Source organism: Lactuca virosa, chromosome 9 (genome assembly GCF_052849685.1).
Source record: "Lactuca virosa cultivar CGN04683 chromosome 9, Lactuca_virosa_CGN04683_v6, whole genome shotgun sequence".
NCBI classification, from domain to species: Eukaryota; Viridiplantae; Streptophyta; class Magnoliopsida; order Asterales; family Asteraceae; genus Lactuca; species Lactuca virosa.
The window spans coordinates 81,441,658-81,513,746 of NC_136434.1; the positions used below are offsets into that span (position 1 = coordinate 81,441,658).

The 72,089-nt window shown below is 36.5% G+C and overlaps 2 protein-coding genes across 2 annotated transcripts; one reads left to right on the forward strand and one right to left on the reverse strand.

Annotated features, from left to right (window-relative positions):
• Positions 1-41,126: 41,126 nt before the first annotated feature.
• LOC145137359 (UDP-glycosyltransferase 76G1-like) lies at positions 41,127-43,027 on the forward strand. Its single transcript, XM_079071499.1, has 3 exons — positions 41,127-41,680; positions 41,836-41,934; positions 42,015-43,027. Exons 1-3 carry the CDS (start codon positions 41,167-41,169, stop codon positions 42,887-42,889), a joined length of 1,488 nt encoding a protein of 495 aa, XP_078927625.1. The 5' UTR covers positions 41,127-41,166; the 3' UTR covers positions 42,890-43,027.
• Positions 43,028-48,540: 5,513 nt separating this feature from the next.
• On the reverse strand, positions 48,541-51,186 carry LOC145136600 (trihelix transcription factor DF1-like). Its single transcript, XM_079070711.1, has 2 exons — positions 50,783-51,186; positions 48,541-50,297 (listed from the first exon to the last, which is right to left on the reverse strand). Exons 1-2 carry the CDS (start codon positions 51,055-51,057, stop codon positions 48,863-48,865), a joined length of 1,710 nt encoding a protein of 569 aa, XP_078926837.1. The 5' UTR covers positions 51,058-51,186; the 3' UTR covers positions 48,541-48,862.
• Between the last annotated feature and the right edge of the window lie 20,903 nt (positions 51,187-72,089).

Sequence of the window (72,089 nt, forward strand, 5' to 3'; positions counted from 1 at the left end):
ATGTATTAAATATTTGTATTACTTGAAATAATTAAAAGTTGGAAAATAAAAACTAATAGAAAAACACATCTAAACACACAATCTATTCTATAAAATGGAAAATGAAAAGTCAATTAGTTTTAGCCAAATATGTTATTAAATCTTTTACGAAAAGCTGACAATAAAAACTACACTCATTTTACTAATAACGTTTTCAAGAAAACCAGGTTGGTCGAAGCCGATTTGAAGCCCCGAGCAAAATTAAAAAAAAATAAGGCCTTTGATAGTAATTTTTTTTAGTAAGGAGGGAGATACTCTTAAAATTTTTATTAATTAACAAGATATTATAATATCCAAGCTCGTTTAAAATTATAAAAGCTCGAGTTCGGCTTGATTTGTGCCTTATAAATAAAACTCGAGTTTGACTTGTGAATAATCCACCAGACTCGAGCTCGGCTCGAGTTTAACTCATTTTACAAAACAAGCCTAAAGAAAGCAAAACCCATCTCAAGGCTCGAGTTTGACTTGTGAATAATCCACCGAGACTTAGTTTATTAACTAGAAATTTTTGAACTAATTTGTCTTTTTTAGCTTCAGTTCGTTTTTTATTTGCAGCCACAAAAACAAACAAAAAACTATTTAATTTAAAAGCATATCAATTAAATTAATTGACTAGCTTTATTTAAATGGATCGTACTCGATTGCCCCTTTCTATTTATACAAACTTCTCGTCCCTTTCTTTTTGTTTGAGCAGGGATGTATGATGATATCATTCTCAAACAAATGTTTATCCAAACTTGAAAATCTATAAAGTTATTCATCAACTCACAAGGTGTATTATTCTTTTTGAGGTTCGCTTTGTAACTAAAGTATAGTAGTCAAAAGTTAATTAATAAAAGAAGGTAGATGAAAATGAACCCTTCAAAATTGGAGACCTTGGACCATTGCCCAAGCTGTCCCCCCATGACCCTGAAGAAAACTAAAAAAAGTTTTTGACGACAAAGCACACTATTAGTATTTTATAATGTAGTATGTTTTGTAAATCCGAAATTAGGGATAACCCGGCTGGAATCGGACCCAGCCCGGGAACCGAAGTAGTCCGAAATTAAGAACCGAACCGAACCGCCAATTCTACCGGTTCCCGGTTCCTATCGGTTCTTGCTGTGTCTTCAATGTTGGAACGGGTCCTCGAGAAATAGCCACATACGGTTCCGGTTTTTTGCTAGTTCCATCGGTTTCGATTCTACCGATTCCGGTTCCTACTAGTTTCCGGTTCCAAAAATCCACTAGAATATTGTCCCGGTCTCGGCCCGATCGGTTCTATCCGGTTCCGTGTAACGCCTGGTTACTGGTATTCATTTAACTCATTATTTATTGATTTTTAGAAGGGTAACTTGACGAGTTGGTGGCCTTAACACGTCAAGTAGAGGGCAATTGATGCGCGAGGATTAAGCTATCTACTCGACGAGTCGAGAGCCCTCGACTTGGCGAGTAGATCGGCCAAAATGAAAACCTAATTATGGGGTTTTGCACCCTATTTAAGCTCCTTAACCCCCACCCCTGGGCCTCATTTCCAGCCTCCATGTCCCAAACCCTAATCCACGAAACCCTAGAGCTTTCTTTGAGAGTGTGAGCCATTTTGAGTGATATTTGTGTGCTTTTGAAGCTTGTGGAAGAGGAAGAAGATAGAGGGCTCAAGAAGGAAAGAGTAGATCCAGAAGCTACACTCCATTTGCTACATTTTCTGGTAATCAAGATTTTATCTTGGCTATTAGTTCATTAGATCTCTTTATGTCCTCTTTATATGGGTTTTTGGTCCAAGATTGGTAGCTTTTGGGAAATGATCGACCCAAGAGGGTATTCTTCTAGATCTAGTACCTTGAGGGGCTGTTATGACATAAAGGTGAAAACTTTATGCCATTGGATCCCCCATGCAAGCTTTAGAGAGTCATATTGGCCTTTTTTGCCCCAAAAGGCCATGCATGTGGGAAAGGTGGGAACTTTACGTGTCCAAGTAGTGTTAGGGGTTTAGATCTGAGGTTGTAAGATTGAGTTAGGTGTATGGAAGGCTTAAGGACCAAGTTATAGGTCCCAAGGAATTAGGGTTTAAGCTAAACCCTTTAAGAAGTGGTATTAATGGGTAAAGTCATAAACTTTGCCCTTAAAAGGACATTTTCAGGGTTTATGTGAAGTATGAAGCTTGGATCTGAAGTGTAGGGGCTTAATCCATTAAGATATCCCAAACAGACAGGGGAACTCGGCGAGTCCAGTAAGGGACTCGACGAGTTGAAGTCAGGTTGTCCCGATCATATGCCAGGTAGAACTCGACGAGTCTATGAAGGGACTCGACGAGTTGACTCAGCTGACCACGATCTGAGTAGTACAGGAACTCGCCGAGTTAGAAGGTAACTTGACGAGTTGGGTTGACTGGGAGTTGACCTTGACTTTGACTTTGACCAGGACGTTGACTTTGATCAGGGGTAAAATGGTCCTTTTACCCTAAGGAGGATTATCCGGTTTTGATTAAGTGTTATTATGAAATTGATAGTCGGGGACGCGTTGGAGCAGCCGTTAGAGATTCCTCACACGAGATTTCACAGCTAGCATTCGAGGTGAGTTTCCTCTAGTAGGAACGGGTCTAAGGCACCAAGGCCGACCCGTTTAGCTAGGAGTAGTTCCGGACTATGGTCCGATGCCGGGCGGGGCCCGATGTAGGTTTATATGCTTTTCCGGATTTCAATTCGATGTCGAGGTGGTCCCGAGGAATGCTTGTATGCTTGATGTCTTTGTGATTCTTGCATGTGTTTGTATTGTATGTTTCCGGACTTCGGTCCGATGTCGGGGCGGTCCCGAGGAATGTTAGTATGTTACTGGATTATGGTCCGATGTCGGGCGGGGCCCGAGGAATGTTTAAGTGTTAATATTATATTCTTAGGGTTATGTATATTACTGATTATGCTCATATGTATTCCGAGATGTGCTCGATGCCGAGCGGGGCCCGATGCTGGGCGGGGCCCGATGCCGGGAAAGCTGATGTCGGGAAAGCTGATGCCGAGCTTGACTCGATGTAGCAGGGGCGGGGCCCAATATATGTTTATGTTTTATGTGTATGGTATGTGGTAGCTGGGGAGACTCACTAAGATTCGTGCTTACAGTTTTCAGTTTTGGTTTTAGGTATTTCTGCTAGCAAGGGGAAGAGCTCGGGATGACTGCATGGTACACTCCTCTGTTTTTAGCATGGGAGGATTTACTCTGATTTATGATACATGGTTTTGATACATTGACAAATATGATGATCTTTTGAGATACATGATTATGATTTTTATGTGATTGATGATATTGATGGTTTTTATTACTGAATTACAACGAAATTTTTGGTCTATATTTTTGAGATGTTTCAAGTTGGTATCAGAGCCTTGGTTTGAGGGATTCGGGCACACTCTCGGGTGTGTCTGTACTGAAACTAAGGACATGGTATGAAAATTTTCAAAATAAAATCATTTTTACAAAAAGAATTTTGAAAAGAGAAAAGAACTTTGAAAAGAGAAAAAGGGTGGGGTGCATGCAATCATCCGAGCTCAAGTAAGTATTCCGAAATTACCCATACAAGTTTATGTTATGATATGTTTATGAGAACTGCATGCTCGATTAGGACTAACGATCTAGGAAGGATGCCTTATGTGCCTATTATATGTGTATCAGCTTTATGAGAATTGCATGCTAGTTTAGGACTAAGGATCTAGGAAGGATGCCTTATGTGCCTGTTATATGTATCTCAACTTTATGAACCGCATGTTAGTACATATTAGTCAGTGATGGCCTGAATGAGATATGCTTTATTATGTTTACTCGATGCTCAAATGCTGCTTGCTTTGTGCTTTTAGGAGTTCTAGTTATCTTTTACTAACTATTAAATGAATATTTTAAGTTACATATTGCGACGATTAAATAATTTCAGAAGGTTAGGTCTAGCTCTATTGCGCAACTCTTGTTTGAGTCCAACCGTTTTAGGGTAGGATCTATCATTCGAAGAATTATCTAGTTTTAGTGATATGTAATAGTATTCACGAGCTAGTTAGGGGGAGATAGCAGGGACTTCTTACGCAGCTGATAGCGGCGAGTGGGTTGGTGATTACCCTAGGGCAAGCCTAGGATGAGTTTAGCATGAGATCAACAGTAGTAGTAGAAGGGACTTGGTGGGGTTGAGGCAGTTCATGAGGAAAGTACGGATAGATGTGGAAGGTAGTATGGGCCCGTACTACTGAAAGCAGAGGATCCGTACTCAAATCAAGGAAGGCTGAGATGAACCCAGGAAACTTGTAGTATGTGAGATCCCTCGAGTTATGATAAGTATACTGATGTTTGTTATGGTGTATTTTTAGTATGGTGACGCTACGCACTAGGCCAGTTGGCACTTCAGGCACTAGTGAGGGATCGGGCTCGAGTGATTTTTGGTTCGGTCAAGGAGGGTATTTTGGAGCTTCTAGATGAGAAGTTGAGCGCTTTCCGCACTGAGGTGGCGGCCATGATGGGGTCGCGCACACTGACTTTCCAGGAGTTCAGGACTTGTGGAGCTCCCGACTATCATGGGGCTCGGGACCCCATTACTAGCAGCAAATGGTTGGCTGATGTCGTCAACACATTCCGTACGAGCAGATGTCCTGAGGGGGACAAGGTCCGAATTGCATCTTGTCTTCTGAAGGACATGGCACGAGATTGGTGGGAGCAGGTCGGACGAGCCATTAGGGATGATACTCTTCTAGATGCTATGACCTGGAGTGATTTTTTGGCTAGGTTCAGGGCCGAGTTTGCACCCGCGATTGAGGTGCAACAGCTAGCGAGAGAGTTCCAGGATCTGGAGCAGACGACAAAAACTGTGGCGGAGATCACCGCCAAGTTTAGGGAGAGGGCCTTTCATGTTCCGCAGTACGTGGTAGACGAGGAGATGAAGAAGGCCTGATACCATGAGATGTTGCGGAGTGATATCCGCCAGTTTGTGAGCCGCTCCAGCTGCAAGATGCTGGAGGATATGATTGCTAGGGCTCGAGAGAGGGAGTTGGATTTGGAGATAGAGTGGAAGAGGAAACTATATGGGGTTTAAACAGGCAGTTCGGGGAAGAAGCCCAAGTTATCAGATCACAGATCGAGGAGCCAGCAGGGTCGTACCCGGTGTGGCAAGTGCGGCAAGATGCACGAGGGGGCGTGCAGGGCGGGGAGTTCAGGTTGCTTCAAGTGCGGACGAACTGGGCACATGAGCAGAGATTGTAAAGGTATACCACCACCACCACAGCAGTTTCAGATCTAATTTGCTTCCAGTGCAATCAGAGGGGCCACAAGAAGGCCCAGTGTCCGAGTCTGGCGGCATCAGGACAGGTGGCGGCACCCGCTCCTTCCACGTTGAGGATTACAGATGGTTGTCAGGGCTGGGCAGAGGCGCCTACGGCGAGGAGTAGGGATTTCCATATTACTGTAGAGGAGGCACGTGTGGCTCCCGATGTTGTGACGGGATCGTTCTTAGTGAATGGTATATAATCCGTGGTACTGTTTTATTCGGGTGCAACCCGATCTTTTGTGTCGCTCGCGCTCAGCAAGTGATTCGTAGGAGCTCCGAGGGAGCTGGATTGCCTGCTTGATGTGGAGATAGCAGATGACAGGACCGTTAGGGTTGCGAGGGTTCACAGAGGTTGTACACTACAGTTATTCGATGAACAGTTTTCAGTGGATCTGGTTCCTATTCCCCTGCAAGGGAATAAGGTTATAGTGGGCATGGATTGGTTGAGCCCCAATGAGGCAGTGATCGAATGCGAGCAGCAGCTAGTGAGGGTTTGGACTCCTAGTGGGGGAGGGTTAGTGGTTCAAGGCGAGAGGCCACAACACAGACCAGTTTTATGTTCAGCAGCGAGGGCGAGGCGTTACCTTCAACAAGGTTGTGCAGGTTATGTCGGTTATGTGATGGATACCTGGGATAAGGGTAAGGCGACAGTGGATGATGTACCGTCCGTGCGAGAGTACTCGGATGTATTCCCGGAGGATTTTCCTGGGATACCTCCGGAGAGACAGGTTGAGTTCAGGATCGACTTAGTCCCTGGTGCGGCTTCGATAACCAAGGCACCATATCAGTTGGCTCCTCCCGAGATGCAGGAGTTGTCTACGTAGCTGCAAGAGCTGCTAGACAAGGGATTTATCAGGCTGAGTAGTTCACCATGGGGAGCCCCGATCCTATTTGTGAAGAAGAAGGATGGGTCGCATCGGATGTGCATAGACTACCGGGAGCTGAATAAGGTAATGGTGAAGAACCGTTATCCCCTCCCGAGGATCGATGATTTGTTTGACCAGCTACAGGGTGCATCTTAGTTCTCCAAGATTGATCTGCGATCGGGTTATCACCAGATGCGAGTCAGAGAGGAGGATGTGTAGAAGATGGCTTTTACGACTCGCTATGGTCATTATGAGTTTGTGGTGATGCCGTTTGGGCTCACCAATGCTCCAGCCACGTTCATGGATCTCATAAACCGAGTGTGCAGACCGATGCTGGATCGGTCTGTGATAGTGTTCATCGATGATATCTTGGTCTATTCCAAGACTCAGGAGCAGCATGAGAAGCACCTGAGGGAGGTGCTGGAGAAATTGAGGAGGGAGAGACTATTTGCAAAGTTCTCTAAGTGTGAGTTCTGGTTGTGCGAGGTGCAGTTTCTTGGGCATCTCGTCAACCAGAAGGGTATTCTGGTCGATCCGGCCAAGATAGAGGTCGTGATGCAGTGGGAGGTTCCAAGGTCTCCAACTGAGATTCAGAGTTTTCTTGATCTAGTGGGTTATTACCAGAGATTCATCCAAGATTTCTCCAAGATCGACGTTCCTTTGAGCCGACTGACCAAGAAGTCGGTGACATTCCGCTGGGGGCCTGAGCAGCAGGCAGCCTTCGAGACTCTGAGACAGCGGTTATACGAGGCACCGATTCCGACTCTGCTCGAGGGAGTTGATGACTTCGTGGTTTATTGTGACACGTCGATTACGGGCATGGGTGCAGTTTTGACGCAACATGGTCATGTGATAGCTTACGCGTCGAGGCAGCTGAAGCCTCACAATGCTAACTATCTGACACATGATTTAGAGCTGGGGGTTGTGGTTTTCGCCCTCAAGAGTTGGCGACATTATGTGACAACCCGAAATTTTCTACCTTGTAAGTCAATTCAATCAACCAAAAGTAAGACTTATTTCTATTGCCTTTTAGCCTTACTAAGGGTCATTTTAATGAGTTCTAAGCCTAATACACTTAAGGATTGGATATTGAGAAGTGTTAGCTTGAGTTCTTCGAGTTGCAATCAAGCCGGAATCACCATCAAAATGAGTTCACGGCCGTGAACCCTCACTTGGCCGTGAACTACTCATATATATATATATATATATATATATATATATATATATATATATATATATATATAAGATTGGTCCATTTTATTCATTTCATAACCCTTGGCTGTGAACCCTTAAGTCTCTCTCAAGTATCATCCACAAACACTTCAATCTTTCACTCTTAAACACCCCTTTCTTTTGATAGTCCATAGAAGCTTACTAGAATCTTCAAACACTAGCCAAAACACAAAGATCTTCAAGTATTCTTCATCAAGTTGGGCCGTGAACCCTTCATATGTTCATCACTTTGGGCCGTGAACCACATATGGGCCCTGAACAACTCATCACTTTGGGCCGTGAAACCACATGTGGGCCGTGAACAACTCATCAATTGGGCCGTCAACTCCATTGGGCCGCGAACTATCCTTCATTTGGGCCGTGAACACCCCATCAACCTCATATCTTGCTTCTAGCACTCTTTTGGACTCGTTTATATCTCGGGAATTCATTCATGGAACTTCTCATCCTTACTCGAATCTTCAGTTGAATCACCCACATAAGGTGAGTTCATACCCCTATAATCAATCTTTTAAATGTTTTAAATGCTTTTAAAGGGGGGGGGGGCGAATACAAGTTGAACACAAGATTATTGTGTTAATATTTACCTGTGATAACCATCACATTAAAGAATTTCTTATGCTCTTGTAAGTGCTCAAATCAATTCAATAACTCTTTTAAAAAGATGTTAGTTTATTGTTTATAAAACTCCGTTTTGAAGGTACATGCTTAACTTAGTAGATAATTGAGTCTTTTCTTCAAGTCAGTAACAGTTAAAACAAACATACTAGTAAACTATAATAGGTATAGTTTAGCGGTTCAGTTCATACTATAGCTAGAACAGGGAGGAACATACTATAACTAGAACAGGGAGGAACATACTATAACTAGAACAAGGAGGAACATACTATAACTAGAACAAGGAGGAACAAACTATAACTAGAACATGGAGGAACATACTATAACTAGAACATGGAGGAACATACTATAACTAGACCAGGGAGGAATATACTATAACAAGAACAAGATAACAATAATGTGAAACCACTACTTCACGGCTTAGCAATATACTTGTTATGTTGCGTTTTGTAACCAGAGTCTCCTGGAGGGAGAGCGTGAGTTTGTGTATAGATCTATACGGGATTGACACCCCGCACCTTGCTGCTAACTACAGTAGGACTTGCAAGTCTACGGGTGACAAATGTCATACCATTTTCGACGTTTATAAATCGTCGTGTTTCATACTAGTCAAATCAAGCATGGTTATAACCTCATCACATTTTAACCTTAATGAACAAATTTGGTTTTAAGGTAGTTAGTGCTTCAATAGTTACTTTATACAATACTACTGTATACTTTCATTATCCCATTACATTCATATAGTGATATTCTCACATAAAAGGTAATGCAAACTATTTGCTAGTAATATAGTCATAAACTTGGGAAAACATACATTCTTACAAGAGAACAAACAAACAAAGCAGTCGAGTCTTAGTACATTCAGTTAGAAGGGGGCCTATAATTCTAACTTTATGATTCCTTGGTAGATACATTAGGGATATATATTAATCGGATCCAACAGGTAGTAGGATGTGTGCTTTCCGCTTCATTTCCTGTTCCTTGTTTGGTTGTGGGCTTAGAGCAGATTTACACAGTCTACTATCTATTCGATCTTGATATATATATATATATATATATATATATATATATATATATATATATATATATCCTGTATACACCAAGTAATCATAGGGAGTAACAGGTATAGGTCATGTCATAGCATACAAATTCAGTATACCGCTTTCTAGTACAAAACATACTTTTCGGATAGTTCATTAAGTAGATGAAACTAGAAACTTATCTATAAAAGGTTTAATTCGTTTTATTAAACCAGTATAACTTAAAGGACCTTTAGTGGTTAATTCTATAATACCTTAGTTTAGACATCAGGGTTATATATAATCAATATCCGACAGGCAGTTGGATGTGTGCTTTCCGCCTTACTTCCTGTTCCTTGTTTAGTTGTGGGGCTTAGGGCAGATTCACACAATAACTGCCCGTTCGATATTAGATTATATATAGCTAGTATAAACTAAGTGATTATAGAAGGAACTATTGTGGTTACCATTTTTACTAAAGGAAATATATGATTTTCTTAAAGAATGTTTTCATCAAATATAACAAAACTATTACAGTTAACTCCGTAAGTACCAAATAAATACGCCAGGGTTATATACAATGAAGATCTAACAAACAATGAGATGTGTGATTTCCGCCTCATTTCTTGTTCCTTGTTTGGTTGTGGGCTTAGGGCAGATTCACACAATCGATTGTCTGTTTGATCTGGATTTATATAACTTGTATCCATTTAGTACTCATAGAAGGAATTGTAGAGTCATTTTTTACTTATCTTTCATTATATCAGAAAATATAGGATTTTCTGGAGGAACAGACGAACTTTTCTAAAGAACTTACAGTTTACTTTTCATAACTAAAATACTTATGAACTCACTAGCTTAAATTATGAAAAATAACTTGTATTCTCAGGGAACTAGTAGACAGGTACACGCTAAGGGGTTCAGAAGATGGAGTATAGTAGCTTCATGTCTTGTTTTGTTATTTACTTGAAGTCAATCTTTTGTGAATCACATACTTTGTAAAAACACTTTAATATTAATGCAATGGTTGCTTGTTACTTTGATTACTATGATGCATGTGTTGTGATACTAAACATGATGTCCTCCGCCCCCGAACGTTTCCGCCGTTCCGGTTTGGGGGTGTGACAGATTGGTATCAGAGCATTGTTTATAGTGAACTAAGTGTATCAACCTATAAAAGATATACAACTATAAATGCAATGTGGCCGAAGTGCTCTAATTAAAAGTATATTTTAAAATATAACAATATTTTATAAAAATATACATACCTGAATACATAAATACATACTAGAACAAGTTTCAGAAGAAGAACAACATAGAAGTATTTAAAGGTTGGACATTGCGGTCAAACCTGGACAGTTATGTAATCATATATGGGATCAATATAGCCTGATCAACTATATTTATTTGAGATATGACCAACATGTGTTTGGGAGTGATGTGGTGTTGCAACAGTCTTAAAACTTACCTAACTCTATTCAATGTAATTCTAGATTAGAACATAAAGTTAAAATACTATAGGAGTATTTTATGATACTATAATACAACAACAAGTTTAAAACATACCAAGTTCATACTATTAAAATACTATAGGAGTATTTTAGGCACTATAAATAACATATGTGAAAATTAAAAGACCCTTCTGGTAGGTCTATAGTTCCAGAGTGTATACTCCCAAGGTTTTATATAATTGAGATTTTATAGACTTAGAATTGGTGATCTATGCTCTACTTCATGTTCCTTGTTTGGTTGTGGTTTTGGAGTAGGATCACTTATTCGAAGGTCTATTTAATCTTAAATTATATACAACTTGTATACATTGCGCAATTATAGGAGGACCCGGTAAGGATCACCCCATAATGTTTCACTTAATCTCATAGATTCTTTAGACACTTCCATTCTCGCACGACAAACCCAGATAGATGTTACCACTCCATCATAGCAGTCCGTAGAGGAGTCAAGGAGGAACAAGAAGAGATTAATAGGGAATTTTCCAAGGAGGGATCAGCCGAAGAAACCAAAACGTCCTATGCGTCACACAAATAAATAATAACCTTAAATGACTTAGTGAGCTAGTGTATACACTACTCACACTATGTGTTAGGATTATTTCTTTTTTTTTTCGTGCTAGTAACAGATATTCAGTTCACAGAAATTCATTCGAGGATAGCCACTTCTGATTCATAAAGGTTATTTTATATAGAATCCCATTATGAATTGTTTTTCAGAACCCTATGAAAGCCAGAACCAGATACACTCAGAACTAGGATAACTTAGTCTTTCAGCTTTCGGCTTATAACCACTGCTATAGACTTATTTTCGTCTCATCTTTGTATTCTTTTTAGCAAAAGATGCCTCGCAGTAGACCTGTAAGGCGCGTGGCAAATAGCACAACAGAGAATCCACCACCACAATTCGATCCTGCTGCTCTCCAAGCAGCGATAACGTAACAGCTGCTATAACTCACATCCACGCAAGTAGTACTAGTGCATCTGGTAGCGGTACCCACTTAACTAACCCCAGAGTTACCTACGGACACCCACGTGAGTGTTCGTATAAGGACTTTATGAACTGCAAACACAAATCCTTTAATGGAAATGGGGGAGTCATTAATCTAATGCGATGGTTCGAGAAAATAGATTCGGTATTTGAAATCTGTCTGTGCCCAGAAGGGAGCAAAGTGAAGTTTGCTGCCTGCACCTTCTCCGACAGAGCCCTAACATGGTGGAATAGCCATGTTAAGTCACTGACCCTATCAGTGGCTAACTCGATAGGTTGGGAGAACCTAAAAGAGATGATGTTGGAAGAATACTGCCCAAGGGGCGAAGTTCAAAAGCTGGAACAAGAGCTATGGGAGCATACCATGGTTGGCTCAAACATAGTGACCTACACTAACAGGTTTAGCGACCTGGCAGCACTGTGCCCTGGGATGGTTACCCCGGAGAGTAAGAAGATAGAAAGGTACATCTGGGGTTTAACTACCCTGACTCAGGGGGATGTACTGTCTTCTAACCCAACTACCTTCGATAGCGCCAAACGCCTGGCCCAGAGACTCATTGACCATGGAGTCTGCCATGGCGTGGTGGTCCCCGTTCCTAAGCCTTCAAAGGGAGGGGACTATAAACGAAAGTCGGGGAAAAGGAAGAAGGAGCGAACAACACAGGAACCCCCACAGGAGCAACAAATGGTTACTGCATACGCCGCCACAACACCTGCCACTCCAGCATTTGTCAGTCGATATGCTGGAACTCTCCCGAAGTGTGGTAAGTGTAACTACCACCACATCGGAGTTTGTCGGGAAATGCAGTGCATGAATTGCCACAGGAAGGGGCACACTGCCCGTTTCTGCAGGGCACCGGCTCAACCAATCTCCCAAGTCCCTGGAGTTGAAGTAAACCAGGCCTGCTATGGCTGTGGTGAGACTGGGCACTACAAGAGGGACTGCCCGATAACGAAGAACTCGGGCGCCGATGGACGAATTCTGATGATCACCGCAGGAGAAGCTGCCATGGAACCACTAGCGAACAGCGGTACGCCTCCTAAATAAAAAAAATTACTTTAAAGATTTAAGTTTATATTAATATTAATATTAAAACTGAGGGAAAATTTAAAAGTAATTATAAATTATTAACTCGTCTGAACAAGTCACGACATTCATAAGAGAACTAAATATCCGTACAGGTGACCTATTGTGACAACCGTCAAATTCAAGTCAAAGTCAAAGTCAACAAGTCAAAGTCAACAAGTCAAACCGGTCAAACTTAATTAGTACTTGTATGCTAAAAGTTATTCTATGTATAAAAAAATGTGTGCATTTGTATGTCAAGAATTCAAGTGTCTCGAAGAATCTATGTGTTTAGCCATGTAAAAACCTTAAAAAGGGAGTTAAATGCATCAAAACACGACTAAGGACCCTTTCGGGGTCTTAAAACAATCATAAACGAAGCATAACGGGGTTCACGAATCTTGCATTACGAGATTATACGATAATAATGGCTAAGATTAAATCTCTCCCAAATCTCTCCAAGTATGTGAAATCTCTCCCAAATCTCTCAAAGTATGTGAAATCTCTCCCAAATCTCTCCAAGTATGTGAAATCTCTCCAAGTATGTGAAATCTCTCCAAGTATGTGAAATCTCTCCCAAATCTCTCCAAATATGTGAAATCTCTTCCAAATCTCTCCAAGTATGTGAAATCTCTCCCAAATCTCACTCAAAATCTCTCTCAACTTTTTATAGTCATCCCGACCCTTAACTTGGCCAAAAACCGTTTGAAACGGAGAGTTATATCGAAAAACAGCTAATTAGGGCCGAAACCCTTCTTAGGAACCGAAACCCTTCTTAGGAACCGAACCTCTTAGGAACCGAACCTGTTAGGAGCCGAACCCTCCTATTAGAGCCGAAGATGTCAGAACCGAAGTGTCAGAAGCGAATCAGCCTTCTCGGACCGAACTAGGCATGCAAGACCGAAGCCTCCCTACAACCGAAATAGGCCGAACCCGCGGTCCATTTCGGTTCCATAGCAACTTCGGACCGAGCCTCCACCTTCGGTCCCTCCTCTCGCAGCTTCGGTCCCTTCTCCCTTCTCTCGGTTCCTTCTCCCCTCCTCTCGGTTCTCACCTTCTAAGAGGCGAACCTCGCTGGTTCGGTCCATAATGCCCGGTTTTCGACTACTTTCGCTTCCTAAGCCCGTTTTTGACGGGATTTTTTCACAAAATTCATATTTTTACCATTTTAAACCCCCAAAACTCATATTTTATTTATTTCTCAAGGATTTATTAATTAAAAATTATTATTTTATAATAAGAGAAGTATTCTACCCCACAAGTGGGTCAAGTGTGCCCACTTGCCTCCATGTGTCATCCTCTCATTAGCCAACCTTATCCACATCACACAAACCAAGGCAAACATCACTTCAAACTTACAAGTTGCTCCAGCAACCTTCAATATATATAGAAATCCCTGGAGGATTTCTTGGCTTACTTGATCATTTCAAACACTTACACTTCTCAAACCACCTCAAGAAAGCTTCTTTTCTCTCTACTTCCCACCACTTTGTGTTAGTGTTCTTGAGCTACTATTGCACTTTTTGGTAAGTATTCCATCTAAACTCAAGTGTTATTCCATAATTTCATAACACTCTTGGATCATCGACTCATATCTTAACACCAAAAATCGTTCTTAGGATCATCCAAGCTTCCACGTGTTCATCAAGTGTTCTTGACTTGATACTCCTCGATTTCAACCTTCCACTCTTTTATAAATCACTCAAGGTGAGTTCATACCCCTACATTTTTCCGTTTTCTTTAGTTTTCAGGGGGGGAATACCAGTTAAAACACCAAAACATATTCGAAACTTAACTTGACAGCTTACAACAGAAAAGTTGTGACCTGTTCACGAACTGTTTTACCCAACTTAAACTTAATATTTTTCAAAACTGTTTAATATTAAAATAATTCAGGTTTATACCTTTAAAATTACTACTTGCACATCTCCATAAGATTTTTCTCCAATTTATGGTGATTTTTACAAAACTGCATATCACTGCAGCATCAAAGTCGGACCAGGTTGTGAAGATGAACATTTTCACCTTGGTTTGAGACCAACAAAAATTATAGGAAAATTTATGGATATAGTAGACTCTTTTTCCAAATACTCAGAGTTTACGGATTCAGTTTTCGACTTATGATGATTTTTCTATAAATATTCTAAAACAGTGACAGTTAAGGGTAAAACTATCAAATACATGTTTAAGAGTTATTCACACCTTGTAACATGCTGAGCAAGGTGTGTACGGTTTACACGTTGTATTTTAAATATCATTTTATGGAAATACAAAGACATGAATAACAAGGTTTCATTCAAACACACAACACTTTTGATAAACTATAATAGGTATAGTTTGAGCACTTCGTTTGACAAAGAAAACAATAACTCAATCGACTTACAAAACAAGTATTTCATTACACACTACGTGAACTTGTTAATAAATAAATTTGTGAGACATTCTCCTTTGGGGTACTCTTAAGTACCACAGTAAAGTCCTGTAGTTATACTCACAATCTCTTGGAAGGAGAGCGTGATAGTTGTGTATAGATCTATATTGGGTCTGACAAACCCGCACCTAAGCTGCTTGCAACAGCTAGACCGCCAGGTCGGGGGTGACAAGTGTCATAACATTCCGACGCCTGAAGAACGTCGAGTAAGAGGTCTTCGAGTTTAGTATGGTTATAACATCTCACTTGGTAAATTAACAAAACACACAGTTCACGGGGATTTTAGGAGTTTTATTTAAATATAAAACCACACACACACACAAGTATGACGATTTACTTACATACACTAAATCTTGGTTCAGTTAAGACTATAACAACCCATTAGAAAATATTGGATTTTCTGGAAACAAACTTGTAACAAACAAAAAGGAACATCATTCATTTTTCATTCATAAATTGCTTATGAACTCACCAGCTTTATGCTGATACTCTTTCAAAACAACTTCTTCTCAGGTAATCAGTAAAACAGGTAACCACAAGATTTCTGAAGTCAAGACGCTAAGGCGTAGATTCTTTTGCTATATTTTGACATCATATGTAATTTATTTGGAAACATATACTTTTGAAACGATGTAACCCTTTAAATTATATTTATGATGGTTGTGTTTACTTTCTTCACTATGGTTATGATACTGAGCATGACGTCCTCCGCCCCCGAACGTTTCCGCCGTTCTGGTTTGGGGGTGTGACACCTATGATGGCTTAGTATGTACATCAGGGTTGTGCATAGCTAAGATTTTGCAGACTAAGAGTGAGTGATTCCGCCTCATTTCCTGTTCCTTGTTTGGTTGTGGATTTAGGGCAGAGTCACTCAGTCGACCGTCTTATTCATCTTAATTATACATAACTTGTATATGCGAGGCGATCATAGAGGTACCGAGGAGGATCATAATATAAAGTATCGACACTAGTTATCAAAGCAATTTCACTGTTAGTACTCGCTTATCGCGGTATGATTTGTGGCAGTGGTAATATCAAGGAGAAGACTGAAAGCACTAGAAAGTATACACATAATACATTGTCAAGTACACTAGGAATACACCATCTTATAACAAACGTTTCTTTCAAATCGGCCTAACATTTGTTTCTATAAAGATTCCTTCTTCATCATTTGTCATGGATTGGCATGGTCCTCACCATACCACGTTCATGTGTTTCGAAAATCCATCACCGTAACCGACAAGCTAACGAAACTCTCGTCACTCGTAACGACAACCCGTCCCAGTCCCCAGTATTGTCTCTTGTCTTCTAAACCCCGAAGTACTCATGCGAGGAGTACCTTGCCCTCCGAAACCCTGCCAACGTATACTCAACAGACCTTCCCGAACTACCACTCGTCCAACAGATCAAGTTCAAGCACAGAGGCTAAGGACGAATACAACCCACCTATCACTATTAAGTGTATACGTGAGGGTGATATATAATTATGATTATGATGATTTAGTATGTGTGTTTCCGCCCTATCTCCTGTTCCTTGTTTGGTTGTGGACCTGGGGCAGAGTCGCACATCCGACCGTCTTACTAATCTTGATTATATACGACCTGTATACACGAGGTGATGATAGATGGACCAAGTATGAATTCTATCACGAACTTTAGGGAAGAGTTGCCCAGGTCTACGAGTGGGTATTATGCCATTCAGAGGAGCACGACCCCAGGAGTACTGCTAAGAAATCTAATTTCGGGACGAAATTCCATCTAACGGGGGGATGATGTGACAACCCGAAAATTTCTACCTTGTAAGTCAATTCAATCAACCAAAATTCAGACTTATTTCTATTTCCTTTTAGCCTTATTAAGGGTCATTTTAATGAGTTCTAAGCCTAGTACACTTAGGGATTGGATGTTGAGATGTGTTAGCTTGAGTTCTTCGAGTTGCAATCAAGCCGGAATCACCATCAAAATGAGTTCACGGCCGTGAACCCTCACTTGGCCGTGAACTACTCATATATATATATATATATATATATATATATATATAAGATTGGTCCATTTTATTCATTTCTTAACCCCTGGCCGTGAACCCTTAAGTCTCTCTCAAGTATCATCCACAAACACTTCAATCTTTCACTCTTAAACACCCCTTTCTTTTGATAGTCCATAGAAGCTTACTAGAATCTTCAAACACTAGCCAAAACACAAAGATCTTCAAGTGTTCTTCATCAAGTTGGGCCGTGAATCCTTCATATGTTCATCACTTTGGGCCGTGAAGAACTCATCACTTTGGGTCGTGAACCACATGTGGGCCGTGAACAACTCATCAATTGGGCCGTGAACTATCCTTCATTTGGGCCGTGAACACCCCTTCAACCTCCTATCTTGCTTCTAGCACTCTTTTGGACTCGTTTGTATCTTGGGAATTCATTCGTGGAACTTCTCATCCTTACTCGAATCTTCAGTTGAATCACCCACATAAGGTGAGTTCATACCTCTATAATTAATCTTTTAAATGTTTTAAATGCTTTTAAGGGGGGGGGGGGGGATACAAGTTGAACACAATATTATTGTGTTAATATTTACCTGTGATAACCATCACATTAAAGGATTTCTTATGCTTTTGTAAGTGATCAAATCAATTCAAAAACTCTTTTAAAAAGATGTTAGTTTATTGTTTATAAAACTCCGTTTTGAAGGTACATGCTTAACTCAATAGATAATTGAGTCTTTTATTCAAGTCAGTAACAGTTCAAACAAACATACTAGTAAACTATAATAGGTATCGTTTAGTGGTTTAGTTCATACTATAGCTAGAACAGGGAGGAACATACTATAACTAGAACAGGGAGGAACATACTATAACTAGAACAGGGAGGAACATACTATAACTGTTGGGTTTTGAGCATTCTAACACTCCTATGGTGTACATGCAACCCTATAAACCTTGGATCTATGTTTTCTCTATTATACATGCAAATATTAACTATTCCAAGGTTTCATCCTAACTAGCATATTATGAAGCACCTATACTACAAAGTTCTAGTTAGATGACATACCTTTTGATGTAGCTTGATGTCTTCAAGCTTTAAGAGCTTAGCCCCAATAGTGTGGAAGCCTCAAATGGAATCACAAATCACCAAAACACCTTGGAAGAACTTGAGAGAATATGTATGCACACTAAAATCGGCCCACTCTTATTTTCACACACTTGTGCCAATTTTGTGAGCCAAGGACCCCTTTATATATTATGGAGGATTAGGGTTACATCCATGTAAACCCTAATACCCATGACCTTTAATTTACATAGGATCCATGGGTTAAAAGCTCCATGGACCATCCATGAAAGCTTAGCCCAACCTAAATGAACTTGGCCCATTCCATATATATAAGAGTCCATATTTAATTAGTTCTTTTTGATCACTTAATTAATTCTAAATTAATTCTTGATCAATACTAATTAAATAATATGATTCCATATTAATATATTAGAACTTATAATATATTAATATAAATCATAAATATACTATTCTCAAAAGACTATCCATATAAATTGTGCCGGTGAAGTGCAACCCAAATGGACCATGCCGGGTCGGGTCAAGTACATACCAAATATAGTTATGGACTTAGACATTAATCCAACAGTCTCCCACTTGGATAAGTCTAAAACTATTATTGAGTATGACTTCAAAACCTAACTGGCAATCGTAGCTCTTAAAGCCGCTGTCGAACTCTAACCTTGTCAATGACTTCTCCATTAGATAAGGGATCATATATTCCTCCATTCTAGATATCATATGGACTGAGACATGGATTATAATCATTCTCTCTGTCCATTTGTTGTTTCCCAATTTTCGATTTATGATGACTGACTGATTGAACAAATCAAATCAATCCTGGCTTGGCCAAGCACTCACATGTGTCATCGCTAAATCATCGAGGGGCCCACAGATATCGCTTTTATCCCGAAGGTAAAAGGAATGGATAAACTTCGACTCATATGGCTTGTTCTACTACTTGTTGAATCATACACAAAGGCACGTTTTATAACATCGAGTTACCAAATGCGTTTTCGTGCAATCAATGTATAACCAACTCATAGTAACAACTCATATCTCTAGGTTTGAAGAATATAAGATATTATCGTCTCATGATCACTCGTGATAAAATCCATGAAGTGATTCAAATGAGCGCGGGTTGAATCCAATACTCAGAACTTATGAGCACTCATGAGTGTTGTAGCACCACTTTGTCCACCAACTTGGACCTCTACAAACCAACCCATGACAGTCTTGATTCATATCTACTTCCAACATATGACCGACTGTGGATGGTTTGAATAACTTAATCATTCAGGAAGAGCGACTTAGTTATTCTGGAAGTCAAAACATGCAAAGTGAAACACAAGAATAAATGAATCAAATATGGTATCAAACCCTATTAAAATAAATAAACACTTTTATTTATCACCATACTGATTACTCATTATTCATTGTTTCGGTTTTATCAACTTTATACTTGAATTAAAAACACTAGTTGTCCCATGCTCCAAGCATGTACACTATGTTTTTCTTAAACAATAGCTTTGCCATACACCAAGTATGCACTCTATGTTTGTCTATGATCCTTACTTTGTGAAATAAACCAATTGAACATAATTTCAATGATTCTAATTTCACACTCCCAAATCCTTATCGAAAAATGTGAGAATTTCAAATTCCTATCATTTATCGAAATCTGTTTAGATTTTAAACTTATATGCACTGACCCTCCTGTAATGAATATGTACAAAGTCACAAAGACTTGTCAACAGTCATTATAAGGTATTCCAATGGAGATCAACTCCATGGAAACTAAGTCTCATATTCAAAGTACATTGTTAACTTGCAACACTAACAATAATTATCATGCTCCCACTAACATGATGATTATTAGCATAACACTTATGATCCTACTAGCTTTGACATGTACTCAGAAATCAGCTGGACTTCTAGAAATCAATACTTTATTGACTTTCTTACCAAAGTTCAGATTTCTGATACGAGATGCTTTGATAAAACTTTATCAAAATCATACACCTTTCCTTAGATAGCATGCATGTGTGTCTAAACAATTTCAGAACTATGAAAAGAGATGGCGTAATCATAGTCTCAATTGTTTAGACCTTTTGCCATCTGCTTCAAATCTACTTGGTGGAAGTGTTTCCTCACCATCATTTTCATGAATCGGAGAGAAACCTTATGACCCTTAGATTTTTTGGTGTATGTGTTCTTATCCATGTGAATCGTCAAAACCATAGTCACAAGACAAGGATAATGACAAATCCAAAGTCATATGGACTGAACTTATGCAATCTTAACTTCTTGCCACCTGGCAGTACAGGGCCTGCCATTGCTTCCAAGTTGTTATGCAACCAATTGAGAACTTTCAGAACTCCTATGCAAAGCCAACTTTAACTGGAATGGGCACCGAATATGTCAACACGATAGGTTATAAACCTCAAGTCGTGTGCTAGTGAAGAACCTCAGGTTTTATTCTTGATTAGTTCTTGAAATTCTTTTTAGGATCTTTAAGACTCCCACTGTCTTCTTGACCAATAAGACTTTCTTGCCAAATATTCAAGAGATAGTGCGAATTCTTTATCAAGATAAACACTTCACACAATTGGCCTTAGTTGGTTTTTGTTTTATCCAAAACATCACAACTTACCAATTTTAAATGTACAAGAGTAGGACACTTTTACTCTTACATTTGACAAGTGTTTTAAACCTTTCTTTAAGATATGTCACTCAAGTTACAATCTTGGAGTATGACTCTAAGAATTGTTTTGGAACGAAGTATAACTCATCTTCCTGATCTAACCATTTCAACAATTCATGACTCCTCTTCTTAGTCATAAGAATGCACTAAGATGACCTTTAGAGGACTAATTGTGATATGATTTCTAAATCATTAAGATGATCACAAACATGATACTAAAGTACTCTCCCATCTTTTCAGATTTGAGAAACTTTTATCTTTATGCCTAATTTGATTCTTCCCATTCGTTCTGCCATACATTGAGACTTTTCCAATGTTTCAGAATTATACTTAAACTTCTAAGTATAACCATATTTACTAAACTTTAGTAAATCAAATAGTCTTAACGAGCTTTGTGGTGGACATGACCAGTACACAAGAATGTGTACTCGATCCCTTTAGTCCTTCACTTGACTCACACATCCATGTGAACAAGTAATTAGTCTTGATTTTCCAATGCTTGAAAGTTCTCATTCATCATACTATTCAACTTGCATGATTCCAAGTTTCGGTCCAATTGAAACTTGGGCGATGAGGAACTTTCCTGATTTGGTAAATTTAGACACTACCACAAATGAAAGAATCAAATCCATTTTCCAATATTGCTGTCAGTGGAATCATATAAGCAACAATTTTCCACAAATGCCATTGTAAGGATACTTCAAATAAATAAAATTAAACAGTTTTCTTTTATTTTAAAACTTTGCGGAAAAACTTATCCTTACAATCCACATGGAAAATTGTTGTTATCTATTCCTTAGCAATATATCATAACTTCTTAAGCAACTGCTCAAAATTCTGATGCGATCGAAATCCACCTTCGCGATCAGAATCAACATATACTTCCTTTAAGATTTCTCTCTATTTTTTGATTCTTAAAACATCAACATGTGACCCAGTCACATCATGTAATGAGGATCTCAGAATAGAACTTAACAGAGTTAGATAATGGGCTCTACCTGATGTAGCGTCAAACTTATTGACTTTAACATCCTTAGGTAAATTTGGCAGCTTTGCAATCAACGCCCCTTCCTTTGGCAAAATAAACATATGAACCCTTTGGTAATGGGACTATCTCAGACTTAGCCTTTCTCTTTACCATTTGGTCAACCGGTTTGACTATGGCCAATCCCTTTCCATTGGGAAGAGAATGTTTTTTCTGGATTTCCAGTGACACCATTGTCACTGTCCATAAAGTTTTTGGGAAGTTGATCTTCTAATCAAATTTGCTTTACTATCGTTCCAAATCATTGCTGATTCAGCAGCACCAAGCAAATACATATGATCATTAAGGTTCATGTCATAGTCTGTTTCATAGTAGTCCCAAAGGAACTCACTATGTGACTTAGAAAGTGATTGAATATCCAACTTTCTCAAGACTTTGACACCCAACTCTCCCGGCTTGTCAATATGTGACTTCATCTGTAAGATGTGATCACACATAGACCTTGCTTGCCATTAGGGCTTGAGTGACCTTGAACTTGTGGGTTAAGGAGAATAATTGGAGGAGGTGGAGGAAGAGAAGTATGACTTCCATGAGCCAAACTCGGGAAGTCATATTCATTAGGAAATCTTGTTTTGGGAAGATCATTGTTGTCTAAACCAGACATCAACAATGGGAGAAATTCACATAAAGTTGATTTAAGTCCTTAATATAACACCCAATATGATATATTAAGGCTAGGACCTAACAAACTATTTTATAACTTGGAAGAGGGATGCCGTAATCCAAGCTATAAAATATTTGAAGGTAGGTGAATGACGATTCACCAATTTCCACCAAGATAAACGAAATGTATTATTAGGTTTTAATTGGTTTTGAAACTCCTAGATTCTTTTGAGATTCATTGAACTTTTCAATGGCATGTCTCAATCTCGAGTGTGCCCTTCAGGTTTTGTGACTGGGATGCCGAGGATCACAAAACAAGGTGTGAAGTAACCATGCAAATATACTTGGTACCCTTAATATTTACCCCTCAATCGATGTGCCGGTTAACCACACACGCTCCAACGATACTATGATAAACATTAAGTTACCCTTTGCCTACCTTGTTAAGTCCAGGTTAGTGTGCCGGTTAACCACACACGCTCCACTAACAGCTTAAACAAAGTGCAAAGTGTAATTTCATGGATTAGCACCTTTATCACATTTTCCTAAGTAACTAAGATTGGGAATTTATAAGTGTTTAGTTACTTAGTATTTATCATTATACTTATAATGAAGGGAGAATTATAGTCCTTGTCCTACTTGTTCGGCTAACGACCCTCCACCGGTCAAGGAAGCGGTGAGTGAGAGTGGACACCCATTAAACTGCCATTTTATAGGCAGTAACCTTATACCCCCCTTATAGACCGGTTTCGTGAATGAGGCCTACTATTGGTAAGACGACTTGCTCTTATACATATAATATATTAAACTTTTAATATTATAATAGTATAAGGGTGTATTTTAGACATTTAAAATACTTGGTGGTTTAATCTATTAATTAAACTACTCTTTTAATTTAATTAAACTCAAACCATATATTTATGGATTAATAATACTCTTTTAATTAAACGCTTTAATTAACTATTAATAAAGTCCATAAGAGTTAATTTGAACTATTCAACAAAACATCATAATTCCAATTATTAAACTCAAAATTAAAACCATTTAATTAATTGTTTAAGTTATGAACCCAAGAGTTTTAGAATTCAATTCTTTTTTTCATAAAAAACTTTTCTCGAATTCCAAAACTTGAGGGCAAGTTTTGTAATTTTTGAAAACCTTTGGATTCCATAACTTATGGAATTAATGGTGTTTTATGATGAAACTTTCCATGTTCCATAACTTAAGAACAAGTTATGGAATTCTTTAAAACATTAACACCAAATTTTGTAACTCCATAAAAACTTTGAATCAAATTTTTTTTTTTTTTTAAAAAAAAAACTTTCATATCCATAACTTATGGAAGTTTCAAAAACCCTTAAGATCACAACTTTAAAAAAAAACTTTTGAGCTCCAAAATTTTATGACACAATATGTAACTCCTTAACACATTTAGATCAAACTTTTAAAACTAATAAAATAATCATATCATTTTATCTTTTACTAAATTTGACCTAATTCAACTCATATAACAAATGATTCATATTTTACAAATAATTCGTTTTTCACAAAACAAGTAATTATCTTAAAATTTGACAAACGTCATGTTTTTTTTTCCTTTTTTTTCAACTTGAAAATAAAACATTTGCATCAATATAACAGAAAACAACACATGGCTCTGATACCACTGTTGGGTTTTGAGCATTCTAACACTCCTATGGTGTACATGCAACCCTATAAACCTTGGATCTATGTTTTCTCTATTATACATGCAAATATTAACTATTCCAAGGTTTCATCCTAACTAGCATATTATGAAGCACCTATACTACAAAGTTCTAGTTAGATGACATACCTTTTGATGTAGTTTGATGTCTTCAAGCTTTAAGAGCTTAGTCCCAATAGTGTGGAAGCCTCAAATGGAATCACAAATCACCAAAACACCTTGGAAGAACTTGAGAGAATATGTATGCACACTAAAATCGGCCCACTCTTATTTTCACACACTTGTGCCAATTTTGTGAGCCAATGACCCCTTTATATATTATGGAGGATTAGGGTTACATCCATGTAAACCCTAATACCCATGACCTTTCATTTACATAGGATCCATGGGTTAAAAGCTCCATGGACCATCCATGAAAGCTTAGCCCAACCTAAATGAACTTGGCCCATTCCATATATATAAGAGTCCATATTTAATTAGTTCTTTTTGATCACTTAATTAATTCTAAATTAATTCTTGATCAACACTAATTAAATAATATGATTCCATATTAATATATTAGAACTTATAATATATTAATATAAATCATAAATATACTATTCTCAAAAGACTATCCATATAAATTGTGCCGGTGAAGTGCAACCCAAATGGACCATGCCGGGTCGGGTCAAGTACATACCAAATATAGTTATGAACTTAGACATTAATCCAACAATAACTAGACCATGGAGGAATATACTATAAAGAACAAGATAACAATAATGTGAAACCACTACTTCACGACTTAGCAATATACGTGTTATGTCGCGTTTTGTAACCAGAGTGTCCTGGAGGGAGAGCGTGAGTTTGTGTATAGATCTATACGGGATTGACACCCCACACCTTGGTGCTAGCTACAGTGGGACTTGCAAGTCTACGGGTGACAAATGTCATACCATTTTCGACGTGTTTCATACTATTTTACATCGTCGTGTTTCATACTAGTCAAATCAAGCATGGTTATAACCTCATCATATTTTAACTTTAATTAACAAATTTAGTTTTAAGGTAGTTAGTGCTTCAGTAGTTACTTTATACAATACTACTGTATACTTTCATTATCCCATTACATTCATATAGTGATATTCACACATAAAAGGTAATGCAAACTATTTGCTAGTAATATAGTCATAAACTTGGGAAAACATACATTCTTACAAGAGAACAAACAAACAAAGCAGTCGAGTCTTAGTACATTCAGTTAGAAGGGGGCCTATAATGCTAACTTTATGATTCCTAGCTAGATACATTAGGGATATATATTAATCGGATCCAACAGGTAGTAGGATGTGTGCTTTCCGCTTCATTTCCTGTTCCTTGTTTGGTTGTGGGCTTAGAGCAGATTCACACAGTCTACTATCTATTCGATCTTGATATATATATATATATATATATATATATATATATATATATATATATATATATATATATCTTGTATACACTAAGTAATCATAGGGAGTAACAGGTATGGGTCATGTCATAACATACAAATTCAGTATACCGCTTTCTAGTACAAAAACATACTTTTCGGATAGTTCATTAAGTAGGTGAAACTAGAAACTTATCTATAAAAGGTTTAATTCGTTTTATTAAACCGGTATAACTTAAAGGACCTTTAGTGGTTAATTCTATAATACCTTAGTTTATACATCAGGGTTCTATATAATTAATATCCGACAGGCAGTTGGATGTGTGCTTTCCCCCTTACTTCCTGTTCCTTGTTTGGTTGTGGGCTTAGGGCAGATTCACGCAATTAACTGTCCGTTCGATATTAGATTATATATAGCTAGTATAAACTAAGTGATTATAGAAGGAACTATTGTGGTTACCATTTTTACTAAAGGAAATATATGATTTTCTTAAAGAATGTTTTCATCAAATATAACATAACTATTACAGTTAACTCCGTAAGTACCAAATGAATGCGCCAGGGTTATATACAATGAAGATCTAACAAAGAATGGGATGTGTGATTTCCGCCTCATTTCCTGTTCCTTGTTTGGTTGTGGGCTTAGGGCAAATTCACACAATCGATTGTCTGTTTGATCTGGATTTTATATAACTTGTATCCATTTAGTACTCATAGAAGGAATTGTAGAGTCATTTTTTACTTATCTTTCATCATATCAGAAAATATAGGATTTTCTGGAGGAACATGCGAACTTTTCTAAAGAACTTACAGTTTACTTTTCATAACTAAAATACTTATAAACTCAACAGCTTAAATGTTGATCTACTCTTTCAAAATAACTTGTATTCTCAGGGAACTAATAGACAGGTACACGCTCGGGGATTGAGAAGATGGAGCATGGTAGCTTTATGTCTTGTTTTGTTATTTATTTGAAGTCAATCTTTTATGAATCACATACTATGTAAAAACACTTTAATATTAATGCAATGGTTGCTTGTTACTTTGATTACTATGATGCATGTGTTGTGATACTAAACATGATGTCATCCGCCCCCGAACGTTTCCGCCGTTTCGGTTTGGGGGTGTGACACATTACCTCTATGGAGTCCGTTGTACCATTTACACGGACCACAAGAGTTTGAGGTACCTCATGGATTAGCCGAATCTGAACATGAGGCAGCGTCGGTGGTTAGATGTGGTGAATGATTATGACTATGAGATCCTTTACCACCCGGGCAAGGCCAATGTGGTGGCCGACGCCCTAAGCCGCAAGGCGGTGGCGGCTCCGATTAGAGATATATGTTTGAGGATGGAAATGATTACTCTACAGCTGGAGAAAATTGTTGGATTAATGTCTAAGTCCATAACTATATTTGGTATGTACTTGACCCGACCCGGCATGGTCCATTTGGGTTGCACTTCACCGGCACAATTTATATGGATAGTCTTTTGAGAATAGTATATTTATGATTTATATTAATATATTATAAGTTCTAATATATTAATATGGAATCATATTATTTAATTAGTATTGATCAAGAATTAATTTAGAATTAATTAAGTGATCAAAAAGAACTAATTAAATATGGACTCTTATATATATGGAATAGGCCAAGTTCATTTAGGTTGGGCTAAGCTTTCATGGATTGTCCATGGAGCTTTTAACCCATGTATCCTATGTAAATGAAAGGTCATGGGTATTAGGGTTTACATGGATGTAACCCTAATCCTCCATAATATATAAAGGGGTCCTTGGCTCACAAAATTGAAACAAGTGTGTGAAAATAAGAGTGGGCCGATTTTAGTGTGCATACATATTCTCTCAAGTTCTTCCAAGGTGTTTTGGTGATTTGTGATTTCATTTGAGGCTTCCACACTATTGGGGCTAAGCTCTTAAAGCTTGAAGACATCAAGCTACATCAAAAGGTATGTCATCTAACTAGAACTTTGTAGTATAGGTGCTTCATAATATGCTAGTTAGGATGAAACCTTGGAATAGTTAATATTTGCATGTATAATAGAGAAAACATAGATCCAAGGTTTATAGGATTGCATGTACACCATAGGAGTGTTAGAATGCTCAAAACCCAACAGTGGTATCAGAGCCAGGTTGTTTTATGTTATATTGATGCAAATGTTTTATTTTCAAGTTGAAAAAAAAAAGGAAAAAAAAACATGACGTTTGTCAAATTTTAAGATAATTACTTGTTTTGTGAAAAACGAATTATTTGTAAAATTTGAATCATTTGTTATATGAGTTGAATTAGGTCAAATTTAGTAAAAGATAAAATGATATGATTATTTTATTAGTTTTAAAAGTTTGATCTAAATGTTTTAAGGAGTTACATATTTTGTCATAAAATTTTGGAGCTCAAAAGTTTTTTTTAAAGTTGTGATCTTAAGGGTTTTTGAAACCTCCATAAGTTATGGATATTAAAGTTTTTTTAAAAAAAATTGATTTAAAGTTTTTATGGAGTTACAAAATTTGGTGTTAATGTTTTAAAGAATTCCATAACTTGTTCTTAAGTTATGGAACATGAAAAGTTTCATCATAAAACAAGTATTTAACTCCATAAGTTATGGAATCCAAAGGTTTTCAAGAGTTACAAAACTTGCCCTCAAGTTTTGGAATTTGGAAAAAGCTTTTTATGAAAAAAAAGAATTGAATTCTAAAACTCTTGGCTTCATAACTTAAACAATTAATTAAATGGTTTTAATTTTGAATTTAATAATTGGAATTATGATGTTTTATTAAATAATTCAAATTAACTCTTATGGACTTTATTAATAGTTAATTAAAGCGTTTAATTAAAAGAGTATTATTAAATCCATAAATAAAGATATGGTTTGAGTTTAATTAAATTAAAAGTTTAGTTTAATTAATAGATTAAACCACCAAGTATTTTAAATGTCTAAAATACACCCTTATACTATTATAATATTAAAAGTTTAATATATTATATGTATAAGAGCAAGTCGTCTTACCAATAGTAGGCCTCATTCACGAAGACGGTCTATAAGGGGGGTATAAGGTTACTGCCTATAAAATGGCAGTTTAATGGGTGTCCACTCTCACTCACCGCTTCCTTGACCGGTGGAGGGTTGTTAGCCGAACAGGTAGGACAAGGACTATAATTCTCCCTTCATTATAAGTATAATGATAAATACTAAGTAACTAAACACTTATAAATTCCTAATCTTAGTTACTTAGGAAAATGTGAATAAGGTGCTAATCCATGAAATTACACTTTGCACTTTGTTTAAGCTGTTAGTGGAGCGTGTGTGGTTAACCGACACACTAACCTGGACTTAACAAGGTAGGCAAATGGTAACTTAATGTTTATCATAGTATCGTTGGAGCGTGTGTGGTTAACCGGCACATCGATTGAGGGGTAGATATTAAGGGTATCAAGTATATTTGCATGGTTACTTCACACCTTGTTTTGTGATCCTCGGCATCCCAGTCACAAAACCTGAAGGGCACACTCGAGATTGAAACATGCCATTGAAAAGTTCAATGAATCTCAAAAGAATCTAGGAGTTTCAAAACCAATTAAAACCTAATAATACATTTCGTTTATCTTGGTGGAAATTGCTGAATCGTCATTCACCTACCTTCAAATATTTTATAGCTCGGATTACGGCATCCCTCTTCCAAGTTATAAAATAGTTTGTTGGGTCCTAGCCTTAATATATCATATTGGGTGTTATATTAAGGACTTAAATCAACTTTACGTGAATTTCTCCCATTGTTGATGTCTGGTTTAGACAATAATGATCTTCCCAAACCAAGCTTTCCTAATGAATATGACTTCCCGAGTTTGGCTCATGGAAGTCATACTTCTCTTCCTCCACCTCCTCCAATTATTCTCCCTGACCCACAAGCTTAAAGACTTGAAAAGTTCAAGATCACTCAATCCCTACTCACAATAAAACATCAAATTGGAAGTCTTGTGTGCACTCATGTCTTAGGACTGAAGTCACACAGTGACAGGTTGAGAATGTTGGGTGTCGTTGTCCCAAGGAAGTTGGCTATTGACTGGGTGTTTCAGTCACTTCCTGAGTCATATAGAAAGAATACTATGTGACAGATCACGACATGACCCTAATGGATCTTTCTTATTTTCTTATTGTTGCTGAATCAGAAATGATTTGGTGCAATAGTCAAGCAAATATGGATGAAAGGTCTATTTCTCAAACTTCCATGGACATGGACAATGGTAACATTGGAAGTCCAGAAAAGCTTTCTCTTCCCAATGGAAAGGGCTCGGCCTTGGTCAACCCGGTTGACCGGAAGGTAAAGTGAAAGTCGAAGTCTGGAATAGCCTTTTGTACCATTCCCAAAGAGTCTATATGTTTTCAGTGTGAAGAAAAGGGGCATTGGAAGCGAAGCTGCCCAAGCTACCTGAAAGAAAGAAGAATCAACAGTTTGACTCTGCTTCAGGTAGGTCCACTATCTAACTCTATTAAGTTACCAGTTGATGATTCTTAATACAAAATGTGACTCGGTTGCATTTTGATATTTAGTAGGATCAAGCAAAGGGAAGGAAACTTAAAGAAAAGAGTATGCTGAATCTGATCGCGAATATGAATTTCTATCGCTTGGTTGAAGATCGGATTCTTGAGCTACTTCTTAGGAGTTATGATAGATTGCTAGGAAACATGTAATAACATAGTTTTCATTTCAAGTTGCATTATAAGGAAAAGTTTTTCCGTATTTTTATAAATAAATGAAAGTTTTACTTTATTTTATATCTCCTTGCAATGGCATTTATGAAAACTTGATGTTTGTATGTTTCTAGCAACATTGGAAAAATGAATTTGATTCTTTCATTTGTGGTAGTGTCTAAATTTACCAAGTAAGGAAAGATTCTCATCACCCAAGTTTCAATTGGACCGAAACTTGGAATCATGCAAGTTGTATAGTATGATGAATGAGAAGTTTCATTTTTGGAAAAATTTAAGACTAGTTCCTTGTTCACATGTATATGTGAGTCAAGTGAAGGACTAAGGGATCAAGTACACATCCTTGTGCACTGATCAGAGTCCACCACAAAAGATCGATAAGACTACTCGTCATGATTTACTAAATTTTAGTAAATATGGTTATACTTACAAGCTTAAGTATAAGTCTGAGACATTGGAAAAGTTCCAATGTATAGCAGAACGAATAAGAAGAATCAAATTAGGCAGAAGGATAAAAGTTTCTCAAATCTGAAAAGATGGGAGAGTACATTAGTATCATGTTTAATGGTCATCTTAAAGATTATGAGACCATATCACAATTTATCCTCTAAGTGCATTCTGATAGCTAAGAAGAGAAGTCATGAATTGTTGAAGTGGTCAAATCAAGAAGATGAGTCATACTTCGTTCCAAAACAAATCTTAGAGACATACTCCAAGATTGTAATTTGAGTGATACATCTTAAAGAAGGTTTATAACACTTGTCAAATGTAAGAGTAAAAGTTTTCTACTCTTGTACATTTGAAATTGGTAAGTTGTGATGTTTTGGATAAAACAAAGACCAACTAAGGCCAATTGTGTGAAGTGTTTGTCTTGATTAAGAATCCACACTACTTCTTGAATATTTGGCAAGAAAGTCTTATTGGTCAAGAAGACAGTGGGAGTCTTAAAGATCCTAAAAAGAATTTCAAGAACTAATCAAGAATAAAACCTCAGGTTCTTCACTAGCACACGACTTGAGGTTTATAACCTATCGTGTTGACATATTCTGTGCCCATTCCAGTTAAAGTTGGCTTTGCATAGGAGTTCTGAAAGTTCTCAATTGGTTGCATAACAACTTGGAAGCAATGGCAGGCCCTGTACTGCCAGGTGGCAAGAAGTTAAGATTGCATAAGTTCAGTCCATATGACTTTGGATTTGTCATTATCCTTGTCTTGTGACTATGGTTTTGACGATTCACATGGATAAGAACACATACACCATAAAATCTAAGGGTCATAAGGTTTCTCTCCGATTCATGAAAATGATGGTGAGGAAACACTTCCACCAAGTAGATTTGAAGCAGATGGCAAAAGGTCTAAACAATTGAGACTATGATTACGACATCTCTTTTCATAGTTCTGAAATTGTTTAGACACACATGCATGCTATCTAAGGAAAGGTGTATGATTTTGATAAAGTTTTATCAAAGCATCTCATATCAGAAATCTGAACTTTGGTAAGAAAGTCAATAAAGTATTGATTTCTAGAAGTCCAGCTGATTTCTGAGTACATGTCAAAGCTAGTGGGAGCATAAGTGTTATGCTAATAATCATCATGTTAGTGGGAGCATGATAATTATTGTTAGTGTTGCAAGTTAGCAATGTTAATTATAGAAAACAAAAGTTTCAATTCATGAGGCTGCAGGGATTGAAAAAGTTGTTTGCTATAATTAAGGGAGAGGATATACTTCATTTCAGTTCTAAAGGCTTAGATTGAGACCTTAATCATCCTTAGTCAAGAATATATATATATGAATTTCATGTTGGATTGGTTCAACTTAAGGAAATTCTATATATATGGAATGGGCCAAGTTCATTTAGGTTGGGCTAAGCTTTCATGGATGGTCCATGGAGCTTTTAACCCATGGATCCTATGTAAATGAAAGGTCATGGGTATTAGGGTTTATATGGATGTAACCCTAATCCTCCATAATATATAAAAGGGTCCTTGGCTCACAAAATTGGCACAAGTGTGTGAAAATAAGAGTGGCCCGATTTTAGTGTGCATACATATTCTCTCAAGTTCTTCCAAGGTGTTTTGGTGATTTGTGATTCCATTTGAGGCTTCCACACTATTGGGGTTAAGCTCTTAAATCTTGAAGACATCAAGCTACATCAAAAGGTATGTCATCTAACTAGAACTTTGTAGTATAGGTGCTTCATAATATGCTAGTTAGGATGAAACCTTGGAATAGTTAATATTTGCATGTATAATAGAGAAAACATAGATCCAAGGTTTATAGGGTTGCATGTACACCATAGGAGTGTTAGAATGCTCAAAACCCAACAAAAATTAGAGAGGTGCGGGTTGAGGGCCTGAAGGAAGAGCGCCAGAAGTGTGAGCGGGTTGTAGGTCGGGTGGCCTCGTTTGATTATGACAGCCGAGGGTTGTTGACCCTGCATCGTAGGGTCTGGCTTCCATACTGGGGCGGAGTGCGGAAGGTTCAGATGGATGAGGCCCATAAGTCGAGGTTCTCCATCCATCCTGGGGTGACGAAGATGTACTGGGATCTTTGCCCAGATTACTGGTGTCCCTGCATGAAGTCGGACGTTGCTTGGTACGTGGAGCGGTGCTTGACCTGCAGGAAGGTCAAGGCTGAGCACCAGAGACCACATGGCAAGATGCAGCCGCTAGACATCCCCGTGTGGAAATGGGAGGATATCACCATGGATTTCAATACCAAGCTTCCCAGGACCGCACATGGAGTAGATTCGATATGGATCATTGTGGATTGGTTGACCAAGAGCGCTCATTTTATCTCGATCCAGGAGAGCATATCAGCCGAGAAGCTGGCCGAGATATACGTGTGTGAGATAGTGGCACGACATGGAGTGCCTGTCTCGGTGGTGTCAGACCGAGATGTCCATTTCACTTCCAGATTTTGGAAGCGGTTCCACGAGGAGATGGGTACTCGTCTCCACTTCAGCACCGCTTTCCACCCTCAGACAGACAGACAGAGCGAGAAGATGATACAGACTCTCGAGGACATGCTACGCGTATGCGTTTTGGATTTCGGTGGCAGTTGGGATACGTATCTTCCGTTAGCGGAATTTTCGTATAACAACAGTTACCACACCAGCATAAACCGACCTCCCTTCGAGATGCTCTACGGGAGGAAGTGTAGGACCCCAATCTGTTGGGGTGCGTTCGGTCAGAGAGTCATGGGGAGTACTGAGGTAGTACTCAAGACTACAGAGCGGATCCAGCAGGTTCCGAGCAGGCTCCAGACTGCTCAGAGTCGGCAGAAGAGCTACGCCGGCAAGCGGCGTTCAGATTTAGAGTTTCAGGTGGGCGATATGGTCCTCCTAAAGGTGTCACCTTAGAAAGGTGTCATCCGGTTCTAGAAACGGGGCAAGCTGGGCCCCAGGTACATTGGTCCTTTCAGGGTTATAGCTTGGGTGGGCAGGGTGGCTTATCGGTTGGATCTACCGGCAGAGCTCAGTCAGATCCATAACATTTTCCATGTTTCCCAGTTGCGGAAGTGCTTAGTGGTTGATTCAACGATTGTACCATTGGAGGATATTCAGGTTGACGACAGCCTGAACTACATTGAGAGACCGGTGGCGATTCTGGAGCGCAAGACGAAGACCTTGAGGAAAAAGGTTGTTCAGTTAGTGAAGGTGCAGTGGCAGCACCATAAGGGTTCTGAGTGGACGTGGGAGCCCGAGGAGGATATGAGGGAGCACTATCCAGAGTTATTTTCAGACGCAACAGACTACGAAGACGAAATCTAAGACAAGTGGGGGAGAATTGTAATGCCTGGTTCCTGGTATGCATTTAACTCATTATTTATTGATTTTTAGAAGGGTAACTCGATGAGTTGGTGGCCCTAACTCGTCGAGTAGAGGGCAGTTGATGTGCGGGGTTTAAGCTATCTACTCGACGAGTCGAGAGCCCTCGACTCGGCGAGTAGATCGGCCAAAGTGAAACCCTAATTTCGGGGTTTTGCACCCTATTTAAGCTCCTTAACCCCCACCCCTGGGCCTCATTTCCAGCCTCCATGTCCCAAACCTTAATCCATGAAACCCTAGAGCTTTCTTTGAGAGTTTGAGCCATTTTGAGTGATATTTATGTGCTTTTGAAGCTTGTGGAAGAGGAAGAAGATAGAGGGCTCAAGAGGGAAAGAGTAGATCCAGAAGCTACACTCCATTTGCTACATTTTCTGGTAATCAAGTTTCTATCTTGGCTATTAGTTCATTAGATCTCTTTATGTCCTCTTTATGTGGGTTTTTGGTCCAAGATTGGTAGCTTTTGGGAAATGATCGACCCAAGAGGATATTCTTCCATATCTAGTACCTTGAGGGGTTGTTATGACATAAAGGTGCAAATTTATGCCCGTGGAGCCCCCGTGCAAGCTTTAGAGAGTCATATTGGCCTTTTTAGCCCCAAAAGGCCATGCATGTGGGAAATGTGGGAACTTTACATGTCCAAGTAGTGTTAGGGCTTTAGATCTGAGGTTGTAAGATTGAGTTAGGTGTATGGAAGGCTTAAGGACCAAGTTCTAGGTCCCAAGGAATTAGGGTTTAAGCTAAACCCTTTAAGAAGTGGTATTAATGGGTAAAGTCGGAAACTTTACCCTTAAAAGGACATTTTCAGGGTTTATATGAAGTATGAAGCTTGGATATGAAGTGTAGGGGCTTAATCCATTAAGATAGCCCAAACAGAAAGGGGAACTCGGTGAGTCCAGTAAGGGACTCGACGAGTTGAAGTCGGGTTGTCCTGATTGTATGCCAGGTAGAACTCGACGATTCTGTGAAGGGACTCGACGAGTTGACTCGGCTGACCACGAGTCTGAGTAGTACAGGAACTCGCCGAGTTAGAAGGTAACTCGACGAGTTGGTTTGACTGGGAGTTGACCTTGACTTTGACTTTGGCCAGGACGTTGACTTTGACCAGGGGTAAAATGGTCCTTTTACCCTAAGGAGGATTATCCGGTTTTGATTAAGTGTTATTGTGAAATTGATAGCCGGAGAGTCGTTGGAGCAGCCGTCAGAGATTCCTCACACGAGATTTCACAGCTAGCATTCGAGGTGAGTTTCCTCTGGTAGGAACGGGTCTAAGGCACCAAGGCTGGCCCGATTAGCTAGTAGTAGTTCCGGACTATGATCCGATGCCGGGCGGGACCCAATGTAGGTTTATATGCTTTTCCGGATTTCGATCCGATGTCGGGGCGGTCCCGAGGAATGCTTGTATGCTTGATGTCTTTGTGATTCTTGCATGTGTTTGTATTGTATGTTTCCGGACATCGTTCCGATGTCGGGGCGGTCCCGAGGAATGTTAATATGTTACCAGATTACGGTCTGATGCCGGACGGGGCCTGAGGAATGCTTAAGTGTTAATATTATATGCTTAGGGTTATGTGTATTACTGATTATGCTCATATGTATTCCGAGATGTGCTCGATGTCGGGCGAGGCTCGATGCCGGGCTGGGCCCGATGCCGAATAGCGTTTGATGCCGGGCGGGGTCCCGATGCCGGGAAAGCCGATGTCGAGCTTGACTCGATGTAGCAGGGGCGGGGCCCAAGATATGTTTATCTGTTATGTATATGGTATGTGGTAGTTGGGGAGACTCACTAAGCTTCGTGCTTACAGTTTTCAGTTTTAGTTTCAGGTACTTCCGCTAGCAAGGGGAAGAGCTCGGGATGACTGCATGACACACACCTCTGTTTTTAGCATGGGAGGATTTACTCTGATTTATGATACATGGTTTTGATACATTGACAGATATGATGATCTTTTGAGATACATGATTATGATTTTTATGTGATTGATGATATTGATGATATTGATGGCTTTTATTACTGAATTAAAATGAAATTTTCGGTCTATATTTTTGGGATGTTTCATTCCGGTTCCGGTTCCGGTCGGTTTCCCGGTCTAAATGCTCATCCCTATCCGGAATTACATTGAAACTGATGAAACATATAAGTATATAACACAAGTTAACACCCAACCACATCTTATAATAGGAAATGCCCCAAAAAAAGTATGTGTTTGACACGCCACAGCTAGTTTAGTTTTCTAACTTTTGTAAATTTTCTAACTTTTGTAAATTGTTATGTTTGACAAATCAAAAAGTTGCTTATAAAGCAGTTTTTTAAGAAGATACTTAGACTAACTTTTGAAGAGTTTTTTTAAAAAAAAAAATTCAAATATACTCCTTAATTAATTATAGAAAACATATTTTTCTAAAAGCCCTGTTATGTGATCTTATATCTTTCACCTATCTTAATAACTAGTTGTACCAAACATCAAATTTTATTATCTGTTTTTTCAACTTATCAGCTAGATTTTCAGATATTAGCTAACTTTTCAGTTAACAACTAGCATTTCAGCTAGTTTTGTAAGGTTTCATCTTGAAATCGTATCTTTTTGTATAAGTACATACATTAATTAGGTGTAATCAATTTAGCCTAAACGAAGTTTTATTTTGTAACACGGATTTAGCAAAGTTGACTAAATTTTATCTCTCTTTAATCTTTGCTTGACCAAAATGATGTTTGTCTTGATATTTGTGGATTATACAAGACAATAAAATTTAGAAGCAAAATAATTTTGGTGTCTCCAAGGGTTAAAATTGGTGTTTGTTGTTGGGGATTACAAGCTTAAAAAATGAGAAGGAATCAAGGGAAGGAGGATAAGGAAGGAAGGGTGTGTAGGTTAAGTGAATCGGTGGCGTGCGTGGGGTCTTCACGGACGCCAATATATTCGAATATATACAATAAATATCCCATTTCGTAATCAATAATCACGTGTATCTAAATGGATTCAAAACAATATAGCTATTAGAGTAAATTATGAAAAAAGGTCTTCAGTATCGTATCGTTTGTAATTTTGGGACCTGATGTTTTATTTTTGTAGTTTTCATCCTTTTATATAGTATCCTTTAAATGTGGAGGCCTTATTCATACGACTAATTCAACCATTTAAATGTGGGCAAATTCATCTTTTCCCATTTTCTCTCTTTATTATAACCACCATTCTTTTGTTATCATTGTATTTCCATAAGTGATGTCTATATGATTGTTACCATTTTCCCAAACAAAATGCTTAGGATGCATTTGGATTGATGGGTTTATTGGGATTTTAGTGGATTTGGAATTTGAATATCTTAAAAACACTTGTCACCCTTCATAACTGTTCACGCCATGTCTTCCTGTGCATATCACCCCTTCCATCTTGTTCTCATCACTAACATGACTTTCATTGGAGCCCACGAAACATTGTTCCCTTCATTCTCACTCATAGTTTCACCAAAATCTAGGGTTTGCTTTTATAGTTTCTCAATTAAAAGTCATTGTCATCCTAATTCATACGACAAATTGTGTATTCATAATCAAATTTTGATTTGATTGGTCTAGTTATGGTTTGGATAATGTTGCATTTGTTAAGTATATTGATGCTCTATTATCCAATGATGTCTGAGGACTACACTTGTAAATTATAATTAATCTTTATAGCTTCATGAAACGTCTCAAGCTCGGATTCTATGATTAGAGTTGGGTGGGAATCATTATTAGGGTTGTGGTCAGCTAGCATTACTTAAACTATGTGTCATATGCAAGATTTAGGGGTTGGCTAAAAAGACACCCCTTTTTACCATTTAGACAACCCTAATTAATTTTGAAGTATTTTTATTGGTTGAAATTGCATTGTTTTCCGAAAAAACTGATTACAAGTAGTTTATTATAGGTTGACTTTTTATAAAAATGATGAGAGGGTGTCTAAGTGGTGTCTTATTAGCAGCACCCAAGATTTATTCTTTGTGATTTAATCCTAAGTTCAATCCCAAGACTAAATTTTCAAGCAAATACATAAAAACTCTCCCTATTCTATTTTGAAGCACATGAAGTCACTTAACACAACAAAATATAGCATATTCGATGATCTATGAGCATATTGGATTACACACAAAGCATAATCCAAGTTCTAAAAAGCAAGAATAATTAAATGATGGACTAGTTTATCTATTCTTCACTAAGTTTTCCAAATCGGGATACACGTCAAAATACACAGGTTGGATAAGACGACAATATGATCCCAAAGTCAAATCCTCTAAAAAGGTTTTTTTTTTTATCAAAAGTATTTTAGTTATTCATCAGTTTGGGAAAGAAGCATTTCAAAAGTTGCATTGCATAAACTACTCAAAATATAAAGAGTACATAATAAGATCAAAATGTAATGCAATACAAATGCTTCTACTCCCACAACCCACATCAAGATGAGAATAACACTTGTTAAAGTAACACATAACACACTTAACACTGATTGACTTCTTTAACACTGGGGAACATGTTACTATTACACATGAACCACACAAGAGGTAGTTAGTTTCAAATGTAAGTGAGGCCTGTGTAAAAAGCCATCACATGTTAAGAGACGTCAAGAATTAGGTACCTTGTCATAAGTGGTGCATTGTCTCAACCAATCATAAATGAATGCACAAGTTTAAGAAGAAAAACCAATTCCAAAACATGAAAATTCCCCCCATTTATAGGTATACTTATTGTAGAAACCCATTTCAACAATTCACACATTATATGCATAATATTCACAGTGGTTAAACCATGTCTTACCTTGAATGCGAGAATTAAACCATGCGTCTTACCATGGATTTCATCGACAAAAGTTTGGACTAACCAATAAACGCTTCATTATGTGGTTTATTACTTAATCTTACTAGTTATTTGGCTAAGTCATCTAAAATTTTTCCAACTCATTGAATCTAATTGCACCTCTCCAATATGACATATTTTTTTTTCGGGTTCAATATAATTGTCTCTTCGACATTACTATTACTTTCACATTATAGACATGTATTATGGACATCTTCCATAACATTATCACTATTGAGATGCAATTATGGTCATAAAAATCTTCTATTCATTTGAAAAACAAAGAATCAATGATTCTTTTTTTGCTCATGATTTACCCTGTGATTTAAAAAAAACAAATTAGCAATGATAATATTATTATCATTTACAACTTACAAAACAATTAAATATGTAATAAAAATAAAAAATTACAAAAAGTTGGAGATATTAAGATGATAGCAGCCTTAATGAAAGAAACAAAATGATAGCAACGTTAATGCAAGAAAAAATCGTAGCTTAGGCTTTATGGCGTGCGAGCGGAAAAATTACTTTTTAGCTTATAATCCAAATTATTAATAACTATCCCAATCTAACTCTTAAGCTACTTTATAAACTACGATAAACTACTTTGGTGATTTTACCAAATGTTAAATTACAATAATTTAGTTTATTTATGTCAAACGGAGGGTTAATGAAAGAAAAATTACGTCGATTTTAAATAGGTGAATGTATAATGAGGTTAATCACTTATGGCAATTAAAAAAGATGGTAAAAATCTGCCGATATAACCAATCTAAAAAAAAAAAAAAAAAAAAAAAACTGACCGGAAAAAGACTCGACTAGCCCAATACCATTTGGCACCAACGCGAGACCGGTTCAAGACGGTGCTAAACAGAGGCCGGAAGTGAAAGTTTATACATATAATTTTTAATCACATATTACCCAAATCTTTCATCTTTTTATTAAATTTTGGTGTATTGTTTTTATTAAATAGTAATGTGTCATTTTTAATCACATACTACTCGAAGTTGAAACCAGAAAAATACACATTATTTCGAAACAAAAAACCTGACAATGTTGATAAATCCGAAACCGCTAAGATAAATCTCTAATCATCTCTTTGTGATCATGTCTCAATAAGTGGACGTTGGGCTTAGTCACATTGGTATGGGCTTTAATTTCATATAAATTAAAAGGTTTAATACCCTATAGGCCTGTATGTAAAAGACCCTCGGCCACTGCAAACCACCGTGATAGCCTGCTGAATAAAGAAACAAACAACTAAACACGCAATTTATTAAGGGCGTTTTTGGCAAAAGTAGTTGTTAGCTGGAAACGGTTAGCTGATAGCAGGTAGCTGGTAGCGTGTAGCGGGTAGCGAGAAACTATAGCTTTTATTTTTTATATGAGTGTTTGGCAAAAATAGCTGGTAGTTTTTGAAATATATAAAATTACATAAAAGGACAACTGACTATAAATAAATAAATATATAAATATATTTTTAAGAGTAATTATGGAAATTGATTTCAAAAGCTCAGTAGCGTTTTGTTAAACGCTACATGAAGTAGCTTTTAGATTTGGAGCGTTTTGTTTAAACTAAAAGCTAAACGTTCGTACTGCCAAACGAAGCTTTTTGTTTAAACTAGAGCGTTTTGTCAAAAGCTAAAAGCTAAGCTCCCAAACGCTTCCAAAAACTCCGTGCCAAACACGCCCTAAGTTTTTCCAACTTTAAGGGTCTAAAGTCTAAACACCATAAAGAGTTGGAACTTATTCCAAATTTTTTTGTAAAATACGCTGTCATTTTTCTTTTAATTTGCCTTTTAAAAGGCACAATGATTCAAGAATTAAGTTTGAAGCAACTTTAAATAGCAAAATAACATTTATATCAAATAGATTGTTACCATTTATATAAGCTAGAGCCTAGAAGATAAAGATGGGTGTTGTAATCATTTTTTTTTTCAAAAAAGTTTCAGGTTTTTATAAGTTATTAGCCTAGTTTTCTAGTTCATGCATGCATTTATCAATAAATGTTTGAGCATCTTTAAAAAAATCACAAGAAAAGTTGAATAGTACAAACTCTACTGGGCTCTTCAGCTTGCTCATTTAAGCGTTTTGGGCTCTTATGCACACTCTTAACTTTTTTCGTAATAAAAAAAAAGTCAACAATGAGTCACTTGACTCACTTTGATATATTAATACTTAAAACAATTGCCCTAAAACTCTGATTCTAAGAAGCTTATTCTCAATGGACAATAGTGGCTGCCGGCGGCGGCAAAGGTTGGTCCTTTTTCCGATCCCATTCCAAGGCCACATAAATCCTATGCTTCAACTTGCAAATATACTTCACTCCAATGGCTTCTCGATCACAATCATTCACACTAACTTCAACTCAGCATACACATCAAATTACCCTCACTTCACCTTTCGACCCATTCTTGATAACGATCCCAAAGTCAACAATCTTTCCAAGTTAGGATCCCGAGGTGCTGGTGATATCCTTTCGGGTGTCGTTTTGTTGAATCAATATGGTGAAGAGAGCCTTCGCCAAGAGTTGGATCAGATGTTAATGGCTTCCAAACAAGAACAAGAGCCTATTGTGTGTTTGATCACTGACGCACTTTGGTACTTCACTCAATCAGTCGCAGATAGTCTAAAGCTTCCGAGGATTGTTTTGAGGACGAGTAGCTTGTTATGTTTTCTTGTTTTTGCTTCCGTACCATTTCTTGATGATCAGGGTTACTTTAAACAAGTCAACAGCCGTATGCTCTCTCTCTCTCTCTCTCTCTCTATATATATATATATATATATATATATATATATATATATATATATATATATATATCCAGGAAATGATCATAATTCATAAACTAAACTGGTTTCCAAATATCATAACTTGATGATTATTTCTCTACAGTTTTTGATGAAGAGATCATAGATTCAGATCTGAAGAATATCATATTGGCCAGCGACAAAAATAAATTCAAGAAAACTGGAAGTGTCAAGTCAGTCAAGGGTACACAAATGAATCTTGAATATCATTATTCTTTACTTTATCAGATTCTTTTGTCATCAGTTCTTTTCATTATCTTCTAGATTTGGAAGAACGAGTGCTGGAGATTCCAGTTCTTAAAGTGAAAGACATCTCAAAGATGAAAATCAAAGGCCAGACAGATCCATCAGCGAAAATACTAGCTAAGATGGTGACACAAACAAAGGCATCTTCAGGAATCATTTGGAACTCCTTTAAGGAACTTGAAGAACCCGAACTTGAAAAGATCCATAAAGAGTTTCCTATTCCGTCTTTCCTGATAGGTCCATTTCATAAATACTTTCCAGCGTCATTCAGCAGCTTGCTAGAACCCGACAGAAGCTTTATCACATGGCTGGATGAACAAGCACCTAATTCAGTACTATACATAAGTTTCGGTAGTGCTTCTCAAATGGAGAAACAAGATTTCATGGAGGTCGCTAATGGTTTGGCCAACAGCAAGCAGAAATTCTTGTGGGTGATGCGTGAAGGATTCGTTAAAGGTTCAGAATGGGTCGAAGGGTTACCTGATGGGTTCTTGGATCTGGTGGGGGAAAGGGGACGTATTGTGAAATGGGCTCCTCAACAAGAAGTATTAGCTCATCGATCAACTGGGGGATTTTGGACTCACAGTGGATGGAATTCGACATTGGAGAGTATTTGTGAAGGTGTTCCTATGATTTGTTCGCCGTTTTGGGGTGATCAACCACTAAATGCTAGATTTGTGAGCGATGTTCTCAAGGTCGGGGTTTACCTGGAAAATGGGTGGGAGAGAGAAGAGATAGCAGGTACAATAAGAAGAGTAATGGTGGAGGAAGAAAGTGAAGATATTAGAGAGAGGGCAATGTGTTTGAAGGAAAAGGTAAATGTTAGCTTAATGAAGGGGGGATCTTCATATGAATCTTTAGGGTCTCTTGTTGGTTACATCTCTTCCTTATAATCCATATAAGTTCTTCATTTTGATGTAGAGAATTAATATGTAATTTTTTGTATTCCTTATGTTAGGTCATTAGTGATCTACTGAACTCTTAGAAGATTTTAATGGAGTGACGAATAAGAGATAGAACTATATATTTCATTTCGCTCTTAAAAAAAGTCAGTATTTTTCACTAAAATTTGTATGATGCATTTCAATAGAGATTGAACTCCACGATCTCTCTCATATATTTTATTTAATTTTAGTTTATTGAGCCCTTGTTAAACCTGGATGCCCTTATGATCTCGATTATTTTGGGTTTTTGAGCACTCAAGCGGCAAACTAAGTGAAACAAAATTTGAATATAGCATATTTAATGATTCAAAATCTTATGAGACTTAAATATTTGCTATAAATCAATAAAAAATTGTAGGTATTATCCAAAAAAGGTTGTAGCAACGAGAAACCCTCTAAAATGCCATTCTTTTGTGACATCGGCATGATCAAATATAATAATTTCAAGTCTTTATTTGACGTAAAAACCAAATACTTAATTAATTGTTACATAGTACTTATTAAGGGGATTTAATGTAGCAATTCAATTTTCATTAAAGATTGAGAACGAAATTTTATTGTTAGACTATTAAAAATATGTAATTACGAAAAAAATTAAACAAGATAATAGATTGGAAATACACTACGGTTAAGTTGTCTAAAAGGCTAAATATATAAAAGCCTAATACAAAAGTGATGGCCCAATATAAATATGCTAATTATCCCCTCAAACTAACAATGTGACAACAATATATTTCGCCCACGATGTAGAGTGCGCTGAGAAACATCAACACTCAGTTCTACTAGTAGTCAATGTAACCAAATAATCTAGCAATTAGTCACCACCATATCATGATACTCGATCTATGTAGATGTAGATAATCAAGAGAACATCATGTTTTTTATTTTTCCACGAGATAAATGAATCTCGAAGTGCTCTATTTTGAACTGGCGACATTTGAAAACTCCTATTATCCAAGAAAAAGATGCAATTTACAGGTCAAGGAGAAGAAGGGTGAGGGTTGTGTGCAATACTCCTCATTTAGGCTATTTGAAATAGTCGTTTAAACAAAATTCCAAGTGTCTTGGGAAAAAAAAATATTATTTCGTATAGATAACTTTTAGGATATATACATTAAAGTTCCAATATTTTCAATAATTTGACAAGAAAGTCCTAAAGTTTATTTTTTTTTACAGTAAATTTGTAACTACCGTCAGTTTTTGACACGTTTACCTTTTTTTGCCGGTTAGCCGATAATTAGGATTTTACTGTCAAAAAATAAAGTTTAGGACTTTCTTGTCAAATCGTGAATTGAGACTTTACTGTAAAAAAAACAAAGTTTAAGACTTTCTTGTTAAATCGTTCAAAATATTGGGACTTTAGAGTATATATCTCCTTTTTTTGTTAGCAATTTTATGGTATGATAGTAATTAAACATAAGAGTTATTGGAACATTCTCTCTGGTTAGTTAGATCCTATTGAAATCATTATCGCTTGTTTTTTGTTAAATAGTTTTCTTTAATCTCCACAAAACGGCATTTAAAAAAATGGAGATAAATAAGAAAGAAAGAAAAAATTAGGGTTGTGTTGGCCTTTTTCAGTCCTAAAAATGGAGAACTAAGAAATCGAAAAAGACAAACTGTCCTTTTTACCCATTCTCCACATTCACACCCTTTTGACTAGACGTGTGTTGTTTGTGTTTGTACAAATTACCCATCTTTTCAATTCAAGATTTGGCGGCAAACCAAGAAGAAAGCTTTGCAAGCAAATGATGACACATGATTTCATAGTAGGGGTGTCACGGAAAAGTTAGGGGTTGCAAGATAGTAGAAAAAAAAATTCGAAATTTTTTGCAGTACGTCCCCTATACTAAAACCTCCCTTGTTCACAAGCCTTCTCACCCTCTCTCACTCTCTCTTTTGCACATGTTTCCCCTAATCGTGTTTGTAGTAGGGTAAAGATGATGATGGTAAGAAAAAGAATGGTGCTGCAACGAAAATCACAATTAAAAGTTCTTGAGTTACGGGTCTCACAAGGCTGATAAAATTATTTGTTTATAGGGAAACCAATACTATATATTAAAGTCCCAATATTTTCAACGATTTGACAAGAAAGTCTTAAACTTAATTTTTTTAAAGTAAAGTCCTAATTACCGGCTAACCGGAAAAAAAGGGTAAACGTGTCAAAAACTGCCATTAGGTAGAACTTTACTGTTAAAAAAATAAAGTTTAGGAATTTATTATCAAATCATTGAAAATATTTGGATTTTAGTGTATATATCATTGTCAAATGATATAAGACTATAACCTTAATAGATCTCATACAAAAAAGTGAATTATTTCAAAAAAATTAATAATAAATGAAATTTTTTATAAAAACCGTTAACTTTTCAAGTTTTTATATAAAATATCATTGCTTTACTTTTTTTTCCTTCAAAAAACAACTTTAATATCATTAAAAAACTTTAAAAAAAAACTTATATATACGAAAAACTTTTTAAAAACTATCATTTCTGAAGAAAAACATTTACTTTTTAACACAGAACAATAGATCATAGTTTGTTAAGCACTAAAAATAAGAATATTTCAGTTTCATATATATATATATATATATATATATATATATATATATATATATATATATATATATATATATATATATATATTAGGGGTGTAACTGAGCCGAGCTACTCGCGATCTACTCGGGATCGACTCGTTAAAAGCTCGACTCGAGATCGAATTAAACGAGCCCGAGCCGAGCTCGAGCCTAAATATGAGGCTTGTTTATTAAACGAGCTTGAGCCGAGCTTCAGTTAGAGGGCTCGCGAGCCTAAATGAGCCTAAACGAGCCTATATATATATATATATATATATATATATATATATATATATATATATATATATATATATATATATATGTGTGTGTGTATGTGTGTGTGTCTATATATATATATATATATATATATATATATATATATATATATATATATATATATATATATATATATATATATATATATATATATAGGCTCGTTTAAGCTCGTTTAGGCTCACGAGCTCACTAAATTGTTCACGAGCCGAGCTCGAGCTTCATTTTAAGGCTCGAGCTTCTTCAAAATTAAACGAGCCGAGCTCGAGCTTGGTTAGGCTCGGGCTCGGTTCGGCTCGTTTACACCCCTAATATATATATATATATATATATATATATATATATATATATATATATATATATATATATATATATATATATATATATATATATATATATATAAACTTGAAAAAAAATTTAAACCAACCAGAATTTCAAAATTTATGTTATTTTCTAAGAAAAACTTTCTATGTAAAAAAACCAAAATTTTCAAATTAGTTTTACTTTTAATCGAAACCCTTAATCACTGTCTAGACATGTAATTGGGGGAGGAATTGAAGCGAATCATCGTTGATCCAAACCCATTAATAAATTTAAAAACATGACCCGTCCCATTTCAATAACCCTTAGGGTTTTGAATAATTGAATATATATTTGTATCCACCGAATCAACGAATACCCGACCCTTTTACAATGTTAAAATTTCACAATTTGATGTGTACAACATAATGATATTTCTCAAAAAAATATAAAATGTTTACTTAAACAAGATGTACATTACTTAATATTCAAAATTCAATACAATAGGAATTACTTTTTACTTAAACATCGAGTTGCATATATATATATATATATATATATATATATATATATATATATATATATATATATATATATATATATATATATATATATATAGACAAAATTGCAAAAATAGTCCCTGTAGTATGTATTTTTTTTGGGTTTTGTTCGAAACCACGACTTTTTGGATTTGTGGTCCTTTTGAGCTAGTTTCCTTGCACTTTTGGTCCCTGTCCAAACTAAAAAGACTATTATACGCTTAATGAATTTAATTTTCATTTTTCTTTCACTTTTTAAAATTATTATTATTATTAAATATAAAATTGGGCCCACATGTCCACCCCCTCTCTCTCTCTCTCATCTTCTTTCTCATGAAACAAATGTCCATATTTAAATATCAATCCACAACCTCCACATATTTGACCGCCATAAATTGTGGCATATACCAATACCTCATTGCTGCCATTGCTTTGTGAAGATAACAAAGAAAAAAGAAAAGGAAAAAAGAAATCTAGGGTTCATGTCGAAATGGGTTTTCTTAAGCCAACTGATTTGTTGGATCGAAATGGGTACCGCCTCTTCGGCGTCTTCTTTCTTCTTCTGATCCAATCAGTCAACAACAAACGAAGGCGAAATAAGGACTTCGGTCCTCTGCCTTTGTCTGATCGAGAAGAGGGACCCGATTGGAAGCAGCAACAGATTGAGGGGGATGTATGTGGGTGGTGATCGTCCGCAAAAAAATGGATGAGGAGGAGGGTTAGGAGTGGGTTTCTCCGGTCCATGTCTGATTGGAGAATTAAGAACTTGAACGAAAGCAGAAAAGAAACACAAGGGCATCATAGAAACTTGGTCCTGTGGTGGTTACACAGTCACGAGGAGGGGTGTCGGCAGAAGCCTATCCCCAGAGCCTTCATTCCCTTTCTGTTGTGATCGGCAGCAAAACGTAAAAGAGGATGGAGGTCTTCGATCCTCTGTTGATCCGAGAAGAGGGAAGTATTAGCGGAGGCGGCAGTTGGTGGTGAGGGAGGTGTTGGTGGTGGCGATGGAAGCCCCTTGGTTCGCCGGTGGAGTTGTTATTCTTGATGGTCACCAGAAATGCATCCACCTCCGGTGGTGTTTTTACCATAAAAATTAAGAAGAAAAAGGAAGAAATAAAACTGTGTGAGAGAGAGAGAGAGAGAGAGGCGGGCACCCATAATTTTTATTTATAAAACTTTAAATTAAATAGCAAAAACCATAAAAAAAAATGTATCAGAATGACATTTTAGTCTTTTCAGTTTTCTGGGGGACCAAAAGTGCAATGAAACTTGCTCAAAAGGGCCACCGATCCAAAAAGTCGTGGTTTGGACTAAAACCCCAAAAAAATGCATACCACAGGGACCATTTTTGCAATTTTGTCATATATATATATATATATATATATATATATATATATATATATATATATATATATATATATATATATATATATATATATATATATTAAATGTGGCGGGTTATAACTTATAAGTGGAGCGAATCGTTAATGATCCATACGCAACATATTTAATAAAAAGGTAAACGAGTATGGATCGTAAATAGGTAAACGAATCAAAAAATAAAATCCAAACCCGTAAAATTCTTACGGGTTTCGAGTGAATCAGGATCAAAACCTGTTCCGTTGACAGGTCTATCACTGTCTCCCGTAGAGGTCAACAAACTTTGCTCCATTGTCAACAATTACATTGTATTCACAAAATAAATCTTAAAATATTAAAAAGCTTAATAAAAATGATTTTATGAATTTTTTTTTATAGAAACTTGCATGATTTTTATGAGAAAAATAAAAATAAAGGAGTTGTTTTTAAGATAATATCTTGAAAACCTAATGGTTTTTACGAAAATTCCCCTTAAATAAACCACGTATAAACCATTTCTGTAATCTACTCTGCAAAACAAATTACATTACCAATTAGTCTAATAAACCAGTTTCTTTATTTCCTCCAACATCCTCCTCTTTATATAATTAAATTATTCTTTTTTTTGCAAATAATAATTAAATCGTAAAGTAAAACAACAATATACTATACTCTAAAAAAACTTACAAAGTTACACCTCAAACCCATGTCACGACAGGGAACCCGACCCGTTTATCCATGGAACAACTTCTGTCTTCTGCAACTCAACTCCTGAATCCTGACCCACGTCTCTTTTGCCCCCATCCCCTTTCTTCCCGCTGCACTTTCTGATTGAATAAAGAACAAATCTCTCTCTCTCTCTCTCTCTCTCTCTCATTATGTTTCCGCCATCGTCACTGTAGCTCCTGACGATGAGTTATTGTTGGGTGCAATCTCGTAATCGCCGCCTTCGTCTTCGTCGTCTTCATCTTCATCGTCATAATCATCTTCGTTATTCTGGTGAATCGTAGGCTGTTGTTGCTGAACGACCGCCGCCGGAAGTGGCCATTGCTGCTCTGGTTCTGCCATAATCGGTTCCATCTGGGTGGTTTCCGGTAACCTGAGACTACTGTGGCTACTGTTGTTGGCTCTCTCCCTATAAATAGCATCGAGCTGGTGAAAGTATGGACATGTTTTAGAGTCTTCGGGTCTTTTCTTGCTGCTTTCCTTCACCTTCTTGTAGTACTTGTTGATGTTCTCCCATTTCTCTTTACACCTTTTTGCATTCCTGTTATACCCGAGCTTTATCATTCCGGCGGATATCTCCTCCCATAAAGGACCTTTTGGACCGCTGTCTTGATACTTCATGTCCAGAGTTGTCCGGAGTTTGATCAGTGCGTACACTTCTGTTTTTGGCCATCTCGATGGGCTTGGCGCTAGGATAATATTCGAATTTCCTCCGCCACAGTTTTCTAGATTCTTCACCACTGGTGCCGCCGGTAATACCGGCGGCTGAACTTGATGTTGTTGCTGCGCTGGTGGTGGCGTTGGTGTTTGTGGTGGTGGTGGTGTCTGTAGAGGTTGTAGATTCTGCTGCTTTTGTTGCTGTGGCGGTGGCGGTGGCGGTGGCTGCTGTGAGATTTGAGTGACGGGATTGTTCGAGTTTTGTTCGGTTATCTTCTGTAAGAATGTGATGACGGCGGCGTCTTTAGCGGCGGCGATGGATCTCTCCTGCACCAGAAGCTCATGCTCCCGGTTCATCTTCGCCATCTCTTCTATTCTCCAAGCTTCTTCTCTGGCCATCCGGTCTCGTTCTCGTCTCTCGATCTGATCAAGGAATTTCATCTGCAGCTCCTCTTGTTTATGAATTACTTCCGTCATCAACCTCCCAAAGAAATCCTTCCACTTCCTCTTCCTCTTCCTCCTGAGTTCCGGCGGCTCCTCGTCGGAAGAAGTAGATGAAGACGTGGTGTTCGAAGACGAAAACGGAAAGGCACCTGCACCGCTACCGGTACCACCGTGATTAACCATCGCTGGTGCTGCAACGGAGATAGGACTGACGTTTGTCTGATGAGAATGAGATCCAGTGACGTTGAAAGGAATTACAATAGACGGCTGTGAGAATGGATGTTGAGTGGTGGTGGTTGTCATTCCGGCCGGTGGTCTTTGTGTATTTGCTTCGAGAGCCTCTAATTGATCGAAGAATCGATAGGTTTTTCCGTCGGCTTTGGAGGTGCGACCTTCTTTGGTTCTCTTGTGATATTTGTAGACGTTTTCGAATTTCTCCTTGCATTTCTTCCCACTTCGATGATACCCGAGCTCTCCAAGTTTTCTGACAAAGTAAAAGCTTTGATAAATATCGATAAAACAAACATGGCGTCTGAATTCTGATTGTTATTTGCATAAAATAAACCTTGAGAATTAACGTCACTGAGTAAAACAAGAATCGACTAAATTTGGGCGGAGTCGGAGTGCATTGGGAAAGAGAAAGTTTCCTGTTTGGATCTGGTCATCGTTTCAAATTTGAACAAGTAAAAAAAATAACAATAATTGAAAAATCTGAAAACACGAAGACAAAATTCAAACGGAATTCAAATTCAATTCACGTTTTTCGTCAGCCATTTCTTCATTCCCAAATTTCTTGCACGAAATGCTGAGAACGGAATTCAAATCAATCAACTGGATGATTAATTAATTTAATGTTTGAAGGAGATGTTCAAATTCAATTCACAGATCTGGTTTTCAGTCCAGAATATGAACAAATTCACCTCGAATCGAGAGTAAAACAAAATTGAAGGATTGAATAATTGATTTTACCTTGAAACTTCATCCCATAATGGACCTTTGGCACTCGCATCACGAAAAGCGAAATCCATTTTCGACCGGATTTCAATCAGCGCCAATGTTTCCTTCCTCGGCCATCCGTTTCCACTCCGTTCACCTTCGATTCTTCCTCCAGTTTCTTCTTCGCTAAACCCACCGCCTAATTCAACTGCAACACTTCCATGAGCTTGTACTGGTTGTTGTGGCGGCTGTGCCGGAGTGGCGACATCGCCGGAGTTTCCAATTAATCCCGGAGGTCCCTGCAACATCACCTTTCCTCCTCAGGAAGGAGAAGAAGAAGAAGAAGAAGAAGCAATGTATTGGAAGGAAGACAATTACTGGGGCTTAAAGAAAAGGATAATAAAAATTAAAAATGAAAAAGGAAATAGTGAATAGTGAATTGTTGAGGGTTTTATGATGTGCCTGTGAATTTATTTCGATGGGATCCCTTCGTAATAAAAAATAATATTACGTGGTTTTTTGTTATCTGGAAATTCGAAAAAGAAAAAGAAAAACGAGTAAGTAATAAAAAATGAATAAAAGAAAAAAAGAAATTATTTTGGGTGTGGGGAATCTTTTGGTGTTATTTTTGTTATCATTTTCATGCCGTATATTTCATGTTTCTTTTATAAGAATTATTTACATTTGATCACTTTTAATTGTTTTGATTAAAAAAAGCATAAAAAAGACATTACATGTTGTAAAAGTAGGCAAGTGTGGATGGATGTTTTTCTTTATAACTATAATAATTGTTTGCATTTAGCTTTTTAATTGTTATCCTTTTCAAATTCGAAAAAAGTCATTTCAAGTTGTAAAAGTTAGCAAGTCTGGATAATATTCTTTTTTACTATAAAAATTATTTTTATATTTAAATAGTTCATTTGAAATAACATCTCTAATCATATTTTAATTTTAAAATAAAGTTTAAAATGATTCATCTCCAACTCTATTTAGAATGTTATTCTACACTTTAAAAATAAAATGTAAAAATAAAGTGTGTGAGAGGTTATATAATGTACACTTCAAATTTAGAGTGTTCTAATTCATTTCTTTATTTATAGAGTGTAAGAGTTAGGTTGACCTAGATACAAGGGAGAACTTATTTGGTGTATTGAGGTAGCATGGACTACCCTTTAAATTTTACCGTTAAATGTAAAATTTAGTATAAATTCATCAAAATTGAAGAAGCACTACATCTAGGAATCAACAACACGAAAACTTTGTTATAAACTATCCTTCACAAATCTGTCATGAATCCAATCGAAATTCATCACAAAGTCCTAATAATTGTAAATTTAATATAAACTTGTCGTTGTAACCCTTCTATTTGTAATGAAAACTATCGTCGAAAATAAATTTTTTTAATAGTGCAGCCCTTAAAATAATTATGCAACCACTGATATTTTTTATGTGTTCGCCACCGAGTATATACTCTATTTTACACTAGAAATAAAATGTAATGACAAATAAAAACGATGTTAAAGAGCATAAAAATGACGATTTATTTTCATAAGCAAAAATACTTTGTTTTTAGTGATATAGTTTGTGGTTAACTTCTTAAATAATCATTATCTTTACCGTATTAGTTTTTTTTATTAAGTTTTTTTTATTAAGTTTTATTTAATAATTTTTTGTTATAAATCTTTCTTTTCAAACAAAATTTTTATAAATTAACTAACTTAAACTTTTTATTTATTTTAAATGTTTAAACCACCTCATATAATTATAACCTTTTTAAATGTATTTTATATTTTCGAAAAAAAAACATTACTTACAATAAAATTTAAATAAATAGAAATTCTGCAATACAAATATTAAAAAAGTTTTAGAAAATGTAGTTATAAAAAGTAAAAGGGAAAATTTGTGAAATAGCCAAAAAAGTAAGGTTGTTTGAAAAAAATGACCAAGAAAATGGATGTTTCAGAAAATGACCACGAGTTCTGCAAAGAGGGTCTCTGCAAAACTCCTCCAGCTATGAGGAATTTGAAAAACTCTTAGGAAGTATCATGGCAGAGGTAAAATCGTAAAAACACAAAAAAGAACTTTACAAATTTGAAATGTTGCTACAAATAAATTGTCTTATAAACGTAGTTTTATAGTTTAACTTATCAATGTTATGTGAGAAATGGTGGAACTTCGTTAAATTAATAAGAAAACACTTACCAAAATCGTTTTTTGGTCAGGGTTATGCGAATAATAATTCCTCAAAGGCATGTGTTTGAAGAATAATTCATCAGAGGGACTCTCTAAGGAATTGTTCTTCAAACACATGCCTATGAGGAATTGTTCTTCACATAACCATGGCCAAACGATTTCAAACACAGTTTTTTCAAACGATTTCAAACACAATTTATTCGATTTTGGTAAGTTCAAACACAAGTTTTTTGATTTCAAACACAATATTTCGCAACACCTTTTCAATTTTGTTAAGTTTTCTGTGTTTTTACGAATTTACCTTTGTCATGTCACTTCCTCAAACTTTTTCCAATTCCTCAGAACTGAAGGAATTCCGCAGAGACCCTCTCTGCGGAACTCGTGGTCATTTTCTGAAACATCCATTTTCTTAGTCATTTTTTTCAAACATCCTCACTTTTTTGGTCATTTCACAAATTTTCCAAAATTAAAAAGGTACTGATGAAATATCATGTGACTATGTATTTAATACTTGTTTTATTTTGAAATGGATGGGAAATTACATTTAAATCAGATTTTCTTATAGAATGCATTCTTTTTTATTTTGTGTAATTAAAGAATATGTTAACATTTTAACCATCATATAAGTAGTGTATATAACGAAATATTATTAAATTCAAGGATTGAAATATACAAACATATATGGTGGTTAAAATGTTGGAGTTTACCAAAGGGCTGCTAGCCCAGTTGTATTAGGCGTTGTTCTCCCCCTGTGAGGTCGATGGTTCAAGTCCCGTCGTGGACATTGATGAATTTAGGTGTTAGATTAGGAATAAATTAGACTAGTAAATTCAAAAAAATGTTGGAGTTTGACAAGTAGTTGAAGTGATAATTGTTCTTCACTTCATTATTCAAATCTTTGCATAAGATTCAAGCTTCAAAGTTATCATCTTTATATCAAGAATGTGATCATAAGTGATATAAATGTGATCATAAGTGATATAGTGAATTGACTCTTATCTTTAACTAAACACGTAAAAAAATGAAATCATCTCCCCTCCCCTCCAACTAATACAGGTTTACAGATCAAGAAATTCACGAGTAAATGACCTAAATCTTGTTTTCTAACATTAGTGATGTATTTTATGGTTGGAAAGAAATAGAAAAATATTTATGTAGTTTTGGAGGATAAGAATGATGAAGCCATTGATAAATTGGAGGATGAAAATGGAGACGCGAATGAATACACATTTACATTTGTGGTCGGAAAAAGGAATAACTCAAGCACTTTGACTTGCATCAGCTGATCAAATCAATCAAATCATTGACGAGAAAAGAGTCTGATGGAAACAATGATGATGGAATTAAAATACAAGAAATATTAAATCTAGTTGATCTCTTGATACGAAGATCGAACCAATCTTCTATAACATATTTATCTTATTCAAATTAATGATGTTTAATGGTTCAAAATCATAATATTTAACAGTTTAACCTCTTCGTTTTCTTCTTCATCTTCATCTCCGACATCTTCATTTTGATTCCATCATTTTAGTTTTGATTACATAGATCTTAAATTTTGAACACCCACTTCATTTTCAAATATTAAAGTTAAAAGAATACTTATAAAGAAAAGACACAAAAAACACCCGATCTAGGTTGATTCACCTTCATCTTTTACCATCAATTGTGACCAATGTTCTAAATAACGTAAGGCGTGACTTGGCCGCAATGTCAAGCCTCAAGCTTTTCCAAGCCTTGGTGAGCCAAGTTGTTTGTAAGGCGTGACTTAAGGCGGCAATTTTGTATATAAGTAATATTTTTATATGTATTTTCAACTATTATTCTATTTTATACACCTATATAAGTTAAAACGGCGTTTTGGTAAAGCTTGGCGGCAAACATAAACATTGGAGTCATGGCGCGCCATGACGGAGCAATGGCGAACTTTTTAGAACCTTGATTGTGACTATATCGATGACATGATTCACTTGTCTAACATGAGGGAGAGATAGAGAGAGATGGTCCATTTTTATTTTATAATTATTAAAATACTAAATAAATGTTAAAAATATATAAAAACAAATTAAATTTGTATAATAGTCTTTTCAGTTTTAACAATAATCAAATTCATAAAATAAATTCTCATCTTCGGATTTATGATGGAAGTTTAAAACTTTTTAAATTGAATCCAAAAACCCGCAAAACATATGGACAAAATTTTGTTTTGGACTCTTAATTTAAATAATTTTGATTGAAATACGAATTAAATAAATAAATACTCATAAAAGATATAAAGAAAATGGGTACAAAAGCATATGGATGGATATTGGAGATAATAATAAGTTGGTTTTGTATGTCCAGCTCAGTATAGTTAAAAGCCGGCCCACGTAGGTCAGCTTTGCTTTTCGGCATCTTTTGTATTTCAGCGGCTCACCATCTTACCCTAACTTTTAAATATTTAATACCATTCTCTCATCAACCAAAATATATTAACCTTTCTTAACATAATCACAATATTTTTTATTACTACAAAATTCAAATATTTAATAAAAAAAAGTATAAAATAATAAAATAATGAGTGGTAATTAATAAGTTAGTGAGTAGAGTGAATGAATAATGATTCTTTGAGGTATCCCCTTCATCTCCATGTGGAATTAAAGATTCCCCTTTAATTGGGTTGTTGTTTGTGATGCACTCAATTCCATCTCCACCGCCACTTAATTCCTTTCAACTTTTATTACTACTTTTGGGGTTTTATTTATCTTTTATCTTTTTTAGCATTTAATTATTCCTGTATTTTTATAAATCACATGTTTTTGTATTTGTTTTTGTTTATTAAATCAGTATCACATGATTAGAGATTTTGATTCCGGAATAAAAATCTAATGATATGTGATCTTTTATGAAAGAAAAATAATAATATTTTAAAACTGATTATTTTAAGTATATAAAGTAGGATTGTGTAAAGAATAAATGGGTTTAGAAAGAATAATAGCTTACCATAATCTTACCATCCTAAGTTAATCATGTTTGGAATGGGAGATACAAATGTAATTGCGTATGGGTTTTTGTTTACGTGCAACTTGTGTTGGTTTAAAATGAATTTGAAAACGACATAAGGGCCGATTACTAACGACAATAATATTTGGTTTCAAGTAAAATATCAAGGTTTCGTTTCATTTTAAACTTACCAGAGAAATATCTTAATATCACAAGTCATATAAATACGTCTATGTTTGATTTGATAACATTACATGGCTTGATTAAAGTCTCAAGAAGTCATGTTGGTGATATATATATAGTATTAAATTCCATGGATGCTAATAGTATAAGTTTATTTATATATATATATATATATATATATATATATATATATATATATATATATATATATATATATATATATATAGTATTAAATTCCATGGATGCTAATAGTATAAGTTTTTATGTCTTTAGGTTTTTGCCACAAATCGTTGGTGACTTTGATATTTTTCGTCCTTACAGTAAAAACTTTTACATTTTGGCATAAAAAACAAAAAAAAATCTCTTTTTGACTTTTGCCACCATATTTTCCCAACTTTGACAACTTTCATACTATTGCCATAACATTTTTGGATTTCTCCACCATTGTCCATTCTTTTGGTTGTTGTACACTTTTAACATCTAATTTTAGGGGTTGTCGACTTTTTCTTCCTATTTGTGGTGATTTACACTTTCAACACATATCTTTTAAAGTTTGCCGATTTTTCACATATTATCCAAAAGCGGCGTAGCCGCGAGTTCTTTACTAGTTCTCAATTAAATCACTGACCTTGCCGTGTTTGTTATTATTTTTTATCCAATCATCCTTCTATGTAATGGTATTTCAACATTTTTCAAGTACAAATACATTTTGAACCTATACATGTGTAACACAAAATTAATAGTAGTATAATCCAAACATATGTCACTTCAAAATGAGAGGGTGTTTGGCTAAGCTTATCTAAAATGATAACACTTTTTAATTTATAGCTTATTAGCTTATAACGGTGTTAAAACAAAGTTTTTAAAAAAGTGTTTGAATTAGTTTATTCGGTGTCACGATGCTATAAGTTGATAAGCCCTTTTTAGTGTTTGGCAAAATGACCAAAAAAATGCTTCGTAGAGATGTTGGACAACTATAAGTTATAAGGAGTTTTGATAAGTTAGAGATTAGTAACTTATCAAAAAATGACTTATCTCTGGTTTCACACCGCTATAAGCTGTTTTAAAAAAAAACAGTATATCCAAATACTCATTTTAACTTATACCGGTGTGGAACCGATAATAAGTTAAAAAGCCCATTTTTTAAGCTTAGCCAAACACCCTCTCAATCTATGTATAAATTATCATATGCAGAGTAAGTGGCTTGCAAACCTTAAGAGGGAACACAAATATGGTATTACATATGTATCTAAGCCAAAAACAATCCCCCGACGTATAAGAACGGTGAAATGAAGATTTCAAAATTTACAAAACCGTTAAAGTATATTATGTCAGCCCAACCGATTTGGTTAGATCAAGTTGGTCAGTCCAATACAATCAGTTTTAGACCCAAAACTGACTCGACGAGTTAAAATAAATCAACTCTAACCCATATTGGCATTTTTTTCAACAAGTTAACTTCAACCCAAACTAACTTGATCACTTTCAATATGGTCAATCTCATTCGGTCAATTTCAAGATGGTCGGTAGATTTGGCTTAAATTCAACCTATATTTTAGCTCTTAAATCGACCATTTTTAACTCATGTTCTTCACTATTATATATACATGTTAAATCTCATGGAGCTTAGCAATAGTAAGTTTTTGTGCCTTTACGGTTTTGCCAAAAATCTTTAGTGACTTTGACACTTTTCGTCCTTGCAGTCAAAACTTTTACATTTTGGCATAAAAAATACAAAAAACCTCCTTTAGACTTTTGCCACCATATTTTCCAAACTTTTTCAACTTTCACACTATTGCCACAATATTTTTGGATTTCTCTACCAATGTCCCTTCTTTTGGTTGTTGTATACTTTTGGCATCTAATTTTAGGGGTTGTCGACTTTCTCCCCTATTTCTGACGATTTACACTTTCAACACATATCTTTTAAAGTTTGTCGATTTTTCTCATATTACCCCAAAAGCGGCGTAGCCGCGAGTTCTTTACTAGTTTTTTATTAACTAGCAGCGAGTTAGAAAAACATATCTAACAATTACAATGAACAAACAACCAACTTTGGGTTTTATAACCAATAAATAATGGATTTTAAGTTTCAAATATCTATACACAAGCTAAAACTATGAATGAGAAATAATTTTATAAGAAAAATAGTATTTATGTTGCCTTTGTGTTCCAAAAAACATCGAATTCCTGAAATTCCAAAGCACCCACATAGTTGTCAAAAACCAACATCAAGACAAGCACATTGCAAAGCATTAACCCTTACCGTATTCACCCAAGACATCAATTCTCTAATATAACCAACTGAAGGAAAAGAAAATGAATGTCCTACCATCAACTATGAAAGAGCATGTAGTAGACACTACTTTATACCGAATAAGTAATTAAATGATGAAACGAGTAGACTCTATACCAACACTGTTGCAACCTTTTTCCACAAACAACTAAATTTTTGCACTCTTTTGGCCTAGTAGCTTCGTTCTTCAATGCCTATTTCTTGATCAATCAAACCTTATGAAAACCTCGACTAATCCAACACCCACTCATCTTCACTTCACCCATTAGATCAAATCAAAGATATCATTTCTCAAGAACAAACCAAATACAACTTTCTTGATCATGATACCCACACAAAAATTAAACGGGAAACCTCCCAATTGAAATTATTTCACTATCTACACGATATCTTTAAAATGACGACCAACCCCATGTTGAAGGAATTTGAGTCCAAGTCTATTTCCTAATTATTAGCATTATTAGAGTTATTTGTTTCTTTTCCTTTTACGTTTCCTAGTCTTCCTTGGTGACAAAGATGTGGTTTATATTCTTTAAAATTTTGTATAAATACCTTTACCAGGTATCTAGTTCAAAATGATTCAAGAAATAACAAAACCATAAACCTTTTTAGCCTTTGTTCTTCTCTATTTTCTGATTTCTACATGGTATCAGAGCAGGAAGTTTAAAACCTGCTTAATGACGATGGTGAAAGGATCAATGGCTAATGGTTCCGGCTCAAACACCAACCCCTTTTCGGATCTAACCTTGTCGTTCTACATACACCCTAATGACTACCTTCGACAGATGCACGTCAACGATTGTCCCACCGACAGTAGCTAAGTTAATTGGTCAAGGGATATGAAAGACTTCCTCCTCACTAAAAATCGGGCAGGATTTATCGATGGAACCATCGAAAACCACTAAAAACTACTCCATCATTCAAGGCATGGAAACGAAGCAATGCCATCAAAAAGGGGTGGCTTACTATAGACATGTAAAAGGATATCCGAAACAACATAAAATATGCCAATACCACACGAGAAATCTGGAGTGACCTTGAAGAAATATTTGGGAAGGAATGTGTCCCACAATCATATGAGTTAAGACGAGCCTTTACAAACTTAAGGCAAGAAGAAACATATGTTTCTGCCTGCTTCACGAAGCTAAGAAGCATTTGAGATGAAATTAATTCGGAATCACCAACACCAACATGCACTTACGGTAAGTGCATTTGCAACCATGGAAAAAGAATGATTGAGTCTAAAGAAAAGAAACAAATAACTCTAATCTATCTATATAAATGTTATAATAAAGGCCAAAATATTTGATTATCATGCATTTGAAACTTCAATGACTCTTCAATTTTCTTTTAATAATGATTGTAATCAAAGGGTTTTTATAATTGTATTAAATAATACTTTAATAATAATACATTTTACATTTCAACTAATTAACTATTATAACTCAAGAGTTTTTGTAACTTATGATATATTAATGGGTTTATTTAGAGTATATATATAGTTTATGGATGAGCTAAGAAGACAAAAATTTCTACTTCATGGGATAGAACTTGAACAATAATATGGGTGTTTGATATGAATTTTCGTCCAATAAATTATTATTATGTATTTTTTTTCTATTTTCTTTCTTCAATATTGTTTTCTATTATAAGAGTTTATGTTTTTATCTGTCATTTTAATGTTGTTTCTTAATATCGTTTGTTGTTGTTTCTATTATTAAAGTTTATTCTTTTGTTTGTCATTTTAATATTGTTTCTTAATTTTCTAATTTCCCCTTGAAACTTATCTTTTGTTGTTGTGTTATAATTTACCAACAAAACTAACATCCAAAATAATCAAAATGTTTGCCAAGAAGTGATGGATGACATTAATAACATATAAAGAATAACTTAATATTAGTAAGAAATAATTTGATGAAATGATTAGTATAAAAAATTATTAACTGTAAATTAATAATAATGATATAAATACATCTATTACCATATATGTATCAATAATATAATTATATTATTGTAATCCGCGCAATATATTTGTCATAATTTTAATCACCATAGTTTTTTTTGGGAACGCGCGAGTTTCCGCTTAGTAATACTAATAACTAAGAGATAGATTTGGACTCAAATTCTTTCACATGTTCTTAAATCTCAAGAATATTAATCGGAGCTCTTTAAGAACTTTTATTCGACACTTGGCGTTAGGGGCGTGATTCGGTCTGTTTAATCGGTTATCGGTTTATTTGGTTCAGTTTAATTAGTTTTTTGACTTCTAAAATATTATTTAAAACCAAACCAAATAAGGTTCAGTTTAATCGATTTCCGATTTAAATGGTTCGGTTTTTTATTAAATTCAAATAACAAAAATCAACATTTTAAATGTATCTTTTGTAAAAGACAGATATAAATCCAAGAAAACTTAACAATGACACGATCCAAAAAAAAAGTCCAATAATAATCTTTTCTTTTTGATGATCACTGTTTTTTTTTTTGACAAACCCAATTAACCAAAAAAAAAGTTAAATAATAATATTTTGTTTATGATTGATTATTTTTTTTTACAAACCCAATTAACCAAAAAAACGTCTAAAAGCAACGGCAACAAGATATACATGGTCACATGACGCAACAAAATAAAAAAACGACTAACCTTTTTACTGTAATTTCAAAATGTTTATTATAGTTTATTTTATTTACTTATTTTATGTAGTCAAAATGGGCGATGATCCGTACACAACAATTTTTAGCCATATACAACAATTTACGCATTAGATGGTTGTATTATACAACTATATAATGCATAAATTGTTGTGTATGGCTAAAAAATGTTGTGTACAAAACACTACTCTTTATTTTAGCATTATTAGTCTTTTTGTTATTTCCACATTGCATATTTCATAATTTCTTTATCTTGTATTGTATCAGGTGCTTTCTCTTTTGCATAAGATGTTTTGCAAGTTTTTGGAGTCTCGTTGCAGTTGTGGATTATTTTTTTGCTGACTTGTTGGGCTTTGTGGACTTTTAAAGAGCTATTGGGTTTTATCGGATCCATTTTTGAGTGTTTAGGCTTAATGTGTTAAAGACTTGGATGGGTCATGGATTCATGAAAATGGGTTTGGACTATCTATTTGGGTGCAAGAAGATTATTGGTCTATATTTGAACGATGTGAGGTGTGAAGGGGACCAAAGGAATCTATGGTAGTAGAGGAATCAACCAATGAGAATTCAGCATCTTGTGCGTGGGTGAGGTCTCCATCCGCGCAACTCTGCACGTCTACCCGCGTAACTGCCTTCCCGGGGCATTTTGGTCATTTGGCTCATCATTTACCTTGGGGGTTAGGTCTTGCAACCCCTAATTCGAAAATACACCACTGGAGTAGCTTGGGGCGATTTTGGAGAGCAAGAAGCACTCATCATCTCATTCTTATAGTATTTGCTAATTCCTTGATGTTAAAACACTTTTATGATCACTGTCTTGTTGCCATGAGTGGCTAGTTACTTTATTTTGGTTAATTTGGGCTAAAACCCTTGGATATTTGTGAGTTTTGAAGGATTAATGTTTGGTTATCAATTATCTTATATTTATGATTCTTAGTTCTTAATTCTTATGCTTATTTAATATTTTGATCATGAGATTGGTACTTGATGAACAATTGTTAGTCTTTTTCTTTGATTTAGTAACGAATCACTGAATTTGCTTAGAACAAGAGCTTTCTAATGGTAGATCATCTCTTGCTTATGGATCATGACTCATTTATGGATGTGTAAGCATTGATATCCTCTTGGAATTGGGAATTCATTCATTCTTAAGGCTAATCAATTTTATTGAGTTCAATTACTTCAATTGGATCCTTGATTTTGATTAAGAAGGTATGTCATGGGCTTCCCCAACCTCCATACTACATGCTTCATGATTGCTAGAAATAATTTGGATTGAATGATAAGCTTACATATTGAATCCTAATGATAAACAAACAAGTATCCATGATGGTGAATTGCCTTAGTTGACCAATTCTCTCTAATATTTGAGCAACTCACCGTCTTGCTTAATTGTAAGCATTTTAAATTCTCCAAGTCTTTTAGTTTTCAAACAAATCATAACCCCTTAGTTTACCTTTAGTTGTTTAGTTTTATTTCACTTGTTCATTTGGATTGCATTGGTAATTGAATACAACCATTTCCCCATGGATTCGATCCAATTTTTACCATTATAGTACGTTTTATTAAAAAGCAAACTGGATGTAATTTGCTTGGTGGCTTAACATCCCACAATTTACAAGACTTATAATTAAATAATGGCTAAGCAACAATGAATATTTGAAGATCAAAGAAGCCTAAAACAACAAAACAATGGAAACTAAAAGTCTAGACTTATTATTAAACATTTTTATAAAATAAACATGAATGAGAGATAAAGTAGGTACCGTATGAGATTATTATGGAATAAATATTAAAAAAAAATACTAAAATTCAAAACTAAAAAAAAACATACGTATCATTCTTCGGTTTAATCAGTTAAACCAAAATCAAAATTTGAAACCTAAAATCGAACCAAATAAGGTTTCGGAGAATTAGTTAAACAAAAAACCGAACCGGAAACCAAATAAGGTCAACCGAATAAACCGAACCTTATTCCGTTCAATCAGCAGATTCGGTTTCAGTTTTTTCGTCACCCCTACTTGGCGTGCGTACTTCGAAACTCCACGTCGAAACAAAATTTCTTTGTAGAAGTACCCCACAAGAAAATTACAAACTCGAAGCAATGAAAGCTCATTAACATAATTTGAATTAACTTACCTTTGATGATTTAGATTCCAATATTTCTTTCAAAGACGCTCCGACAAAAAAAAACTATGGTTCTTTAAATTCAAGATACTTGTTGTAATATTGATAAAAAAATTCTACGTGAAATAGAACTTAATCATCGTCCAATTGTATATTTCACCCCTTCCAATCGAACCTCTTATAAACAGAAGCCAAGAACTCAATTTATCACAATATTGGACAAAAAAATTCCCCTCTTTAGGCCCTTATTGTTAGAAATCTGGGAAATCAATTACTTGGAATCCACTGAAACTCGTGAAACACTTTCAAATTGAAGTACTTCGATGGTACAAATCGAAAGTACGATTGGATAAAATTATGTGGTTTCGAACAGAGAGAATGGTGAAATGTTATGTTCTTGGTTGTACCAGAAATAGGACCAAAAATGGGTATTATCCCTTGTTTGAAAACTAACATAAAAAACTGTCACAAAACAATTTACAACCATCAACTAATTACAACAAAACTGTCAAAAAAAGGGTTTCAGGATAAGAGTCAAAACTGGGTTAATTTCCTCAATTTTGTTCAGTTTAATTAGTTTTTTGACCTCTAAAATATTAATTAAAACCAAACCAAATAAAGTTCAGTTTAATCGATCTCCGGTTTAAAAGGTTCAGTTTTTGGTTAACTTCGAATAACAAAAATCAAGATTTTAAATGTATCTTTTGTAAAAGACATGGATATTAGTTCAAGAAAACTTAACAACAACACAATCTAGAAAAAAAAGGTCCAATAATAATATTTTCCTCAATTTCAGATTTCTAAGCATTTTCTACAAAGCAATATTACCTTAGGCAGGGGCTCTTCCCCTTACACCCCCCAGGGGTTGCCACCATGGACCCCGCTACCAAGGGCGCTGCCCTCCGACCCCCGTCGGTTCAGGGGTTTCGCCCTAAATGACAATGTATTTTGAATCTTAAACAAACTCAAACAAATGTGCACTCTGCATCATCCTTAGTTGTTTAATGTTTATAAAGATTTCATTAATATATTACACTTAAATAACCTTGGTAATATAAATCACCAACACTTATACCAATTTATTGTGGAATAGTTGAATTCAAACTCTTGTTTATGGAATAATTAAAACAAATAAAGATTTTTCTTTATCAATGACTATATGAATAACTTTGATTGCATGGGCCAAAAAAATGTAAAACAAAAAAATACTCCTTGTACGTTTAGGTTGAGTGGTGTAGAGACAATGCGCAATTCAGTGAGATGATGTAGACCGACACCGTGGCGAACACCACCCACACCTAAATTTCAACGCAAAATTGGTACCTCCACGTCAAGTTTCCACCTGACCTCTTCACCCGACTCTCTCTCTCTCTCTCTCTCTCTCTCTCTCTCTCTCTCCACTTATATGGTACAAGTGCCTACAACATATTTCATGGTTGGGGGTGAGAGGTGACTGTTTTCTATGTAAAAGGAAAGTGAGGGAATAATTAGGGGAGTGACGTGATGTAGAGGTAGCAAAAAAATGAGAGGTGTGATGAGACAACCATGTGAATTATATATCATGATAAATGAATATGTTATTTGGTTAGGATGGATGGAGTTGGCTGCGGTTTAAGGTTTTTTAGGAGGTACTTGCGCTACCATATGGAACACCATTATGTCCTTTGTGGTACCGTATCAATCAATGCTTCAACAAGTTTCCTAACCCGTTCAACACCTTAAAGACAATGCATCGACTTCTTGTAATATATACTGTTTTGTATGTTTTTATTTTGTTTTGTATATTTTGGGATATAGTTTTGTATGTTTTTAAATTAGTTTTGTATTTATTTTAAAATTAAAAATTGTGTCGGAAGGGAGAAATGAATTTTCACGTGTTGTTGATGAGAGAGATGAAATTAAGAGGTTAACAAATAATTGATCCGGAGTGGGTTGAGATGAATGTGAGAGATTAACTCCCTCCACACTTAGTGATGAAAATTGAAAATTCATTTTAAATGAAAAAGACAAGGGCTTACTATGGAAAATAACTAAAGACGTCGATTGATCAACTATTTTGAAAGTTTAGTTTAAGTAGTATATATTGTCACACTAGGTATTTGTCAAACTTACAAATTTACAATATTACTATTTTCTATCGATTTTTATAATATGTGATACTGAAAGCATAAATTTTGCTTAAAAGCAAGACTGATATAATTGTTTAGTTGAAAAAATGGGCACATTTTTCTATACTCCAAGGTATTTAGGACAAGATGCAAATGACAAGTATGTTGCGTAACTTATGTGACGTTCTATACATGAACTCATGGCGATGGGATCGCTCCCTTTTTGCATTTGGAATGGGTCGTTCTCAATGTTGTGGTATTGTGATAACCAACACGTGGAGTGTCGGTTGGGCAACAAGACATGGTGACACATCACACTGAGGTCAATATTTATGTTTAGTTTAGCCTAATGACTCATTATTGATTGCTTTTCCATTCACTTGGTTGATAATGAGGGCCATGTGTCGAGCGATTTAAAGAATGTGGTTTTACGATGTTAAATAATTCGTAAAAATGTTTTTAGAAAAACATAAGCATTTAAAAACACCATCACGAGTTTTTATATGATATATGTATGCATAATTATCACTGAATTATTTGTGCTTTTTTATTAATTATGATTATAATCATAAATAAATATGATTTTTTTAATCGTGTTCCACCATGTTAGAGAACTCTTGAACCATCATGTTACACAACTCTTGAATTCATCAAGTGTATTTTCTTATGTCGTGGATCTGTGTACTAGATAGAGGTGTACATAGACATATATGACACATGTGATGTTTCTTTTCACTTTAATTCATTTCATATATAAATAAATTAAACTTTAAGGTATACATTCCACACAAGCGGTTGGGGATGATATTGCGTCCACTCCAAACACACCAAACTTTGATTCAAACTTTGGTACGTACGCGCAAAACACAACACCTCGACAATACTCACATTTCGATTCACCCATTCTTGATTTTGATAGAATTGTGCAAAAAATGTGAGTTGTCGTCCTCGTCGCTCAACCAGAAGATTCTCGACTTCTGAATTTGTAACGCCGTGATTTTTCACCTCATTTTTTTTTGTTTTTAAAACACAATTTAACAGAATAAAGCAACGAAAGTCTTATTTATAATTTATTTGAAAATATCACCAACGTTACTTAATAATCATCCAAAAACAACCCATAACAAAGTATAAGTTTGTAAAACTAAAATCAAATGAAAATTCAAAACATGCATAAATCACCATTGCATGGCAACTAGCATATCAATTCTGTAACATCCATAAAATTCATGAAAAGTCTAAACTTTTTAAACATTCCAAAACCATCAACTGTTTACAAATTGTTTTTAAAATAGTTTAACATTAGAGAAATCCCAGAAATCATAAAATAAAATATGAGGAGGTGCACGATCAAGCCTTCGCCTTCCCGCGATCATCTGAAGTACCTGAAACCAAAATCCACAACTGTAAGCCCAAAGCTTAGTGAGTTCCCCCAAAATACCGATACATAACACATACTACACATAATAACAGCATGTAAAGGGTCCACAACTTTACAGACTGGATTACCCCCGAGCCCACAACATGAGTCTGGCTTGCCTATCGGGCCCACAACTCATGTCTAGATTGCTCCCGAGCCCACAACATAAGTCTGGCTTGCCCCTTGGGCCCACAACTTATGTCTGGCTTGCTCCCTCAGCCCTTGGACTGGCATACAAAAGATTAGCCCGCAGTACGAGTCTGGCATACCCTGCTCGACCCTCAGCTCGTATCTGGAATGCTCATGAGTCCCCAATATGAGTTTGGCATGCCCTCCCTGGCCCTCAGCTCATATCTAGCATACTCCAGGGTTTGTTGGCTACAACACGGAGCAGTACAACCTCAACCCAACCCACATAACATGTCGACATGTAACAAATAAATACATATACAGATAATCAGACAATATCACATGTAGTCCTACAGATCTACCAGACTATCATATCAAACTAGCATGCATATCTAACTCATACTCAGCATATCAATAACTACTAGGATATCAATCCAATGGGCCGGCCTTGGTGCCTTCGACCCCTAAGTATAGTGAGGAAAACTCACCTCACAATGTCGAACTGGACTGAAAACCTCCGGCTGCTGACTCACTAAAAATCCCGAACTATCACAATAAACGAACACTGATCAATAGTTGGAATATCAATCTTGGCTAAGGGCCCAAACATAGGGTAATAGTCCATTCTACCCTTTTCCCTAAGTTGGGCCAAGGCCCAACTCCAATTCCTTGATCCAAAGGCCCAAATACACAAGGCTCATAATTGGCCTAATTTTCCAAATTGGGCCCAACTCTCTAATTGGGCCTCATCCTAAGGTCCATTTCCAAAATTGACCCAAAACACTTCTACTCAGAAAGTCCAATAAGAGTCCAAGCCAACTGGCCCAAAGACGGCCCAATCCCGAAGTCCAAATCGCAAAAGCCCAACAGAAGGCGTACGCGAGAATAGGACGACAGTCAAACTCTTTATCCAATTCGCAGACTATAACCCCGACCTAACCATACATATAAGTCGAAACAAACCCCAATGCTACCTTGAACACCCACATATACACATGAAAAATCACCACCATGCACGTACTTAAGGAACCCCTAACCTCATGTTTGATCGCCACAAAACCCCATACTTGATCTGGACGTAATAGATTCTACTAACACCAATACTAGTTCAAGAAGACTTCCAAGGCTATCCGAAGGTTGCCAAAACACGAGTCTGATATGAATCAAAATTCCACTCCACCATCGAGGGTAAACATACCCCAAAGACCGAGGAAACATAAACACACTGCACATGGGGATTGGTGACGCATTCCTAGCTTCTCAGTTGTCGCCTCTTGAACCCTTCGGAGAATTCCTGCTGAAGGCGACTCAACAACCAATGGTCTAGAACACCCTGACACCTAAACTAGGGAACCCCAAGTCCACCTAGAGTTGAACATTCCCGCTTCTGGAGAGCTTCGTCGATCAACGTCTGCCCAACCACTCTGGAAACCGTAATCTGAATAGCAGCAGGTAAAACCTTCAATGGCTGACGTTCAATCTGAGAATTCCCAATTCTCCCCCGCTTAGGACACTAACCACTACCCACTGGTGGCGAAATCAAAACATAACTTAACCGTCCCAACCAGGTATTACCCTACTTAACCGTGGAGTGGATCACCTACGCAAAATAATCCTCCAAGTACGGAGCAACCGAACTTCAAGAGAAATATGAATCCCAACTGAAGACTTCTGAATTTCCAAACTATAACTACTTACCCTGGACTGGCGATTCTTTACCCCAAGCTCTCATCCTCAAATGAATCGCTGAATTCTAACCATCTGCAATCCCTTGATAATAAATTCCCCAGGCACCTCCTATGTCCTAACGACTCATGCGAAAGGCATATAAAAGTTCACAATACAATCATAAACAATAAGATAAGAGATAAAGACATACCAGCTACAACATCTTGTGTAGTCATGGCCTCCTCGGCTGTAAGCTGGAAGGCACGACCAAGATCCCTCGGGGGCTCCATCTTGCCCTGACCCCCGTCAGTGATGCTCAATGTAGCCGGCGTTGGAGCCTGCGCCGGCCTGACAGCGAGCAATGGACAGTTGGCCTTCACGTGGCCAACCTGATCGCAGTGGTAGCAAATCCTCATACTCTGAACTGGGGCTAACTGGTGGTAATCCCTCGCAAATTGCCCCTCCTTGCCACATTTGTGGCACATACCACCGGATCGACAAGCTTCAACATGAACCTTCCCGCACTTCCCACAAGTGCGGCCATGCTGACCTCCAGACCTGGAATTTGCAGCCTTGAACCGCTTCGGTGCCGGCTGCGCCTGTGTCGGGGCCTGCCTATGCTCCCTCAACTGAAGCTCTATCTCAAGCTCATGCCTCCTGGAGGCCTCCTGTAACTCCATCAAAGTATCACATCTCTGAGTAGATACGAGCTGTCTGATGTCCGTCTTGAACATGCTCAGATATCGGGTCATCTGAGCCTGCTCTGAAGCAAACTAAGGGAAAAAAATCGCTCAGATATCGGGTCATCTGGCCCTCAGCTCATATTTAGCATACTCCAGAGCTGTCTGATGTCCGTCTTGTCCGTCTTGAACATGCTGTCTGATGTCCGTCTTGAACATGCTCAGATATTGGGCCAACCTCTCTCGCTCAACCCATGGAATGTAGCGAGTGCGAAACATCTCCTTGAACTGATACCATGATACCTCAACTCTCTGCTCATCAGAATACGATCCCGTAATAAGTCTCCACCAATCCTTGGCTCCGGACCTCAGCAGCTTCAGAGCACACCTGACCTTCTGGTCAGCAGGGCATGAGCACGTGAAAAAGCATCCCTCAACGTCAGATAGCCACCTCATGGCTATGATCGGGTCCTAGACTCCATCGAAAGTAGGGGGTTTCATGTTATCGAAGTCCCGATACTGAAAGCCCTGACCTGCCCCACTACCTGCAGCCGCCACGGCTGCGGAGGCTGCAGCGGCAGCCGTCTCAGCAATGGTTGTATAGCGCTCATCAAAGTACTCAATTATAGCGGTCTTAATAGACCCAAACATCTCTGTAAACTCAGCCCGAAAAAGTGTAGCAACCTCATCGTGCAGGATCTCCCGAATCCTGGCATCCAACTCATCTGATCTTAGCTCACCAACGGTCCCTGACAATGCTGGCCCGCCCTGACTGCCACCTCCTGATCTCGACCCGGTTCCGGTCTCAAATCGTCTCGTAACCACCATACTGAAAATACACCAGGGAGATACCAGATACTCCACGTAACAACGGGGAACCAACTCTCAACGAAGCCCTAGGGGTTGTGAGTTCCTTGTTACGCGTATGGGTCTTGTGCTTTCAGTAGTGCGGGCCCATACTACCTTCCACACCTACCCATATTTGTCTCAAGGATCATCACAATGCCCTAACAATACTCGCAAGCATAACTATACACTCAATCCTCACTCACTAGAGGAAAGGCTAAATATCTCCCGACTGGCCGGCTGACCCCGCACAACTCATCCTACCACCAACTGCCACACGACCCTCCATTGGCGCCAGATAATTATTGAATGAATACAATCACATGTCACACAACTTAAACAATCTTAGACTAATAGATTTAATTCCACAACGGTTGGACTTAGACGAGAGCTGCGCAGCAGGACCAAATCCCTTATTCTAAGATAACTTAACCCATGTAGCATGTGACTTAGCGTATTCACTCAATAGTCAGTTCACACACGAAAGAGTCACACAACAATCAATCAAGCACTCTACAAGTGATAAGGCATCATATAATCAGGAAATTCTATCATGCAATTCCTGAAGATCCCTAGCCTAGCACTAGCATGTTGTTCTAACATATCACAATATTAAATAACAGTGTGGTATTTTGGGGTCTGCTTACTGGCTACGGCTGATCGTACACATCGCATCCTCCTTTCGTATTTTGAAAACCATTTGAAACCATTTACAAAAATCATTTGAAAATCCTTTCCTTAGTTTGAGACTGGATTCACACGAGTGTTCCTCCAATTCACTCAAACCAAGTCTCTGATACCAACTTGTAACATCCATAAAATTCATGAAAAATTTAAACTTTTTAAACATTCCAAAACCATCCACTATTTACAAATTGTTTTCAAAATAGTTTAACATCAGAAAAATCCCAGAAATCATAACATAAAATATGAGGAGGTGCACGATCAAGCCTTCGCCTTTCCGTAATCATCTAAAGTACCTAAAACCAAAATCCACAACTGTAAGCCCAAAGTGTGACAACCCGACACTTTCTAGTCAACAAAAGTCAATTTCCGTTAATAAAATTTCGAATTTTATTTATTCTGTTAAGTTCTTGTGGGTTAGAAAATAATCTAAAATATATAATTAGGGGTCATATTGGTTTTCGGAACCAAAAACACTCGAAAGATCAAGTTTCCTTCAAAAATTCAGCAAAACTCGTCCATCCAAGTGTTTATGGCCGTAAACCCTTGGGCCGCGAATCCTTTGACCGCCGAGAACCCATTCCAGGCCGCAAACCCAACCGGTATAAAGGTTTTTCCCGAAGAGATTCTTCATTTTTCATCTTTTTCACCCAAAAACTCTCTCAAGTTGCTCCCAAGAACCTCCCAAGAACATTCATATGCTCAAGAACAAACCTTCAAATCTTCAAGTTTTTCCTCAAGAACACTAAGAACAGCCTTCGTATCTTCAAAGGCTGCAAACCCGTTTACCGCCGCAAACCAGTTCACCGCCACAAGCTAGTTCACGGCCGCAAACAGCCTTGAGCCGTGAACCTTGGCTGAAAACCCTTTGTTTCCACTTCAAAAAAGTCTCAGTAACATTCCTAACCCAAGAGCAAGTATTTTCAAACACTTTAATTAATGGTTTCGTTAATTAAAATATAATTATGTGTTTAATTATCATTAGGATACCATTAACTCCGCGTACTCCAACTCGAGGGTCATCATTCCGGTTTTGCTGTCAAACACGTGCACATAATCAACTGTGAGATCATAACCCTACATTTTTACTGTTTTTAACGTTTCCAGGGGGAATACAAGCAAAACACAAAGAAATTTTGTGTTCTATAAAGGATTTCAACAAGATTAAAACTTATGCAATTGATACAACCAAGAGATCATTACAATTTATAAAATATTTAGATATTTTATTCCCTTGTGTAACATGCTGAGCATAAGGGAAGTTTTCAACATATAACCATAATTGCAAAGTTTTCAGTACAAAACATGAATCGAGTACATAACATACATGCAAACTATAATAGGTATAGTTTGGGTTTCAACACACGGTTTT

What these genes read in the sequence shown, in the direction of transcription:
- LOC145136600 (XM_079070711.1), bottom strand. Translation starts at nt 51,057, where the DNA reads ATGTTGCAGGGACCTCCGGGATTAATTGGAAACTCCGGCGATGTCGCC. An exon ending in TTATGGGATGAAGTTTCAAG is followed by an intron (nt 50,298 to 50,782) that starts GTAAAATCAATT and finishes TTACTTTGTCAG; the next exon opens with AAAACTTGGAGAGCTCGGGT.
- LOC145137359 (XM_079071499.1), top strand. Translation starts at nt 41,167, where the DNA reads ATGGACAATAGTGGCTGCCGGCGGCGGCAAAGGTTGGTCCTTTTTCCG. An exon ending in CTTTAAACAAGTCAACAGCC is followed by an intron (nt 41,681 to 41,835) that starts GTATGCTCTCTC and finishes ATTTCTCTACAG; the next exon opens with TTTTTGATGAAGAGATCATA. An exon ending in AAGTGTCAAGTCAGTCAAGG is followed by an intron (nt 41,935 to 42,014) that starts GTACACAAATGA and finishes ATTATCTTCTAG; the next exon opens with ATTTGGAAGAACGAGTGCTG.